Source organism: Arachis hypogaea, chromosome 15 (genome assembly GCF_003086295.3).
Source record: "Arachis hypogaea cultivar Tifrunner chromosome 15, arahy.Tifrunner.gnm2.J5K5, whole genome shotgun sequence".
Lineage (NCBI taxonomy): Eukaryota > Viridiplantae > Streptophyta > Magnoliopsida > Fabales > Fabaceae > Arachis > Arachis hypogaea.
This window is the reverse complement of record NC_092050.1, coordinates 89,422,804-89,494,892: the sequence shown is the minus strand read 5'-3', so window position 1 is coordinate 89,494,892 and position 72,089 is coordinate 89,422,804. Positions and strand designations below refer to the sequence as shown.

At 39.4% G+C, this 72,089-nt stretch overlaps 1 pseudogene; it reads right to left on the bottom strand.

Moving 5' to 3' along the window:
• Nucleotides 1-21,236: 21,236 nt before the first annotated feature.
• On the bottom strand, nucleotides 21,237-22,338 carry LOC112748601 (pentatricopeptide repeat-containing protein At1g71460, chloroplastic-like; annotated as a pseudogene).
• Between the last annotated feature and the right edge of the window lie 49,751 nt (nucleotides 22,339-72,089).

Here is a 72,089-nt window from a genome sequence, read left to right as displayed (position 1 = left end):
CTTTATGGATTATCCCATGCTTCTTCATCAATCCTGTTAGTCTCCTGTTACAAAAATGGGTGCCTTGATCGCTCACGATCGCTCGTGGTGATCCAAAGCGACATATAATATGGTTTCTCACAAAGGAAACAACAGTGTTAGCATCATCAGTGCGGGTAGGAATTGCTTCCACCCATTTGGAAACATAATCCACAGCTAACAATATATAAAAATATCCATTAGAATTTGGAAATGGACCCATGATGTCAATGCCCCAAACATAAAAAATTTCACAGAAGAGCATATATTGTTGAGGCATCTCATCCCTCCTGGATATATTACCAAATTTTTGGCATGGGGGGCATGATTTACAAAACTCAGCAGCATCTCTAAAAAGAGTAGGCCACCAGAATTCGCAGTCTAAGATCTTTCTAGCTGTTCTTTGAGGGCCAAAATGTCCTCCACTCTCAGATGAGTGACAGGCCTCTAAAATGGACTGGAATTCTGATTGAGGCACACAACGTCTAATTATCTGGTCAGCGCCACATCTCCATAAATATGGGTCATCCCATATATAATATTTAGACTCGCTTTTCAGCTTGTCTTTTTGATGTTTAGAAAAATGTGGAGGAAATGTGCGGCTAACTAAATAATTAGCAACAGGTGCATACCAAGGGATTACCTCAGATACTGCTTGCAGGTTGTCAAAAGGAAAATTATCATCTATAGGAGTAGAATCATCCTTAATATGTTCAAGGCGACTCAAGTGGTCTGCTACTAAATTCTGATTACCACTCCTATCCTTTATTTCTAAATCAAATTCTTGTAACAGCAGTATCCAACGTATAAGTCTTGGTTTGGATTCCTTGTTAGCTAATAGATACTTTAGAGCTGCATGGTCCGAATACACTACTACTCTAGTACCAAGTAAATAAGCCCAGAATTTATCCAGAGCAAAAACAATAGCAAGGAGCTCTTTCTCAGTAGTAGTATAATTGGACTGGGCAGTGTCTAAAGTCTTAGACGCATAGGCAATAACAAAAGGATCCTTACCTTCGCGCTGAGCCAGCGCTGCTCCTACTGCATGGTTGGAAGCATCGTACATGATTTCAAACGGCTGACTCCAGGCTGGTCCTCTCACAATTGGGGCTTGAGTTAGAGCAGTCTTCAGCTTATCAAATGCTTGTTTGCAATCGTCACTGAACTCGAACTTAATATCCTTCTGCAGTAATCTGGATAAGGGGAGTGCCACCTTACTAAAGTCCTTAATAAATCTCCGGTAGAAACCTGCATGGCCAAGGAACGAATGGACTTCCCTCACAGAAGAGGGGTAAGGTAAACTAGAAATAACATTCACCTTTGCTGGGTCTACAGAAATACCATTATTAGATACCACATGTCCTAATACAATCCCTTGTTTTACCATAAAGTGGCATTTTTCGAAATTCAATACAAGGTTTGTGTTAACACATCTATCTAATACTCGAGATAATCCATCTAAGCAAAGGCTAAAAGAATCACCATAAACACTAAAATCATCCATAAAAACATCCATACAGTCCTCAATAAGATCAGAGAAAAGACTCATCATGCACCTTTGGAAGGTGGCTGGTGCATTGCACAAGTCAAAGGGCATTCTCTTATAAGCATAGGTCCCAAAAAGACATGTAAAAGTAGTCTTTTCCTGATCCTTAGGAGCTATATGAATTTGGAAATAACCTGTGTAACCATCTAAAAAGCAATAATGTGATTTACCTGACAAGCGATCCAGTATTTGATCAATGAATGAAAGTGGGTAGTGATCCTTACGGGTAGCTTGGTTGAGACGCCTGTAATCAATGCAGACTCTCCAAGCATTCTGAACTCTAGTTGCTATGAGCTCTCCATGCTCACTCTTCACTGTAGTGACTCCAGATTTCTTGGGCACCACTTGTACTGGGCTTACCCATTCACTGTCTGAAATGGGATATATGATACCTACTTCCAATAGTCTGGTCACTTCCTTTTTGACAACTTCCAAGATGGTGGGATTTAATCTTCTTTGGGGTTGACGGACAAGTCTTGCTCCCTCTTCTAGAAATATTCTGTGCTCGCATACTTGAGGGTTGATTCCCACTATGTCTGCCAAACTCCACCCAATTTCCTTCTTATGCTTCCTCAGTACATCAAGTAACTGCTCTTCTTATTGAGAAGTCAGTTCCCTTGCAATAATAACCGGAAGCTTCTGCTCATCCTCAAGATAAGCATATTTGAGATGTGGAGGGAGAGGTTTCAATTCTAACTTTTGATCATGGGCGGGCTCTGGATTATCTGGGACTTGTGAAAATGGTGAAGTGCTCCCATTGTCAGTTAAGAGGGTCCCCACACTTGGACCTTGTCCGGTGTGCCTCTCTTGAAACTCTTCCTCTTGAATTTCAGCCACACTTTTGTCTATGACATCACACTGGAAGATAGAACGATCTTCTGGGGGGTTGTCAATGACTCCATTCAGATTGAAGATTACTATGCGGCCATCTATTTCAAAGGAGTATGTTCCTGAAAAAGCATCCAATTTGAATTTTGATGTCTTCAGGAATGGTCTTCCAAGTAGGATTGATGATGGCTTATCTGAATCATTGTGGGGTATCTCCAAGATATAAAAATCAGTGGAAATGTGAGCCCTTTAATATTCACCAAAACATCTTCAGCAACTCCAGCCACTGTAATAGTGCTTTTATCTGCTAACACAAAATGAGCTGCCGACCTTTTTAAGGGAGGGAGCCTCAAAACATCATATATAGACAAAGGCATCATACTGACACATGCTCCTAAATCACACATGCAATCATAAATTACTACACCACCAATAGTACAACTAACTATGCAAGGACCTGGATCACTACATTTTTCAGGTAATCCTCCCATTAAAGTAGATATAGAACTACCTAAAGGAATAGTTTCTAATTCATTAATTTTGTCTTTATGGATACATAAGTCTTTTAGAAACTTTGCATATTTAGGTACCTGCTGAATAACATCAAAAAGGGGAACAGTTACCTCAACCTTTTTGAATATCTCTACCATTTTAGGATCGGGGTCCAGCTGCTTCTTGGGCTTCCTTGCAAGTTGTGGAAATGGAATGGGAGTAGTGTTTTCTGTGGTGCCTGCGCTTTTTGGTGCTTCCTCCTGTGGTTGAGCTATCTCTTCTTCAGCTATGTCCTGTATATCCTCTTCCTCTTCAACATCTTCGATTTCTACCACCTCTTCAGCTGAGGCATATTCTGGTGAGCTTGGTTCCTCTTGAATCCTCTCCTGCAGTGTGGTTCCGGACCTCAGGGTGATAGCATTAATGCCTCCCTTTGGATTGGGTAATGGTTGAGAGGGGATTCCAGTGGTGCTTGAAGGTTGGTTACTTGAATTTTGTGCTGATCCAAGCTGTGTCATAAAAGCTTGCATAGTAGAGGCGAAACCATTCAGACTGGCATTAATACTATTCATGATGTTACTTTCCATGGTCTGTTGTCTTTTCTCAAAAGATTGCAGTAGGTCTTCAGTAGAAGGTAAAGAAGAATGGGTAAATTGAGAGGTCTGCTGCTGATTATTCTGTGGTCCTTGGTTCTGCCTCAGGTGAGGTGCTCTGTAAGGTTGATTTTGCTGCCCCTGTTATTGTTATTGTTCCACCTCTGGTTTCCCTGATTATCTCTGCCTCCTCTATTATTGTTGTCCCTCCAATTCTGGTTTGAATTGTCCTACCATCCATGGTTATTATTTCCACCTTGATTGTACCCTTGGTTGGGGCGGTCATAGAAGTTGTGAGTGGATGCCACCATGTTGTCTTCTTGTTGGAGCTGCGGGCATTCATCAGTGTAATGGCTATAATCAGCACAGATTCCGCAAATTCTTTGTGGGACTAGTTGTTGGTTTTGCTGTGGTGGAGGTTGAGCTTGCTGAGCTTGTTGATTCAACTGTATTTGCTTCAGCAAGTTGGTCATTTCACAGATGCTTTGAGTTAGAGCAGCAGTCTCTCTGCTAGAAGATACTTTTGCAACAGCTTTTGAACGGCCTTGCTTTTGTCTGTGGTTCCTAGTGGATTCAGCTAAATCACTGATCAATTGACAAGATTCATCAGTGGTCTTGTACTTCTTCATAGACCCATTGTTGGCACTTTCCAGTAAGGTCTTATCTTGGGGCCTCATACCCTGTGTAATATAGCTGAGTAGCATGATCTTGTCAATCATGTGGTGGGGGCATGCTTCCAGAAGATTATTGAAGCGCTCCCAGTATTCAAAGAGAGTCTCATTGTCATCCTGAACAATTGTGGAGATATCCTTCCTTAGCATATCAGTAACTTCAGATGGAAAGAATTTCTCCAGAAACTCCTTTCTGAGTGTATCCCAGTTGGATACATTTGCTAGAGGTTAGGTGTAGTACCACTCTCTCACTTTTCCCTCAAGAGAAAACGGAAAAGCTTTCAGCAGAATTGAAGTTTCATCAGTGCCATCATGCTTGACAGTAGAACAGGCTGCCTGGAAATCTCTCAAGTGCTTGATAGGCTCTTGAGCAGGTAGGCCATGAAACTTGGGCATCAAACTTAGCAGTGCGGGCTTTATTTCAAAATCTGTAGCCACCGCTGGGTGATGCGCTTGAAACGGTTGCTTTGTAAAATCAGGGGCTCCTTCCTCCTGGATGGTAACTCTCCTAACTGCCATGTTTTCTACACGTAAAACAACCAAATCAATAGAACGGGGGCTGGTTTCTTCCTCAGATTCACTTTCAGATCCGCCCTCAGAGCGGGCTAACCGACGCTGTTCTCGCCTTATTTGTGAAATTGTCCTTTCAATTTCAGGATCGAATATTAGCAAGCGCGGATCAGGAAGTGAACGCGTCATTTGATGGAAGAAACATGCAGCTCATAGTAGCAAAATAAAATAAAATGTAAATAAATAAATTCGAATTAATAAAATTAGCACTCTATTGCAACTCCCCGGCAACGGCGCCAAAAATTGATGAGACGCAGAAGCTGGTGAATTAAAAATTATTAAAATGGTTACGTTGCAAGTATAGTTCTTAACTCACCAAAAATCTGCCTATCAATTTAAAAGTATGTCACAGAGAATTTCAATTAAAAATTACTGGGAGTTTTAAGTCCCAGGTCGTCTCCCAACAAGTTGCAGAAAAGTGTGCTATCTTATTAATCAGATGTTCCAAGAAGTTGAGCTAAGTAAATTGGAATGTAAATTGAGGAAATTTAAATAATATGAATAAAAGCCTTGACTGGGAGTTGATTGGTTGGAATTTCTACTATTGATGGAGTGATTGTAAGATTAATTTATAATTAATGGTTGTTCTGTTTGGTTATCCTTTACTAGGTAAGGGAAAGTCAAACAAGTTGGAATGCCAGATCTGTTCACAAGTTGCAACCCACTTAGTTCAAAGGGATTGGCGTTGGTGACAGGATAACAATCTAACATTTAACCCAATTACAAATTTTTCCTTCAATCCTTCCAACTCAAGAGTTCCTTTTAATCAACTCCCCATCAAGTAAAGAAACTACTCACACATTGTAAATAATAAATTCATAGCATATGAAAGGGAATTAAAAGAAGACATGATTATTGGAATTGAAATTGAATTAAAAAGAAATAATCCTTGCATTAATTAATCATAAAAGTATTCAAATAGAAAAATTGAACAAAACAAAGAACATGGAAGAATAAAACCAAGTTGAGAAAACGAACAAGAATGACGAAGTCTTGATGAGGAAATAACTCTTCTCAATGTTCCAATGCTAAGACCAATTGAAAATTAAAATTCTAAAACCTAGAGAGAAAAACCTAAGAGAGTAAAAACTAGATCTAAAACTGTCTCTGAATGAATGTGTTATTTGTTTCTGGATGTTCTCTGACTCTAGTCTGCTGTTCCGAGCCGAAAACTGGGCCGAAATAGGGTCCAAAATCGCCTCCAACGAATTCTGCAGATCGCACATGTCACGCGATCGCGTCATCCATGCGGACGCGTCATTCGCGTTTTTTTCCTCGCCACGCGTTCGTGTCGTCCACGCTACCGCATCGCTTGGGCTCTCCAATCTGCGCGGCCGCGTGAGCTATGCGGCCGCGTCGCTGCGATTTGCTCTCCTTCGCGCGGTCGCGTGAGCCATGCGACCGCGTCACTTCTCGCTAGTTATCTCCTCAAAATTCTTGTGTTTCTTCCATTTTTGCTAGCTTCCTTTCCAATCTCCAACTCATTCATGCCCTATAAAGTCTGAAACACTTAACACACAGATTACAGCATCGAATGGAATAAAGGAGAATTAAAAATAAATAATTAAAGTCTCTAGGAAGCAGTTTTCAAACATGTAATAAATTTAGGAAGGAAATCTAAATGCATGCTAATTTAATGAATATGTGGGTAAGGATCATGATAAAACCACACAATTAAACACAATATAAACCATAAAATAGTGGTTTATCATGTACCATGTCGGAGAAGGGGACAAGTCGCCCGACCTCCCCACTATTACCTTCACTCAAGAAGACGCCGCAGGCATCATCCCGAGCCATGATGACCCCATGGTCGTTACGATCATACTTGCCAATGCCAATCTCCATTGAACATTGGTAGGCCAAGGAAGCTATGCGGATATCCTGTTCAAATCCGCCTTTGACAAGTGATGACCGGAATTCACTCCCCATATAAAATAATCAATCCGTTCTTTTGGCAAGCGCACCAAAAATATCGTCAAGTAATAACCCACTAGGAGTAGGGTCGAATCCACAGAGATTGGTAGATTTGAGAAATTTTAATTTACGGGTGAATTAGTCAAGCTGAGCAATATAGATTGTGATTACAGAAATTCTAAATGAACAGAAATGTAAATGACTCAAAAGTAAAAAAAAAAACAGTAAAGTGCAGAAAAGTAAATGGCAAGAATGTAAAGTGCTGAAATGTAAATAACTGAATGATAAATGGGAATAGGGAATGACAGAATGTAAAGAAAGCTATAAAGAATATGGAAGATAAGAATAGGGAAAATTCATTGGGATTAGGAGATGTTGCTCTCTTTGGATTAAATCCAGCTCATCTCATCTTGAATCATACAACTCATTGACCTCTTTGCAATCATGATTGATTGAACCCCAATCCCTTGGTGATTCAATATCTCAAATCTTGTTAATCAGCCAATTCCTTGGTTTAATTGCTCATGAAGAGAGATATGCTTGGTCCCTGATTATACCACACATCCTCATAGATCCAAATAGTGGGTGGATTATATGTCACCATATTCAATCACCAAAACCCATATGTACTCAATTGTGAGAAGTGATTTCAAGTATGATTTCATGTTTCCTTTTCCAAGGCTCCCATGAAACCCAATTTTTATTCAACCTCTTTCCCAAGATGATTGAATACTAGCATGAAGAACAAAATTCCTTCTATCAAATCAAAGAGAAAATGAAGAGAAGAAGAAATTCACTATCATTAATCCATCAAGTACAATAGAGCTCCCTCTCCCAATGAGAGGGAGTTTAGCTGCTCAGAGCTTAGAGAAAAGTATAAGAGATGGGAGAGATGAAGTGAAAAGTAAAACTAAAACTTGTAAATCCAAAAGCTAACTCCACTACTTGACAACCAGCCCCTTTTTCAGTACTTCTAAGGATTATTTATACTGCTCCTATCACTAGAATTAAGAAACAAAAGAGAAAGAAAATTACAGCTGGAGGGAAAGAAAACTCAATAAACATGACTCCACAAGCTTGGCGTGTGGCTGGCATCTGAGTGGCGTGCCATGCCTAGCCACTAAGTTTGGCTTGAGGCGCCACGCCCAACTCCTCAAGTGGCACGCCTCCTGCTTTAACCTCCCTAGCGTGCCATGCCTTCGAACCCAAGTGGCACGCCTAGGGTCTTCTCAATATTGGTTAGCCTGGCGTGCCACGCCTTTGAGCTCAAGTGTCACACCCAGGCTCTTCCCTCTTGCTCCTCTTCTCTGGACTTTTGAACTGGCATGGCACGCCTAGGGTCTGGCGTGCCACGCCCATAGTGTGCTCTTCATTCATCCTCTCTGGAAATTTGTACTGGCGTGCCACGCCCAGTAAGTGGCGTGCCACGCCCATGGTAAGCCTCTTTTCTACTTCTCTGGAAAACATAGCTAGCGTGCCACGCCCAGCAAGTGGCGTGCAATGCCTATGTATTCAAGTGGCTGGCGTGCAATGCCTATTGTGTGCATGGTCTCCTTGTCCCAGTAGCTGGCGTGCCACTCCCAGCATTCAAGTGGCACACCCAGGGTTATCTGGCCTTGGCGTGCCACGCCTTAAAGCTCAAGTGGCACGCCCAGTCTTCTTCTTCTTTGGTTGATGAGGCTGGCGTGCCAGCCTTCGACACCAAATGGCACGCAAAGTAAGTGGTTAGGCCTCTTCAAGCATTGGCGTGCCACGCCTAAGATTCAAGTGGCACGCCTAAGTCAAGATTGGTATTTGGCGTGCCACGCCTTCAACACCAAGTGGCATGCCCAGGACTTGAATCTTTGCCTCCTCCTCTGGAAATTTGTACTGGCGTGCCACGCCTTGGTGTTCAAGTGGCACGCCCATGTTGGTTTGCACTCCTTCAGGCCTGGTGTGCCATGCCTAGGTTCCCAAGTGGAACGCCCAAGTATTGGTTGATAGTTGGCGTGCCACGCCTTCGATACCAAGCGGCACGCCCAATGTATCCCCATTCTAAATTAGTGCACTGTCATGACACGCCCACAAGTTCAAGTGGCACGCCTAGGGTGTGTGATGGGGTTGGCGTGCCACGCCTAGCCTGGCGTGCCACGCCCCCCTTTGTGGCCTTCAACCTTGCTCTCTGGAAAATGTAACTGGCATGCCACGCCTGGCTCCTGGCGTGCCACGCCCTTGTTAAGGCTTCAAGGATTCTTCTCTGGAAATTGCAACTGACGTGCCACGCCCTGATGCTGGCGTACCACGCCCATACACTTTCATGGCGTTTGTTCCAAGTGGCATGCCCAACTTTACATGCCTTGGCTTATTTGTTGTTTTCTTCCCTTTTTGTTGCTCTTTTTACCTGAAATTCAACACAACCCTATTTCAAAGCAATGTACCATAATATCTATCATTTGGTTCATGAAATTGCATTGATTCAATGAGATTATGCTCTTTTTATGGTCCTTTTAGATAAGAAAAAGAGGTAAATAATGAAAGTCATCAACAACCTCGGCCTACAAGAAACAGAACTCAGGGCATATCCTAATAGCCTATTTGTGCTCGGAGACACCCCAATCCAACCACTTGGGTACATCGCACTGCACACAACCTTCGAAAAAGGAACGTGGTCTAGAACGCTAAGTATAGACTACATCGTAGTCGACGTAAGCTCCGCGTACAAGGCCCTCATAGGTCGGACAACGCTAGATCAGGTCGCGGTGGTAGTCTCCACTCCACACCTATGTATGAAGTTCCCAACTCCATAAGGGATCGCCACCATAAAGGGAGACCAAAGACTCGCGCGACGTTGTTACAACGAAAGTTTGAGCCTTAAAGGCGACCCCAGAGGAAAAGAAACCAACACTATTGAACTCGAGGGAACCCGAGCTCATGAAGAACTTCGTCCCCAACCAAAAGGCGAGACCGAAGAAGTTCAGATCGGAGATACTCAAGACAAAATAATAAAAATAGGGGCAAATCTAAAAGGAGACCTAAAAGAGCTGCTTATAAAGTTCCTAAAGGACAACTCCGATCTCTTCGCTTGGAAGGCTACAGACATGCCCGGCATAGATCCCGGACTATTGTGCCACAAACTGGCAGTATACCCAGGATCTTGACCAGTACAATAGAAGCGCCGAAAGCTCGGCCCAAAGAGATCGCAAGCCGTGGAAGAACAGGTACAGGTCTTACTAGAGGTGGGGTTCATAAGGGAGGTCAAGTACCCATTATGGCTGGCCAATGTCGTATTGGTCAAAAAGTCAAATTGAAAGTGGCGGATGTGCACTGATGACACCGACCTCAACAAAGCCTGCCCAAAGGATCCCTACCCACTCCCAAATATGGACACCCTAGTCGACGCCTCATCAGGATACCAGTACCTTTCCTTCATGGACGGTTACTCGGGGTACAACCAAATCCCGATGTATCAACCCGACCAAGAGAAAACCTTATTCCTAAACCCAAGGGCAAACTACTACTCTATAGTCATACCATTCGGACTTAAAAATTCAGGGGCTACATACCAGAGGTTGATGAACAAAGTTTTTGCTAACCACATCGGAAAGCTGATGGAGGTCTACGTGGATGACATGTTGGTAAAGACACAAAGAGAAGAAGCGCTACTACCTGACCTAGACGAAGTGTTCGAAACCATAAGAAAGGATGGGATGAGACTAAATCCCACAAAGTGCACTTTCACGGTCGAAGCTGGCAAATTCTTGGGCTTCATGCTCACCCAGAGAGGAATTGATGCAAACTCAGATAAATGCCAAGCCATACTCAACATGAAAAGCCCGACCTGTGTTAAAGAGGTACAACAACTAAATGGAAGATTAGCAGCCCTGTCTAGATTCCTAGCCGGGTCGGCCTTGAAATCCCTCTCTTTCTATGCAACATTAAGGAAAGGAAGGAGGTTTGAATGGACCCCAGAATGTGAACAAGCCTTCTAGGACTTCAAGACATTCCTAGGGTAGCCACCCATCCTAACTCAACCCCGGTAAGGAGAAGCACTGATCCTATACCTCGCCGTGGAAAGTCGGACGATAGCCTCAGCCCTAGTCCGTGAAGACGAGAATGGCCAACAACCCATTTACTTCATCAGTAAGGCTCTGCAAGGGGCTGAACTAAACTACCAAAAGATAGAGAAGATCACCTACGCCCTTATATTTACCTCCCGGTGACTCTGACCATACGTTCAGGCCCACACAATCAGAATACGGACCAACTAACCCATAAAAAGTATCTTACAGAAAACCGACTTAGCTGAAAGAATCCTACAGTGGGCTATTGAGTTGTCTGAATTTGACCTTAAGTATGAAGCTCGTACTGCCATCAAGTCTCAATACTTAGCTGACTTCGTTGCAGAATACACCGATACCCCAGGCACCCCCACTAATTGGAACCTCTACGTTGAGGGCTCATCGAACAAAGCTGGGAGTGGAGTGGGTGTCATCTTAGAAAGTGACTAGGGAACTCAACTCGAACTCTCCTTAAGGTTCGAGTTTCCTGCCTCAAATAACCAAGCCACGTATGAGGCCCTACTGGCTGGTTTGAAACTGGCTAGGGAAATTGTAGCTCAAAAGCTTATCATATTTAGCGACTCGCAAGTAGTCACCTCACAAATAGAAGGGAGCTACCAGACCAAGGATCTCACCATGAAGAAATACTTAGACAAGACCAAGGAATAGCTCGGAAAATTCATGGGATACGAGATCCATCATATACCTCGTGAACAAAATGCCCGAGCTGACGCACTTTGAAAACTTACCAACACCAAACCGGGGGCAATAATAGAAGCCTCATCCAAGAAACAATGCAAAATCCGTCAACCTCGGAGGAAGAGAAGGTCCAAACCATATCAAGTCAGAACCAAGGGTGGATGACTCCCATAATCAACTACCTCAAGTTTGAAACACTCCCCGGAGATAAAAAGAAGACAAAAAAGCTAGTACGAGAAGCACAGTACTACACCATAGTGCACGACGTCCTATATCGGAGAGGAATCTCTACACCCCTCCTAAAATGCGTCCCGACTTCCGCTACAAAGGAAGTCTTAGAGGAAGTTCACAATGGCACGTGCGGCAACCACCTTGGGGCACAAGCTCTTTCCAAAAAGGTACTCCGAGCTGGTTTTTACTGGCCGACTGATGAGTGGATAATTTATACCCTTTTCGGCATTATTTTTACATAGTTTTTAGTATGTTTTAGTTACTTTTTATTATATTTTTATTAGTTTTTATGAAAAAATCACATTTCTGGACTTTACTATGAGTTTGTGTGTTTTTCTTTGATTTCAGGTATTTTCTGGCTGAAATTGAGGGACCTGAGCAAAAATCTGATTCAGAGGCTGAAAAAGGACTGCAGATGCTGTTGGATTCTGACCCTCTTGTACTCGAAGTGGATTTTTTTGAGCTACAAAAGCCCATTTGGCGTGCTCTCAATTTCCTTGGAAAGTAGACATCTTGGGCTTTCCAGGAATATATAATAGTCTATACTTCGTCCGAGATTTGATGGCCCAAACTGGCGTCCAAACGCCCACCTAAGACCCTTTTCTTGAGTAAAATGCCAGAACTGGCACCAGAACTGGAGTTAAACGCCCAAACTGGCACCCAAGCTAGTGTTTAACTCCAAGAATGGCCTATGCACGTGAAAGCTTCAATGCTCATCCCAAGCACAAACCAAGTGGGCCCCGGAAGTGGATTTCTACACTATCTGCACTTAGTTACTTATTTTCTGTAAACCTAGGTTACTAGTTTAATATAAATAGCATTTTTTACTATTGTATTTGCAGACTTTATCATCTCTGGATGTTTAGTCCTTAGACATTGGAGGCTGGCCACACGGCCATGCTTAGACTACTTTCACTTATGTATTTTCTACGGTGTAGTTTCTAAACCCCATAGATTAAGGTGTGGAGCTCTGTTGTTCTTCATGAATTAATGCAATTACTACTGTTTTCTATTCAATCATGCTTGATTCTATTCTAAGATACTTACTCGTACTTTAATATAGAGAATATGATGATCCGTGGCACTTATCATTATTCTCAAACCTATGAACGCGTGCCTGACAACCACTCCCGTTCTATCTGAGCTCAACGTAGTCATTGGTGCGTATCTCTTGGGTCTCTAATACACGAACTGACTCCATAAGATTAGGATATTCGTGGTATAGGCTAGAACCAATTGGTAGCCATTCCTGAGATCCGAAAAGTCTAAACCTTGTCTGTGGTATTCCGAGTAGGATCTGGGAAGGGATGACTATGACAAGCTTCAAACATGCGAATGTTGGGCGCAGTGACAGTGTGAAAAAGGACAAGGGTACTATTCCGACGCTAGCGAGAACCGACAGATGATTAGCCATGCGGTAGCTGTACTTGGTATTTTTAATCCGAGACAAAAAATCTGACAGTTGATTAGCGGTGCAGAGATCGTACCTGGTATTTTTCATCCGAGAGGATCATACAGCTTGCCATGGAAGGGAGCACACATGATTGGAAGAAGACAATAGGAAAGCAGAAGTTCAGAAGCAACAAAGCATCTCCAAATGCTTATCTGAAATTCCCACCAATGAATTACATAAGTAACTTTATGTTATTTTATGTTTTATTTATCTTTTAATTATCGAAACCTCATAACCATTTAAATCCGCTTGACTGAGATTTACAAGATGACCATAGCTTACTTCAAGCCGACAATCTCTGTGGGATCGACCCTTACTCACGTAAGGTATTACTTGGACGACCCAGTGGACTTGCTGGTTAGTTGTGCGGAGTTGTGAAAAGTGTAAATCACAATTTCGTGCACCAAGTTTTTGGCGCCCTTGCCGGAGATTGTTCGAGTTTGGACAACTGACGGTTCATCTTTTTGCTTAGATTAGGTAATTTTATTTAATGTTTAAGCTTTTTATTTTTAATTTTTGAAAAATTCAAAAGAAAAGTTCTTCAGAATTTTTAAGAATGAATTCTAGAGCTTCATGAGATATGTTGAAACCTGGCTGGCTGTTAAGCCACGTCTAATCTTTTGGACTGAGGTTTCCACTTTCCATTGTAAAGAGGACATGCTTGTATGTGTTATGTTAAAGCATGGCTGGCCATTTGGCCATGTCTAATCTTTTGGACCGAAGCTTTAGAATAACATTGCATGAGCCTTTGGATTCTCAAATAAAATTCTGTGCTGAAGCTTGGCTGGCCATTTGGCCATGTCTAATTTTTTTGGACCGAAGCTTTAGACTAACATTGCACGAATCCTGGAATTCTTATTAAAAATTTTGAATCTCTTTATTTTCTTTTTCCAAAGTATTTTCGAAAAATACAAAAAAAAATTAATGAAATCATAAAAACCAAAAAAATTTTATGTTTCTTGTTTGAGTCTTGTGTCAAATTTTAAGTTTGGTGTCAATTGCATGTTTTAATTTTCTTAAAATTTTCAAAAATTTATGCATTGTGTTCTTCTTTGATCTTCAAGTTGTTCTTGATGATTTTCCTTGTTTGATCTTTAAATTTTCTTGTTTTGTGTCTTTTCTTGTTTTTCATATGCATTTTCGAATTCATAGTGTCTAAAGTTTTAAAATTTTTAAGTTTGGTGTCTTGCATGTGTCTCTTTTCTTAAAATCTTTCAAAAATATGTTCTTAATGTTCATCATGATCTTCAAACTGTTCTTGCTGTTCATCTTGACATTCAAAGTGTTCTTGCATGCATTATTTGTTTTAATCTTAAATTCTTATGTCTTGTGTCATTTGTTGTTTTTCTCTTTCCGCATTAATTCAAAAAAATCAAAAATAATATCTTTCCCTTATTTCACTCATAAATTTTGAATTTTTGGGTTGACTTAGTCAAAAATTTTTAAAATTTAGTTGTTTCTTGTTAGTCAAGTCAAAATTTCAATTTAAAAATTCTATCTTTTCAAATATTTTTCAAAATCAAATCTTTATCATTTTTCTTTCATTTTTTCGAAAACTTTCCAAAAATTAATTTTCAAAATCTTTTTCTTATTTTTATTTCATAATTTTCGAATTCATGGCTAACATTTAAAGTTTTGATTCAAAAATTTCAAGTTTGATACTTTCCTGTTAAGAAAGGTTCAATCTTTAAATTCTAGGATCATATCTTTTAGTTTCTTATTAGTCAAGTCATCAACATTAATTTTCAAAATCAAATCTTTTTAATTTCCTTTTCAAATCTTTTTCAAAATAAATTAATCATATCTTTTTCAAAATTTAATTTCAAAATCTTTTTCTAACTTCTTATCTTTTCAAAATTTACTTTCAAATATTTTTCAATTAACTATTTGACTTTTTGTTTGTTTTACTATTTCTTATCTTTTTCAAAACCACCTAACTACTTTTCTCTCCCTAATTTTCAAAAATTACTAACAACTTTTTTAAAATTCCTTTTAATTAACTAATTGTTTTAAATTTTAATTTAATTTTATTTCTCTTCTTAAATTTCAAACTATAACTAATAATTAAAATAAAAACAAAAATATTTTTATTTTATTTTAATTAATATTCGAATACTCCCTCTCTCTTATCTCTTTCTATTTATTTAATTATTTACTAACACTTCTCTTCTTAAAAATTTGAACCCTCTCCCTCTCTCTGTGTTCGAATTCTTCTTCTCCCTTCTTCATTCTATTCTTCTATTCTTCTACTCACATAAAGGAATCTCTATACTGTGACATAGAGGATTCCTCTTCTTTTCTGTTCTATTCTTTTTCATATGAGCAGGAACAAGGATAAGAACATTCTTGTTGAAGCTGATCTTGAACCTAAAAGGACTCTGAAGAGGAAGCTAAGAGAAGCTAAAACACAATACTCTGGAGAGGACCTTACAGAAATTTTCGAAAAAGTAGAAGACATAGCAGCCGAAAATAACAATGGTGGAGATGCAAGGAAGATGCTTGGTGACTTTACTGCACCAATTTCTGACTTCTATGGAAGATCCTCATCAGTTCTTAGCTGAATTCTTGTAAATCTGTGACACTGTTAAGACAAATGGGGTTAATCCTGAGGTCTACAGACTTATGCTTTTTCTCTTTGCTGTAAGAGACAGAGCTAGGATATGGTTGGACTCACAACCTAAAGAAAGCCTGAACTCTTGGAAAAAGTTGGTCAATGCTTTCTTGGCCAAATTCTTTCCACCTCAAAAGTTGAGCAAGCTTAGAGCGGAAGTCCAAACCTTCAGACAGAAGGAAGGAGAATCCCTCTATGAATCTTGGGAAAGATATAAGCAATTGATCAGAAGGTGTCCCTCTGATATGCTTTCAGAATGGAGCATCTTATGTATATTCTATGATGGTCTGTCTGAATTGTCCAAGATGTCATTGGACCACTCTGCTGGTGGATCTCTTCATCTGAAGAAAACGCCTACAGAAGCCCAGGAACTCATTGAGATGGTTGCAAATAACCAGTTCATGTATACTTCTGAAATAAATCCTATGAATAATAGGATACTCAGAACAAAGGAGTTCTTGAGATTGATACTCTGAATGCCATATTGGCTTAGAATAAAATATTGACTCAGCAAGTCAATATGATTTCTCAGAATCTGACTGGAATGCAAGCTGCATTCGGCAGTACTAAGGAAGCTTCCTCTGAAGAAGAAGCTTATGACCCTGAGAATCCTGAAATGCAAGAGGTGAATTACATGGGAGAATCCTATGGAAACACCTATAATCCTTCATGGAGGAATCATCCTAATTTCTCATGGAAGGATCAGCAGAATCCTAATCAAGGCCTCAATAATAATAATGGTGGGAGAAATAGGTTTGGCAACAGAAAGCCTTTTCCATCATCTTCTGAGCAACAGACAGAGAATTCTAAGCAGAGCCTCTCTGACTTAGCAACTATAGTCTCTGATCTATCTAAGAGCACTCTTAGTTTTATGACTGAAACAAGGTCCTCCATCAGAAATTTGGAGGCATAAGTGGGTCAGCTGAGTAAAAGAGTTACTGAAATCCCTCCTAGTACTCTCCCAAGCAATACAAAAGAGAATCCAAAGAGAGAGTGCAAGGCCATAAATATACCCAACATGGCCGAACCTATAGAGGAGGAAGAGCCAGTAATTTCCAGTAAGGAAGACCTCAATGGACATCCACTGACCACTAAGGAGTTCCCTATTGAGGAACCAAAAGAATCTGAGGCTCATATAGAGACCATATGGATTCCACTGAACTTACTGTTGCCATTCATGGGCTCTGATGAGTATTCTTCCTCTGAAGAAGATGAAGATATTATTGAAGAGCAAGTTGCTCAGTATCTAGGAGCAATCATGAAGCTGAATGGCAAGTTATTTGGTAATGAGACTTGGGAGGATGAACCTCCATTGCTCATCAATGAACTGAATACCTTGGTTCAACAGAAATTACCTCAAAAGAAACCGGATCCTGGAAAGTTCTTAATACCCTGTACCATAGGCACTAAGACCTTTAAGAAGGCTCTGTGTGACCTGGGGTCAGGAATAAACCTCATGCCACTCTCTATAATGGAGAAACTAGGGATCTTTGAGGTACAAGCTGCAAGAATCTCACTAGAGATGGCAGACAAATCAATAAAATAGGCTTATGGACTTGTAGAGGGTTGAAGGCTTTTACATCCCTACTGACTTCATAATCCTAGACCCTTGGAAGGATGAAGATGAATCCATCATCCTTGGAAGACCCTTCCTAGGAACAGCAAGAGTTGTTATTGATGTAGACAGAGTAGAGTTAGTCTTTCAATTGAATGAGAACTACCTTGTGTTCAAGGCTCAAGGATCTTCTTCTGTAACCATGGAGAGGAAGCATGAAAAGCTTCTCTCAATACAGAGTAAAATAGAGCCCCCACACTCAACTTCTAAGTTTGGTGTTGGGAGGCCATCATCATGATCTGAGTCTCTGTGAGGCTCTCTAAGAGCGCACTGTCAAGCTATTGACATTAAAGAAGCGCTTGTTGGAAGGTAACCCAATGTTATTTAATTATATTTATTTATATTCCATTGTTATTCTATATTTTCTTTAGGTTGATGATCATGTGAAGTCATAAAAACAGCTGCAGAATTAAAGCAAAATTAAAAATAGCATAAAAAATAGCACACCCTGGAGGACAGGCTTACTGGCGTTTAAACGCCAGTAAGGATAGTAGAATGGGCGTTTAACGCCGGTCTGGCAGCATTCTGGGCGTTAAACACCAGAAATGGCAGGCAGACTAGCGTTTAACGCCAGAAAAGGGTGTCTGGTGTCTGGCTGGCGTTAAACACCATAATTGGTAGACAGACTGGCGTTTAACGCCAGAAAAAGGTGTCTGGCTAGCGTTAAACGCCAGAAAGGGGCAGTAGACTGGCGTTTAACACCAGGAAAGGTAGCAGAGCTGGCGTTAAATGCTAGAATTGGCACACAGAGGGCATTTAAATGCCAGAATGGTGCAGGGAGTAGAATTTTTTGACACCTCAGGATCTGTGGATTCCACAGGATCCCTACCTACCCCACCTCTTCTTCTTTCCTCTTCACACCTTTTCATAACACTCTTACCCAAATACCCTTGACCAATCACATCAATACCTCTTCACAAACACCATTCACCTATGAAATCCTACCTTCTTCCCCATATTCTCTTCACCACTCACTTCCATCCATCATAAAACCCCACCTACCTCACCATTCAAATTCAAACCATTTCCCTCCCAAACCCACCGCTTCATAACCGAATTACCTCCCTCTCTTACCCTATAAATACCCATCCTTACAACCTTTAATTTCACACCTCATACACACTTACCCCCTTGGCCGAATTCCCTACTCCCCTCCATCTCCTCCATTTCTTCTTCTTCTACTCCTTTCTTTCTTCTTTTGCTCGAGGACGAGCAAACCTTTTAAGTTGGTGTGGGAAAAGCTCTGCTTTTTTGTTTTTCTATAATCATTAATGGCACCTAAGACCGGAGAAACCTCTAGAAAGAGGAAAGGGAAGGCAATTGCTTCCACCTCTGAGTCATGGGAGATAGAGAGATTCATCTCAAAGGTCCATCAAGACCACTTCTATGAAGTTGTGGCCAAGAAAAGGGTGATTCCTGAAGTCCCCTTCATGCTCAAAAAGAGTGAATATCCGGATATCCGACATGAGATTCAACGAAGAGGTTGGGAAGCTCTCACCAACCCAATCCAACAAGTCGGAATCTTAATGGTTCAAGAGTTCTATGCCAATGCATGGATCACTAAGAACCATGATCAAAGTGTGAACCCGGACCCAAAGAATTGGCTCACAATGGTTCGGGGGAATTACTTGGATTTCAGTCCGAAAAATGTGAGGTTGACATTTGACTTGCCAATGATGAGAGGAGATCATCATCCTTTCACTAGAAGGGTCAACTTTGATCAAAGGTTGGACAAAGTCCTCATGGACATCTGTGTGGAAGGAGCTCAATGGAAGAGATACTCAAGAGGCAAGCCGATTCAATTAAGAAGGCTTGACCTCAAACCCGTGGCTAAGGGATGGTTGGAGTTCATCCAACGCTCTATCATTCCTACTAGTAACCGGTCTGAAGTTACAATAGACCGGGCTATCATGATCCATATTATCATGATTGGAGAGGAAGTAGAAGTTCATGAGATCATACCTGATGAGCGGATTTTATACGCTTTTTGGGGATAATTTCATATAGTTTTGAGTATGTTTTAGTTAGTTTTTAGTCTATTTTTATTAGTTTTTAGGAAAAATTTATATTTCTGGACTTTACTATGAGTTGTGTGTTTTTCTGTAATTTCAGGTATTTTTCTGGCTGAAATTGAAGGAGCTGAGCAAAAATCTGATTCAGGCTGAAAAAGGACTGCTGATGCTGTTGGATTCTGACCTCCTTGCACTCAAAGTGGATTTTCTGGAGCTACAAAACTCGAAATGGCATGCTTCCAATTGCGTTGGAAAGTAGACATCCAGGACTTTCCAGCAATATATAATAGTCCATACTTTGCACAATGATAGACGACGTAAACTGGCGTTCAACGCCAGTTCTCTGCCCAATTCTGGCGTCCAGCGCCAGAAAAGGATCAAAAGCTGGAGTTGAACGCCCAAACTGGCATAAAAACTGGCGTTCAACTCCACAAATGGCCTCTGCACGTGAATTGCTTAAGTCTCAGCCCAGCACACACCAAGTGGGCCCCAGAAGTGGATCTCTGCATCATCCATCATAGTCTACTCATATTTTGTAACCCTAGGCTACTAGTTTAGTATTTAAACAACTTCTAGAGACTTATTTTGTATCTCATGACATTTCAGATCTAAACTTGGTATTCTCTGACGGCATGAGTCTCTAAACCCCATTGTTGGGGGTGAGGAGCTCTGCTGTGTCTCGATGAATTAATGCAAGTATTTCTGTTTTCCATTCAAACACGCTTGTTCCTATCTAAGATGTTCATTCGCGCTTAACTGTGATGGAGGTGATGAGCTGTGACACTCATCACCTTCCTCAAATCATGAACGTGTGCCTGACAACCACCTCCGTTCTATATACGATTGAATGAGTATCTCTTAGATTCCTTAATCAGAATCTCCGTGGTATAAGCTAGAACTGATGGCAGCATTCATGAGAATCCGGAAAGTCTAAACCTTGTCTGTGGTATTCCGAGTAGGATTCAAGGATTGAATGACTATGACGAGCTTCAAACTCTTGAAGGCTGGGCATTAGTGACAGACGCAAAAGGATAGTAAATCCTATTCCAACCGGATCGAGAACCAACCGGTGATTAGCCGTGCTGTGACAGAGCGCGTGAGCGTAGTTTTCACTGGGAGGACGGAAGGTAGCCATTGACAACGGTGATCCACCAACACACAGCTTGCCATAGGAGGGCGTGCGTGCGTGAATCAGAAGACAGAGGACAGTAGAGATTCAGAAGACAAAGCATCTCCAAAACCCCAACATATTCTCCATTACTGCACAACAAGTAATCTTTAATTTATGTTCTCTTGGTTATTCACAATTCAACTGATAAACATAATTGACTTCCTGACTAAGATTTACAAGATAACCATAGATTGCTTCAAACCAACAATCTCCGTGGGATTCGACCCTTACTCACGTGAGGTATTACTTGGACGACCCAGTGCACTTGCTGGTTAGTGGTACGCGTTGTGAAAAGTGTGATTCACAATTCGTGCACCAATACCTCTAGAACTCTACAAGGTGGTGGACAAGCCCTCTACTTTGGCAAGGTTAACCTTCCCTCATCTCATCTGTAACCTATGCAATTCAGCTGGAATTGTCATAGAGAAAGACATCCTCATTGATGAGGACAAGCCCATCACTAAAAAGAGGATGGAGCAAATAAGAGAGCCCACTCATGGACCTCAACAAGAGCATGAGGAAGTCCCTCATCAAGAGATTCCTGAGATGCCTCAAGGGATGCATTTCCCTCCACACAACTATTGGGAGCAACTCAACACTTCCTTAGGAGATTTGACTTCTAACATGGGGCAACTAAGGATGGAGCACCAAGAGCACTCCATTATCCTCAATGAAATCAGAGAGGACCAAAAGGCCATGAGGGATGAGCAACAAAGGCAAGGAAAAGACATAGAGTAGCTCAAGCACTCCATAAGATCTTCAAGAGGAAGAACTAGATGCCGTCCACCAACCACCTCACATATTCCAACGCCTCCTCTGCAGCCTATTATGCACAAAACCCGCCACCATTGCTCCCCAAACCACAACATCCCTGTTGGGAATTTCGTCAAACACGCGGCGCGCAAGATTGATCCTCCCACACTTGAAGTATAAATCAATCAAACTTGTCCTAATAATTGAACTATCAACCAAACAATTCTTGATCAACAACCCATGAGCCTTGAGGCCCTGGAAAAGGGCAGGTGCACCGGTGAAACTCTTAATCACAGTGGTGAAAGTATACACATTCAACTAAACACCCAATGCCCTCATCTCAGTATAAGCTTTAAGCACATCAAGGTAGTGTTTTTTACCCGCAATCATAGACCCTCTTAACAACGCATTCCATGGGTACACACTGTTACAGAGTAACTCGTTAAAGATTTGATTGGCTTCTTCCAAAGCGCCGCAAGAGGTGTACATCTGAACAAGCTTCGTTCGCAAAAACTCGTTGTTTTCGAAACCGTGTTGTAGCGACTTAGTGCGAATGCAGGCGGCGATGAGAGCGGAGAAAGTGGTGGCATTAACAGGGATTCCCTGTTGGTCAACGTAATCGAGAATGGTAAGTGCTTCTTTGAGTTTGTCTTGGCGCGCGAATCGTTTGATGTCTTTGTAGATGGAGCGTGGATTTTTTGTGTGGATGGGTAAGGTGGATGGAAATGCATCTTTCTCTTTGAAATGTTTTAGCTTCTTGTAGTGGTGGTGATAGTGATGGCGGTAGTTCTTGGTGGTGGGGATTTGGGACGGCTCTGTTGTGTGGTGGGTTTCTTTGGGAGTGGTGGTTTGAAGTTGAAGAGTTGGAAGGTGATTTTGGTGTTGGAGGATGGCGAAGGTGAGGTGGGATTTGGAGGAAACGAGTGAAGTTGGAGGGAGAGAGAGGCTGCCATGGTTGAAAAGGGATTATGGAATATTATAATTTGGACATGGGTATTTTTGATATTGCACAGTTAAGTGAGATTTAAGTGAGAATTGATTTTGAAATCAGACCAAAGTAGGTCTGATTTGTAAATGGGGGTAAAATGAGAATTGAAATTCTCACCGGAATTCAACTTCATGTTTTTTTTCTATTCCAAAGCAAGGAATAGAATTCAATTCATCTATAACTTCGAATCAGATGCATTCCAAACAGGTTGTTAGCGAATCTTCATTTTTCTCCTCGTCAAGAATAATCCCTATAAATACTCGCAGATTTAGATTTTTTTGCCATCCCTATGTGGAACTTTCCACTGGTATTTTTCTCTTCTTCAATATTTTGTTTGGATTGTTTTTTCTTCTCTTATAAATGGTAAAGGATGAAGTTTGATTTTTTTCGTAAAAAAAAAAAGCTGAAAATCGGCCGGTTTTCAATTCTTTTCTGTTCACTAGTTTTTGGTCGATTTTTACCGTTTAAGTCCAATTTTTTTTTTCAATTTTTATATGTGACCGAACTAAATTAAGCTTTGATTCGTAGTTGAACTGGTTCTACTAGCCAGCCCGGTTAGATTTTCAAAAGCCAAAACAATGCACCCAATAGCCATTGCTTTTGGATTTGAGGCTTCTCTATCAAAGTTAAATGGATGTTTACCCCAAAAATCATTCAAAGACTTTCGCAATCAACACAAGTGATTGAAGTTTCATCTTGTTCCTTATTTGTTATCATATATTTTTATTAATTCAATAGATTATTATACAACATTTTCATAACATGACTAAATTGAAATTATATTGTTAATTTTAATATCACAATAAATAGCCTAAAATAATTATATTTAATTTCATATTTCTTAACATATCATTCCATTGTTACTAATTTCATCATAAATCAAGTAAACTAAAGACACTTTATCAACATAAAAAGTTAAAAATAAGATCCAGTCAAGCAACCACTAATCATATTAAATTATATTTTTAAATTATTAAACACCAAAATGTAAGTCACTCTTATCGTACTCGACCATTGTTAGTTTAAAATTTTAAAAATTTTGCCCTTCATAATATATATATATATATATATATATATATATATATATATATATATATATATATATATATATATAATGTACATATGCTTGCAAAAGCAATATAATAAAGGTAACAAATAATAACATAGTTCAAAATCTATCTAATATTCTAAAAATAAATTTAATTTTAATGTACTACATAACATTCTATACAAGTACAGTAGGCATGTCGTTCTATACATGTGCGTTAGGCATGTCGATTTCTAACGAAATTCTCTAATTTTGACAAAGTTGCGGAATAACAGCAAAAAATTTCAGTGCGCTGCTGTTCAAGACTTATGGTGCGGAATTTCTAAAACCACAACTTACCGGAAAGTGCAACGGAGTGTACCAAGTAATAAACTCAGATGAGTGAGTGTCAATCCCATGAGGATTAATGGACTAAGCAAGCAATGGTTGATTAGCTATTCTAGTTAGACAAATTGAAATAAGGAGGTTGATGTTCGAATAGCATAAGAAGCAACAAATTAAGAAAACAAACAATGAACAGTTGAGGAAACGGTATGAGAATAGAGTTAAGACTTTGGAGATGTTTAAATGTCCATATTAATATCAATTATTAACTATTTTGATCATGCAATGATTATGTTTATAGCAAACCCCATATGATTAAATTCCTACTCCTAGAAAATGCAATCTTCTCTAATCCAATTGACCGTCAATTCCTTGATCACTCAATTGTATTAGAGGGTTAAGTTCAAAATCCGGTTTACACGCCACACAGCCCTAAGAATCCCAAAGCATAATGTAGTTATATGTCACGTCCCATACTAAGTCTAGATAATTAGAAGTTCTGAGAAATTGATTTCAACCTATAATTCCAATGATATAACATTTTCAAGACTCAAATAGAATTCAAGTAGAATTAGAGTTATTTCCCAATAATCACTAATCCCTAGGATGAAAAATGAAACCAATCCTTAAATAATAATCAAGGCATTAATCAAGAGTACAAAAATAAATATTTATTAATTTATTCAAGTAAACAGAGCTCCTAACCTTAACAATGAAGGTTTAGTTGCTCATGGTGTAAAAAACCCTAGTAGAAAAAAAGTATGAAAAGTGCGGAATGAAAATTAGGAGAAGAGAAGTCTCTGCGTGGGTGGATCTCAATCCTATTTATAGTCCTAATTAAAATAGATTTAAAACTTAAACAAATCCCTAAGAGATCTTTCTAGTAGTCATGTGATTTACAAAATCAAATCTTCAAAATCCTTGTTGATTTGTTGCACTATATGGTCCCCATTCCTTTGCACGTACTCGGCGCCATACGCCAGGTTTTGGGCATTGGCTCCACCCAAGCAGTGAGCTTTTCAAGTGAATTGTGGGCTTGGGTGCTAAATGACGGTGGCTGGGCGTTTAGTGCCAGGTCTCCTAAAACGAGGCACATTTTACGAAGCTCTGGGCGCTAAACGCCGGGTCGTGGCATTTAGTGCCAGGCATCCAGAGAAGAATTGATCCAATTAAGCTCTTGTGGTCATGCGTATGCATGATCTCCCTTTTTGCTCTAGTGATGTGTATGCATAGATGATGTGTATACATGATCCTCTTTTGCTTCTCAATGCCTTTTTTACCAATTATTCACCAGAATGCTACCTGAAATCTATCGAAAGTCACAAAACTCAAAGTATTGTCCATTGTCCAATGGGGCTAATCTACTAAAATCTTCTAACAAATCAACAGAAAAATCATATAAATCACATAGAAAGGATACCAATGATGCTCATGCATCAACTTATCTATAAAAACAAGATTGTCCTAAATAATAACATGATGCAGCATTTTACGTATCTGTGAATTCCATTTTTATCAGTCAAATCTAAACAATCTTTCAGGTTTTGAAGCCATATCAACTTTATAAAACTTCCTCTACAATATTCCTTCCTAGGTGAAACTCCAAATCGGTGTAAGCATTACTCAAAGTCACTTGATGAGTGGATATTTTATACGCTTTTTGACATCATTTTTATATATTTTTGTTATGTTTTTGTTTAAGTTTTATTATGTTTTCATAGGTTTTAGTGAAAAAATCACATTTTTAGATTTTACTTTGAGTTTGTGTGTTTTAAGGTGATTTCAGGTATTTTTTGGCAGAAATTGAGGAGTTTGAGCAAAAGTCTGATTCAGAGACAGAGAAAGCAGTGCAGATGCTGTCAGGATTTGACTTTCGTGCACTTGAAGGAGCTTTTTGAGAGCTACAAAAGTCCTAATGGCATGCTTTTAATGGCTATGGAAAGCTAGCATCCATAGCTTTCCAGAAATATATAATAGTTCATACTTTTTTTCGAAAATGAAGGCTCAAAACCGGCATTCAACAATAGCCACCAGCCCCATTCTTGGCATCCAGCGCCCACAGGGGAGCAGCTGGCGTCCAACTCCCAAAAAGGAGTCTGTAGCCAGTGTTCAATGCCCCTAAGGAGTCCTAGCACGTGGAAACACTCGAAGCTCAACCCAAACACTCACCAAGTGGGCCCCAGAAGTGGATTTTCGCACTACTGGACTTGTTTATCTTATTTCTGTAATTCTTAGTTAGCAGATTAGTATATATAAGAGAAGATCACCCTTATTTAAGAACTTTTGATCTCTCCAGCATATCTTTACATTTCACATCACTTTTGTACAGTATGAGTCACTAACCTCCTAAGGGTAAGGTTAGGAACTCTGCTGAGTTTCATGGAATAATAATATTACTGTTCTATCTCAATATGTCTGGTTCTATTCTCTTATGCAACCTCATTCTTCATCTTATGAATTGAGGGTGACCCGTGACAATCACCCTTGTTCTACTTGGGTTCCGTGCGAGTCCTGACCCGGATAGTGTTGAACTAGAGCTAGAGATTGCATTGTGGATTCCAATAGACTACCTGGGCAACTTTGGATATGCGACATAAAATTCCATTGAGCGTGGGTAAGTGAGGTCTCTGTGGCGTTAAGGCTAGAGTCAGAGAAGTAGCACTTATCTGTGGCACCTTAAGTAAGGTCGTGAAGGGGAGTGGATTGCTTAGAGCTTCATCTTCTGCTATAGTGAGAAACCTAGAGGTGGCTTGATGAGAGGACATGAGTCACTTCAACATGGTGGATTGCTGCAGTAGAGGAGGTTAACTTGATGAGAGGACATGAGTTAATCACTTACGGCTGCCATTGACGGAATCAGAAAGTTATTGAAGAAGATAGTAAGAAAACTTCATTCAAAAAGACAAAGCATCTTCAAAGTCTCAACCATTCTCATACCATTGATTTCACAGCTATCGAGTAACGCTTTATTTATTTATCTATTTTATGCGCTTTTTTGTGACAAACTATATTTTCTATCCTCCTAACTATGACCTGCAAGATAACCATCTTTGAAGTCTCAACCATTCTCAAAAATCTTTTCTTTTTTTTATTAATCGTTATCTTTTGTTTAAGTCTTTTGTTTTTGTTCTTGTTAAAGTTTCGAACTTTCTTGCTTTGTTTTCAAAAAATTTTCAAAAATAGTGTCTTTTATTTGAGTCTAGTGTCAATTCTTAAGTTTGGTGTCCTTTGTGTGTTCTTTGTTTCCTTCGAATTTTCGAAATTGTTCTTAGTATTCTTTCTTGGTATTTAAGTTGTTCTTGTTTCTTTTCTTGTTTTGATCTTAAAATTTCTAAGTTTGGTGTCTTTTGGTGTTTGTTTTCTTAATTTTCAAAAGACTAGTGTCTTTTGATCTAAAAATTTTAAGTTTGGTGTCTTTTGGTTGTTTTTCTCTTTCTTCATTAATTCAAAAAAATAAAAAAAATATTTTCTTATCTTTATTCAAAATATTTTTGAAAATTCCAACAAAATTCAAATTTTAATTTTGAATTATTATGTTATCTTTTCTTAATTTCAAATTTTAAAATCAAATATTTTTCAAAAGTTAAATTTCAAATATTATCTTTTCCATATCTTGTTCAAATCTTATCTTATCTTATTTCAAATTAAAATTTTAAAACTCAATTTTAAAATTTCAAATTTCAAATTTCAAAATCAAATATTTTTTAATTCTTATCTTATCTTGTTGACTTTTTCTTTCCAATTTTAATTTCAAAATTTTAAAATCAAATCTTTTTCTAATCTTCTATCTTATCTTATTTTCAAATCTTTCTTAATTAGTTAATTGTTTTCTCTTCCTTGTTTTTCAAAACTTACGTATCATATTTCAAATTTTAAAACTTTCAAATTTTAAAATCTCAACCTTCTTTTTTAATTGAATTTCAAAATCAAATCTTTCATTTTCAAATATTGTTAGTTAACTAATTGCATGTTTATCTTATTCTCTTTCTATTCTCCTTTCTCTTTCTTCTTTCTCAAAACCTTTTAACTACTTTCTTTCTCTTCTTTTTTCGAAAATCCCATCTCCTTCTCCCTCTCTATTTTTGAAAATATCTTCTCCTTTTCCTTTATTAATTTTCGAAAACTATCTCTATTAAGGGATATCTTCTTTTCTTTTCTTCTTGATCTATCTTTCTCTAATAAAGGACCTCTATACTTTGACATAGAGAATCATTTTCTCCTTCTCTTCTTGCATAATTTTTTCTTATTTATGAGCAGAAACAGAGATAAAAAACCTCTTTTTGATCTTGATCTTGAACCTGAGAGGACTCTAAGGAAGCGTTTACAACAAGCTAAAGCACAACACTCCGGAAGAGATCTCATAGATCTTTTTGAACAAGAAACTAAAAGTACAGACATGGCAGCCGAACAGAATAATGGAGGAGATGCAAGGAAGGTTCTGGGTAACTTTACTACACCCACAACTGACTTCTGTGGAAGAAGTATCTCCATACCTGCCATTAGAGAAAATAACTTTGAGCTTAAGCCTCAGTTAGTCTCTCTAATACAACAGAATTGTAAATTTCATGGACTTCCATTGGAAGATCCACATCAGTTCTTATCTGAATTCTTGCAAATTTGTGATACTGTTAAGACCAATGGAGTAGATCCTGAGGTCTACAGGCTTATGCTTTTCCCTTTTGTTGTTAGAGACAGAGTTAGGATATGGCTGGATTCTCAACCTAAGAAAAGCCTAGACTCTTGGGAAAAGTTGGTCAATGCTTTCTTGGCCAAGTTCTTTCCACCTCAAAAGATGAACAAGCTCACGGTGGAAGTTCAAACCTTCAGACAAAAAGTGGGTGAATCCCTCTATGAAGCTTGGGAAAGATACAAATAATTGATCAGGAGATGTCCTCCTGACATGCTCTCAGAATGGTCTATCCTAGGGATATTCTATGATGGTCTATCTGAGATGTCCAAGATATCTTTAGATCATTCTGCTGGTGGAATACTCCACCTGCAGAGGCTCAAGAGCTCATTAAAATGGTTGCGAACAACCAATTCATGTACACTTCTGAGAGAAACCATGTGAATAATGGGGTAGCTCAGAAGAAAAGAGTTCTAGAGGTTGACACTCTAAATGCCATATTGGTTCAAAATAAGATCTTGACCCAATAGGTCAATATGATCTCTCAACATTTGATTGGAATGCAAGCTGCAACCAGCAGCACTCAAGACACCTCCTATGATGGAGATTCCTATGATCTAGATCAACCCATGATGGAAGTGGTGAATTACATGGAAGAACCCTATGGAAAAACCTATAATCCTTCATGGAGGAATCATCCTAACATTTCAAGAAAGGATCAACAGAAGCCTCAGCAAGGTTTCAACAATAATCAAGGTGGAAGAACTTAGAATAGGTTTGATAACAGACCACCATTCCTACCTTCTCAGCAACAGGTGGAGACTTCTAAGCAGAGCCTTTCTGACTTAGCAAACATAGTCTTTGACCCTCCTAACACTCTTCCTAGTAATACTGAAGTGAACCCAAGAGAAGAGTGCAATGCCATCACTGTAGAATTGGAGGCCGAATCTGAAGGGGATAGTTTGGCATTGAACGCTAGTAAGGAAGTCCATATTGGGCGTTCAACGCCCAACCAGCCACCATCGCTGGCGTCTTTATTGGGCGTTCAATGCCCAAGGCAGCACAAAAGCTGGCATTGAACGCCAGTGAAGGTATTCAAGCTAGGGTTCAACGCCCAAGGAAACACAAGTCATGGCATTAAATGCCACAATAGGAGTAGTTGGGTATCCCAAGCCCATAGAGAACTCTCCTATTGAAGAACTGATGGAACCAAAGATTCATGAGGAGCTGATGAGCGGATATTTTATACGCTTTTTGGGGTTAATTTCATATAGCTTTTAGCATGATTTGGTTAGTTTTTAGTATATTTTCATTAGTTTTTAGGCAAAATTCATATTTCTGGACTTTACTATGAGTTTGTGTGTTTTTATGTAATTTCAGGTATTTTCTGGCTGAAATTGAGGGAGCTGAGCAAAAATTTGATTCAGGCTGAAAAAGGACTGCTGATGTTGTTGGATTCTGACCTCTCAGCACTCGGAATGGATTTTCTGGAGCTATAGAAGTCCAATTGGCGCGCTTTCAATTGCGTTGGAAAGTAGACATCCAGGGCTTTCCAGCAATATATAGTAGTCCAAACTTTGCTCAAGGATAGATGACGTAAACTGGCATTCAACGCTAGTTCCATGTTGCAGTCTGGCGTCCAGCGCCAGAAACAAGTTACAAGTTGGAGTTCAATGCCAGAAACAGGTTACAACCTGGTGTTGAACGCCCAAAACTGCCCAGGCACGTGAGAAGCTTAAGTCTCAGCCCCAGCACACACCAAGTGGGTCCCAAAAGTGGATTTCTACACCAATTATCTTAGTTTATTCATTTTCTGTAAACCTAGGTTACTAGTTTAGTATTTAAACAACTTTTAGAGATTTATTTTGTAACTCATGGCATTTTTAGATCTGAACTTTGTACTCTTTGATGGCATGAGTCTCTAAACTCCATTGTTGGGGGTGAGGAGCTTTGCTGTGTCTCGATGAATTAATGCAATTATTTCTATTTTCTATTCAAACACGCTTGTTTCTATCTAAGATGTTCATTCGCGCTTCAATATGATGGATGTGATGATCCGTGACACTCATCACCATTCTCAACCTATGAACATGTGCCTGACAACCACCTCTATTCTACCTTCGATTGAATGAGTATCTCTTAGATTCCTTAATCAGAATCTCCGTGGTATAAGCTAGAATCCATTGGCAGCATTCTTGAGAATTCGGAAAGTCTAAACCTTGTCTGTGGTATTTCGAGTAGGATTCAGGATTGAATGACTGTGACGAGCTTTAAACTCACAAGGGTTGGGCGTAGTGACAGACGCAAAAGGATCAATGGATCCTTTTCAAGCATGAGTGAGAACCGACTGATGATTAGCCGTGCAGTGACAGCGCACCTGGACCATTTTCACTGAGAGGACGGATGGTAGCCATTGACAATGGTGATCCACCAACACACAGCTTGCCATAGGAGGAACCTTGCATGCGTGAAGAAGAAGACAGTGGAAAAGCAGAGATTCAGAAGACAAAGCATCTCCAAAACTCCAACATATTCTCCATTACTGCATAACAAGTATCTATTTCATGCTCTCTTATTTTTCGCAATTCAAACTGATAAATATAATTGATATCCTGACTAAGAGTTACAAGATAACCATAGATTGCTTCAAGCCAACAATCTCCGTTGGATTCGACCCTTACTCAGGTAAGGTATTACTTGGATGACCCAGTGCACTTGCTGGTTAGTTGTGCGAATTTGTAAGAAATAATAATATTGACATTGACATATACAAATTCGTGCACCAAGTTTTTGGCGCCGTTGCCAGGGATTGTTCGAGTTTGAACAACTGACGGTTCATCCTGTTGCTTAGATTAGGAAGATTTTGTCTTTTGGGTCAGAGTCTTTTATTATTGTTCTTGTTAAAATTTTAGAATCCTTATTTTCTTTTTCAAAAATTTTTCGAAACTTTATTTTTTATTTTATTTTATTTTATTTTTATTTTTACTAATAATTGAGTTTTTCTGTTTGAGTTTAGTTTTATATTTTAAGTTTGGTATCAATTGCATGTTTTTATTTTCTTTTAAATTTTTGAAACTGTGTTCTTTGTTCTTTCTTAATCTTCAAGTTGTTTTTGTTTATTTTCCTTGTTTGATCTTTAGTTTTTCTTGTTTTGTGATTTTTCTTGTTTTTCTTGTGCTTTTTCAAAACATCAGCTTTCAAAAAAAATTTTTTTTTTCTTAATTATAAAAAAAAAATACTTCTTCAAAACAAGTGTTACATTTACTACCCAATTGGCTAGAGCGTTGGTCTATGTTCTTGGTAATTGGGTATCTTCTTTTTAAATTCTTTTTTTTTCAAAAATAATTTTTCTTTGATTAAATCTTGTGCCAAACTTTAAGTTTGGTGTTTTCTTGTTGATTTTTCTTTGGTTTTTGAAAATTTTAGTTTGGTTTTCTAAAAATTTTAAGTTTGGTGTTCTACCTTCATGTTCTTGTTGTTCTTGTGATTCTTCAAAGTGTTCTTGAGTCTTCCTTGTGTTTTGATCTTAAAATTTTTAAGTTTGGTGTTCCTTGGTGTTTTCCCTCCAAAATTTTCGAAAACAAGGAGCATTAGATCTAAAAATTTTAAGTTGTGTGTCTTTTGTGTGTTTTTCTCTTTCATCATAAAATTCAAAAAAAAAATATCTTTTCTTCATTCCACTCATAATTTTCGAAAAATTAGCATTAAATTAGTCATTAAATTTAAAAATCATATCTTTTCCAATCAAATCCTTTCAATCATATCTTTTTCAAAACCTCCTAACAATTTTTTTTTCTTTCTCTCTCTTTATTTTTCGAAAATCTTCACCCATTTTTATTTATTCTATTTTAATTTTATTTTTGAAATAAATAAATAAATAAATAAAAATATTTTTTCTCTATTTTAAATCATCTCCCTTTCTCCATCATGGATCTAAGTGGAAATGAATAGTCCAGAAGGACTCTGGGGTCATATGCTAATCCCATTACTGCTTCATATGGGAGTAGTATCAGTATACCCTCCATTGGAGTCAGTAGCTTTGAGTTGAATCCTCAGCTCATTATCATGGTGCAGCAAAATTGCCAGTATTCCGGTCTTCCACAGGAAGAACCTACAGAGTTCCTGGCACAATTTTTACAAATTGCTGACACAGTCCATGATAAAGAAGTAGATGAGGATGTCTATAGACTATTACTGTTTCCATTTGCTGTATAAGATCAAGCTAAAAGGTGGTTAAATAACCAACCTAAAGCTAGCATAAAGACATGGAAGCAGCTGTCAGAAAAATTCCTGAATCAATACTTCCCTCCCAAACGGATGACACAGCTAAGGCTGGACATCCAAGGCTTTAAACAAGAAGATGATGAATCTCTTTATGATGCTTGGGAGAGATACAGAGAGATGCTAAAAAAATGCCTCTCTGAAATATTTTCAGAATGGGTGCAGTTAGACATCTTCTATTATGGGCTTACAGAGAAAGCTCATACTTCTCTAGACCACTCAGCTGGTGGGTCTATACATATGAGAAAGACAATTGAAGAGGCTCAAGAGCTTATTGATACAGTTGCCAGAAATCAGCATCTGTACCTAAGCAGTGAATCTTCCATGAAAGAAGAGGCTAAAACAGTAACTGCTAAACTTAGTCCTGCAGAACAACTTACTGAATTTAATCAGCAATTAGATTTTCTAACAAAACAGTTGGCCAAATTCAAGGAGATATTACAAGATACAAGAAGGGCTAATATAAACATGGAAGTACAATTAAAGCAAACAAAGCAGCAGCTGTCAAAACAAATAACAGAAGAGTGCCAAGCAGTTCAATTGAGAAGTGGAAAAACATTAGATGCCCCACCTCAAGGTAGCAGGAAGTCAAGAAATGAGCAAACTACCCAAAATCCATCTGAAGACAGTAAGAGCCCGGAGAGGAATAATTCTGGCAATCAAACGCCAAAAATTGGGTGGAAAGCCGGCTTTGAACGCCCAAACCATGCTCAGTCCTGGCGTTTAATGCTAGAAACAAGCAAGGAATTGGCGTTGAACGCCCAAAAGATGCACAGTTCTGGCGTTCAAATGCTAGGAACAGGTGAGGAGTTGGCATCCAACGTCACTCCAGCTTCTAATCCTGGCATTCAAATGCCAGTGAGGGATCAGACATACACAAATGCTGATAACAACCCCTCTAAAAAGGCTTCTCCAACCACCTCTGTAGGAAATAAACCTGCAGCAACTAAGGTTGAGGAATATAAAGCCAAGATACCTTATCTTCAAAAACTCCGCCAAGAGGAGCAGGATAAGCAATTTGCTCGCTTTGCAGATTATCTCATGATTTTTGAAATAAAGATTCTGTTTGCAGAGGCACTTGAGCAAATACCTTCTTATGCCAAGTTCATGAAAGAGATCTTGAGTCATAAGAAGGATTGGAGAGAAACTGAAAGAGTTCTCCTCACTGAAGAATGCAGTGCAGTTATTCTGAAAAGCTTTCCTGAAAAGCTTAAAGACCCTGGGAGGTTTCTGATACCATGCATATTAGAAGGTAATTGCACTAAGACAGCTTTATGTGATCTTGGGGCAAGCATCAACCTAATACCTGCATCGACCATCAGAAAGCTTGGTTTAACTGAAGAAGTTAAACCAACCCGGATATGTCTCCAACTTGCTGATGGCTCCATTAAATATCCATCAGGCGTGATTGAGGACATGATTATTAGGGTTGGGCCATTTGCCTTTCCCACTGACTTTGTGGTGCTGGAAATGGAAGAGCACAAGAGTGCTACTCTCATTCTAGGAAGACCTTTCCTAGCAACTGGACGAACTCTCATTGATGTCCAAAAGGGGGAAGTAACCCTGAGGGTCAATGAGGATGAGTTCAAGTTAAATGCTGTCAAAGCCATGCAGCATCCAGACACACCCAAAGACTGCATGAAAGTTGATCTTATTGACTCTTTGGTAGAGGAGATCAACATGGCTGAGAGTCTTGAATCAGAGCTGGAAGACATCTTTAAAGATGTTCAACCTGATTTGGAGGATTCAGAAGAATTAAAAGAACTTCTGAAAATTCTTCAGGAAGAGGAAACACCTCCTAAACCTGAGCTCAAGCCATTACCACCATCCCTGAAATATGCATTTCTGGGAGAAGATGACACTTTTCCAGTGATCATAAGCTCTGCTTTAAATCCACTGGAAGAGGAAGCACTAATTCAGGTGCTAAGGACACACAAGACAGCTCTTGGGTGGTCCATAAATGACCTTAAGGGCATAAGCCCAGCTAGATGTATGCACAAAATCCTATTGGAGGATGATACTAAGCCAGTGGTTCAACCACAGAGGCGGCTAAATCTAGCCACGAAGGAAGTGGTGCAGAAGGAGGTCACCAAGTTACTAGAGGCTGGGATTATTTATCCTATTTCTGATAGCACCTGGGTGAGCCCTGTTCAAGTTGTCCCCAAAAAAAGGGGTATGACAGTAGTTCATAATGAAAAGAATGAACTGGTTCCTACAAGAATAGTTATAGGGTGGCGCATGTGTATTGACTACAGAAGGCTCAATACAGCCACCAGAAAGGATCATTTTCCTTTACCATTCATAGACCAGATGCTAGAGAGACTAGCAGGTCATGAATATTATTGCTTTTTGGATGGCTATTCAGGTTATAACCAAATTGCAGTAGATCCTCAGGACCAAGAGAAAATAGCATTTACATGTCTTTCTGGAGTGTTTGCTTATAGAAGGATGCCTTTTGGTATGTGTAATGCACCTGCAACCTTTCAGAGGTGAATGCTCTCTATCTTCTCTGATATTGTAGAGAAATTTCTGGAAGTCTTCATGGATGACTTTTCAGTATTTGGAGACTCATTCAGCTCCTGCCTTAATCATTTAGCACTTGTTCTGAAAAGATGCCAAGAGACCAACCTAGTTTTAAACTGGGAAAAATGTCACTTTATGGTAACTGAAGGGATTGTCCTTGGGCATAAAATTTCAAGCAAGGGAATAGAGGTGGATCAAGCTAAAGTAGAAGTAATTGAAAAATTACCACCACCTGCTAATGTTAAGGCAATCAGAAGCTTTCTGGGACATGCAGGATTCAACAGGAGGTTTATAAAGGATTTTTCAAAAATTGCAAAACCCCTGAGTAATCTGCTTGCTGCTGACACGCAATTTGTGTTTGACACAGAGTGCCTACAAGCATTTGAGACTCTGAAAGCTAAGCTGGTCACAACACCAGTTATTTCTGCACCAGACTGGACATTACCATTTGAGCTAATGTGTGATGTCAGTGACCACGCCATTGGTGCAGTACTGGGGCAGAGGCATGACAAGCTTCTGTATGTCATTTATTATGCTAGCCGTATTTTAAATGATGCCCAGAAAAAGTACACAACCAGAGAAAAAGAGTTGCTTGCAGTGGTTTATGCCATTGACAAGTTTAGGTCATACTTAGTAGGATCCAAAGTGATTGTGTACACTGACCATGCTGCTCTTAAATATCTACTCACAAAGCAGGATTCAAAACCTAGGCTCATAAGATGGGTGTTGCTTCTGCAGGAGTTTGACATAGAAATAAGAGACAGAAAGGGGATAGAAAACCAAGTGGCTGACCATCTGTCCCGGATAGAGCCAGTAGAAAGGGCGTCCTCTCCCTCTATTGAGATCTCTGAAACTTTTCCGGATGAGCATTTGTTTGCCATTCAAGAAACACCATGGTTTGCATACATTGCAAACTATAAAGCTGCAAGGTTCATACCCAAGGAGTACAGCAGGCAACAATAGAAAAAATTAATTACTGATGCAAAGTACTACTTGTGGGATGAACCTTATCTCTTTAAGAGATGTGCAGACGGAATAATCCGTAGGTGTGTGCCTAGAGAAGAAGCACAGAGGATCTTATGGCATTGCCATGGATCACAATATGGAGGCCATTTCAGAGGTGAGCGAACAGCCACCAAGGCCCTCCAATGTGGCTTCTACTGGCCTACACTCTACAGAGATTCCCGAGAGTTTGTACGTAACTATGACAGTTGCCAGAGAGCTGGTAATTTGCCTCAGAGTTACGCCATACCTCAACAAGGAATCTTGGAGATTGAGTTGTTTGATGTATGGGGAATTGACTTCATGGGACCTTTCCCACCATCATACTCAAACACTTATATTCTGGTGGCAGTCGATTATGTATCAAAATGGGTTGAGGCCATTGCCACACCCACTAATGATACTAAGACAGTGCTGAAGTTCCTCCAGAAACATATCTTCAACAGATTTGGTGTCCCTAGAGTACTAATCAGTAATGGGGGCACTCACTTCTGCAACAAACAGCTTTACTCTGCCATGGTCCGGTATGGGATTAACCACAAGGTGGCCACTCCATATCATTCACAGACAAATGGGCAAGCTAAAGTTTCTAATAGAGAACTAAAAAGAATCCTGGAACGGACTGTAAGTACCCGTAGAAAGGATTGGACAAGAGGCTTGGATGATGCTCTGTGGGCTTACAGAACAGCATTCAAAACTCCTATAGGGACCTCTCCATACCAGCTTGTATATGGTAAGGCCTGTCATCTGCCCGTGGAATTGGAACATAAGGCCTACTGGGTAACCAGATTCCTGAATTTTGATGCCAAATTAGCCGGAGAAAAAAGATTGCTCCAGCTAAATGAGCTAGAGGAATTTAGACTCACTGCTTTCGAAAATGCCAAGCTTTATAAGGAAAAATCAAATAGATGGCATGACAGAAAGCTATCATCAAGAGTCTTTGAACCAGGACAAAAGATTCTGTTGTTTAACTCTAGGCTCAGGCTATTCCCTGGGAAACTGAAATCCCGGTGGAGGGGACCATATGTGATTACAAGTGTATCACCATATGGTTATGTGGAGCTTCAAGACATTGATTCTGATAAGAAGTTCATTGTTAATGGACAGAGAATCAAACATTATCTTGAAGGTAATATTGAGCAAGAGTGCTCAAGGCTGAATCTAGATTAAAAGCTTAGCAAGGTCCAGCTAAAGACAATAAAGAAGCGCTTGCTGGGAGGCAACCAAGCCATTGGGAAAACCTTTTCTGTTGTTTTGCCCTATTCTTGATTTTATTTGTTTATATAAAGTTCACTATTAATAAGGTAATAAGTCAATTGCATAGGTTCACAGGGTTACAGAAGGATTCAGCACACAAAACACAGAAAAAGAGCTCACGGGCAAGAAAACGCTAGTAAGAGGCACAACTGGGCGTTAAACGCCCAAAAAGAGCATCTACTGGGTGTTTAACACCAGTAATGATAGCCATCTGGGCGTTAAACGCCAGAAAGAAGCAGCTTCTGGGCGTTTAACGCCAGATTGACAGCATCCTGGGCGTTCAGAAAAATGCCCAGTGACAAAGGAGTTCCTGGCGTTCAACGCCAGAAAGAAGCAACATCTAGGCGTTGAACGCCCAAGAGAAGCAGCATTTGGGCGTTAAACGCCCAAAATATGCAGCATTTGGGCATTTAACGCCAGGATGGTGGGGAGGAGGTAAATTCGTTTTTATTTCACATTTTTTATTTTAATTTTAATTTTCATGTTTCGATTCATGATTTCTTGCATAAACATGTTACAAACCCTAATTTCTAAAAACCCTACTTTAAAAATATCAAATGTATCTTAATCCATAAACACAAATTCTTTTTCAATCCAATCCAACTCTTTTTCAAATTTTCCAAAACAAATCTATCTCTTTTCCTTCTAAAATCTTTTCAACTCATTAATATCTTTTTCAAATATCCACATTATCTTTTTCAAAATCCAAATTTATCTTTTTTAAATATCTTTTATATCTTTTCAATTTTAAATCACATCTTTTCATATCATACTTATTTTTTATAAATAATATCTTCTATCTTATCTTTTTAAAAAAATTTCGAAAACCCACCCCTTCCCTTTTAAAGCCACATTCGGCCTCCCTCTTCTCATCCACCATTCGACACTAGCTCCTTCAATCCCTCTCCTTTCTTTTCTTTTGCTTGAGGACAAGCAAACCTCTAAGTTTGGTGTGTTTATCCGTGATCACTAACCCATACCCACTAAGATCATGGCTCCTAAAGGAAAATAACCCACTCCAAGAGGCAAGAAAGAGAGTATTCCAAAACCACTTTGGAATCAAGGGAAGTTCTTAACCAAAGAACATTCAGACCATTACTACAAAATAATGGGTCTAAGATCAGTGATCTCGGAAGTCAAGTTCGATCTGAAAGAAGATGAATATCCGGAGATCCAAGAGCAAATTCGAAACAGGAACTCGGAAATCCTAGCTAATCCTGAAACAAAAGTGGGAAGGAATATGGTTCAGAAGTTCTACGCTAATCTATGGCAAACAGACAGGCAGAGAATATCTGGAACTGCCCTCTATGACTATCAGACTGTGGTCAGAGGAAGGATTGTTCACATCCACCCTAACAAAATCAGGGAGATCTTTAAGCTACCTAAGTTGAAAGATGACCCAGACTCCTTCAATAGGAGAATGGTGAGAACAAACAAGGGCCTGGATAAAATTCTAGAGGATATATGCATCCCTGGAGCCAGGTGGACCACCAGCAGCAAGGGTGTCCCAAATCAACTCAAGAGAGAAGATCTCAAACCAGTCGCCAGAGGATGGCTGGACTTCATTGGGCGTTCTATATTGCCCACTAGCAACCGTTCTGAAGTCACCGTTAAAAGAGTAGTGATGATCCATTGCATTATGTTGGGAAAAGAAGTAGAAGTTCACCAACTGATTCCATCTGAATTTTACATACTTGCAAATAAGAATTCCAAAAATGCCAGGTTGGCTTATCCAAGCCTAATCTTTATGCTCTGCAAGGATGCTGGAGTAAGGATGGGAATAACAGAGTATATCTCAGTGGAGCAACCAATCACTAAAATCACAATGGAAAAACAACAAGTGCATGATGACCCCATCAAGAGGAGGGCGCAAGAATTTCTACCGGAAATCCCTCAATTTGAATATTGGGAATAGCTTCAAGCATCTGTTACTAAGTTGCAAGAATCTATGGACCAAATAAAGGAAGAACAGCAAAATCAAAACAATATGCTCTGCAAACTGCTCAGGGAACAAGAAGAGCAAGGGCGTGACTTAAAGGAACTGAAGCGTCAGAAGTTATCTCTTGAAGGACCAAGCACCCCATAGACTAGAGGAACATCCACATCCCAAACTCAAGGTTGTTGAGTTCTAATCTTAGCCTTAACTCTGTGATAATTGTTCTTATTTGAGTTTTACCTTAGAAGTTATAGTAGTAATTAGTAGTTATTTTATCTCCAATTAAGCTATAATTTATTTTTCTCATCATCATTAAACATGAATAAAATAGAAGATTTTCTTTAGAATAAGGAGGCAATATTTTTTGAAATTTTAATAAAAGAAATTCTAATTATTTACATGTGGTGGCAATGCTTTCTGCCTTCTAAATGAATGCCTGAACAGAGCATATGTCTTTGGAATTTGATGTTCTTGAATGTTAAATATGTTGGCTCTTGAAAGAAATATGAACATGAGACATGTTATTGATAATCTGAAAAATCATAAAAATGATTCTTGAAGAAAGAAAAAGAAGTGAATACAAAGCTTGCAGAAAAAAAAAGGAGAGAGAAAAAGCAAGAAGAAAAAGCCAATAGCCCTTAAACCCAAAAGGCAAGGGTAATAAAAAGGATCCAAGGCTTTGAGCATCAGTGGATAGGAAGGCCTAAGGGAATCAAATCCTGGTCTAAGCGGCTAAACCAAGCTGTCCTTAACCATGTGCTTGTGGCGTGAAGGTGTCAAGTGAAAACTTGAGACTGAGCGGTTAAAGTCAAGGTCCAAAGCAAAAAGAAAAGTGTGCTTAAGAACCCTGGACACCTCTAATTGGGGACTTTAGCAAAGCTGAGTCACAATCTGAAAAGGTTCACCCAATTATGTGTCTGTGGCATTTATTTATCCGGTGGTAATACTGGAAAACAAAGTGCTTAGGGCCACGGCCAAGACTCATAAAGTAGCTGTGTTCAAGAATCAGCATACTGAACTAGAAGAATCAATAACATTATCTGAATTCTAAGTTCCTATAGATGCCAATCATTCTGAGCTTCAATTGATAAAGTGAGATGCCAAAACTGTTCGGAAGCAAAAAGCTACTAGTCTCGCTCATCTAATTAGAATCTGAGCTTCACTCAAGAACTCTGAGATATTATTGCTGCGTGACTTATTTGTATTCTATTTTATTTGTCTAGTTGCTTGGGGACAAGCAACAGTTTAAGTTTGGTGTTGTGATGAGCGGATATTTTATACGCTTTTTGGGGTTAATTTCATATAGCTTTTAGCATGATTTGGTTAGTTTTTAGTATATTTTCATTAGTTTTTAGGTAAAATTCATATTTATGGACTTTACTATGAGTTTGTGTGTTTTTCTGTAATTTCAGGTATTTTCTGGCTGAAATTGAGGGAGCTGAGCAAAAATCTGATTCAGGCTGAAAAAGGACTGCTGATGTTGTTGGATTCTGACCTCTCAGCACTCGGAATGGATTTTCTGGAGCTACAGAAGTCCAATTGGTGTGCTTCCAATTGCGTTGGAAAGTAGACATCCAGGGCTTTCCAGCAATTATCTTAGTTTATTCATTTTCTATAAACCTAGGTTACTAGTTTAGTATTTAAACAACTTTTAGAGATTTATTTTGTAATTCATGACATTTTTAGATCTGAAATTTGTACTTTTTGACGGCATGAGTCTCTAAAGTCCATTGTTGGAGGTGAGGAGCTCTGCTGTCTCTCGATGAATTAATGCAATTATTTCTATTTTCTGTTCAAACACGCTTGTTTCTATCTAAGATGTTCATTCGCGCTTCAATATGATGGATGTGATGATCCATGACACTCATCACCATTCTCAACCTTTAAACATGTGTCTGACAACCACCTCTGCTCTACCTTCGATTGAATGAGTATCTCTTGGATTCCTTAATCAGAATCTTCGTGGTATAAGCTAGAATCCATTGGCAGCATTCTTGAGAATCCGGAAAGTCTAAACCTTGTCTGTGGTATTCCGATTAGGATTCAGGGATTGAATGATTGTGACGAGCTTCAAACTCACAAGGGTTGGGCGTAGTGACAGACGGAAAAGGATCAATGGATCCTATTCCAGCATGAGTGAGAACCGACAGATGATTAGCCGTGCGGTGACAGCGCACCTGGACCATTTTCACTGAGAGGACGGATGGTAGCCATTGACAATGGTGATCCACCAACACACAGCTTGCCATAGGAGGAACCTTGCGTGCGTGAAGAAGAAGACAGGGGAAAAGCGGAGATTCAGAAGACAAAGCATCTCCAAAACTCCAACATATTCTCCATTACTGCATAACAAGTATCTATTTCATGCTCTCTTATTTTTCGCAATTCAAACTGATGAATATAATTGATATCCTGACTAAGAGTTACAAGATAACCATAGATTGCTTCAAGCCAACAATCTCCGTGGGATTCGACCCTTACTCACGTAAGGTATTACTTGGACGACCCAGTGCACTTGCTGGTTAGTTGTGCGAATTTGTAAGAAATAGTAATATTGACATTGACATATACAAATTCGTGCACCAGGAGCCCATTAAAGTTCCCTTGAATGCTTGGTTGAAGCTCATAGAATCTGAAGGGTACTCTTCCTCTAATGAGGAAGAGAAAACTAGGGAAAAGCAAGTTGCTCGGTACCTAGGGCTTCTGATGAATTTAAATGCCAAGTTGTTTGGCACAGAGCCATTAGAGGAAGAACCTCTAGTACTGACCAAGGAACTCAATGCCTTGGTTCAACAAAAACTACCTCAGAAGCTGCCGAATCCTGGACGCTTCCTGATTCTTTGCACCATAAGCACCATTACCTTTTAGAAGGCTCTGTGTGACCTAGGGTAAAGTATAAACCTTATGCCACTCTCTGTAATAGAGAAGCTGGGAATCTTTGAGGTACAAGCTATAAGAATCTCGCTAGAGATGGCAAAAAAGTCGATTAAGAAGGCATATGGTCTGTGATGAGGGAAAAATGATTCCACACAAACTTACCGGCAAGTGTACCGGGTCGCATCAAGTAGTAATAACTCACATGAGTGAGGTCGATCCCACAGGGATTGATGGATCAAGCAACTTTAGTGAGGTGATTAGTTTAGTTAAGCTAACAGTGGTGAATTGAGTGAAATTCAATCAACAGAATGTAAATTGCAGTGAATTTAAATTGCAGAAAGTAAATTGGTAGAAGCTTAAAGAGAAAGAAAAGTAAATTGCAGCAAATGTAAAGGGGATTAGGTGCTGGGAAGTTAAATAAAGTAGTAAATTAGAACTCATAACAATTGCAGAAGATTAAAATTGCAGGAAAGTAAATGAAGCTGATGAACATGAACAGAAATGTAAAATTTGCAGAAAAGGAAATTGTAGCAGAGGATTGCAGAAAGTTAAATTGCATAAACTAAATTCAATATTGAAATGTAAAATTGCAGAAAAGTAAAAGTGTTTTTAAGAGCTTTCTATTCTACTCCTACTCATACTCCTATTGCTGCCTACTACTACTGCAGCCTACTGTCCGAGCTCTCCTTTTTGAAATGAAACTGATGCCTTTATATAGGCTTTACAAAATGAAAATGAAATTGCAATCAAATTACAAATAAAATGAAATTCCTATTCTAATTGTGTCTTGTGCCTTTGAGTGATATCAATAGGCTCTACTTGCTTTTAGTTTTCAATGGGCTTTGAATCAGATTAATTGAGCCAGAGTTGTAGCTTCCAGGAGAATGGAGCATTTTCAAATTGAGCTCAGCGTTCATTCACCCACGCGTACGCGTCCTCTATGCTTGCGCGTGCTTTTGAATTTTTTGCCCATCCACGCGTACGCGTGACCTTCAAATTTTGAGCTTGTGACGCGTACGCGTGTTGTACGCGTGCGCGGCCATATTAGCGTTCACTTTGTTAGCGTAGCGCTCGCTTTGACAACGCTGTCCCCCGCGTACACGTCACCTACGCATACGCGTGGTCTTCTGAAATGCCACTTCCAGGCATACGCGTCATGCATGCGTACGCGTGGCCTTCCAAAGTTGCAATTTCGACACGTGCGCGTCATGTACGCATGCGCGTCGATACCAATTCTTCAATCCCAAATTCAGATTTGTCCGAAAACTCTCCTTTAGCCAACGTAGCGCTCTTTTTGCAAATAAGCGCTCTCCATGTTTAAATCATGGTCCACGCTTTTAGTAGCGTGGCTTAAGGCTCCAAAGTGTGCCCCAAAATTCTTCTTTTCTTCTTTTGAGCTTATCTTGTTCTTTTTTGCTTCTTTTTCTTCTTATTTGCTACAAACTTTATAAAATCAAAATATCAAAGAAATATACCTTTTAAGCACAAAGCATTCAATATTTAAGCACTAATCACCAATTTCTTGTATGAAAAAGCATAGAAAACATGCACAAGATGACATGTCATCACAACACCAAACTTAAACCTTGCTTGTCCCCAAGCAAGAAAATAATCATGCAGTAAGTTTTGACAAACTAGGGTGAGAAGAGTAGTAAGTTGATGTTCATGGTTGGCTAGTTTTCTATGTATACTACAATCACAAAAGAAATGTAATGATTGATGCTTCTATCTAGCTCATTTTATGAAATCTTTTCCTTATATTTCTTCCTTGAAACAAGCTTTTCATTTACCTATTAGCTTCTCCTTTTGGGTGCTTTGCCCCAAGAGTTGATAACAAAACTATGACTCTAAATTCTTTGTTTTCAAGTATTACCACTTGATACATAAGCACCACAAGCATTTAATTAGAGGACTTCTTTAAGCATCATTTGTTTCTTTTCTTTACTCTCTAATCATTGATGCTTAGAGCCTTGAGATTTGAGGGAGTGCTTTTGCACTTGAGCTTAGCATTGACTCTAAGTGTTTTGTTTTCAAACTTTTTGCCCGATATATAAACATCACAAGTACTTAACAATTGAATTGTCATTGGTACTCAGAGCCTTCAGCTTTCTCATTCTTTCCCTTTTTTTTTTCTTGCCTTAATTTGCAATTGCTTCTTCAAGGTTTTCATGATTTCAAAAATTTCATAAAATGTCCTAGATGAAAACTTCAGTTAAATAAAATCTAATGCAATTGAGCAACAATTAATCATACTAGCCTTCCAGTACTTGTATGCTCATGCTAAATTCTTCTTTAATAACCTTGTTTGTTTATGATCATGATGCTTCATTGCTTTTGAACTCACAAAATTCAAGATGGTAGTCATAATGTCACAGCAAGATGTTACAATTTAGTAATCGAACTATGCTTATTCATAACACACATGCCTACAGAGAAGATAGAAGACAATCATGCAGTTTAAAATGCTGGAAACAAATGAGTGGAAAAGGAACTTTACCACCTTGTAATTCATCTTCACTGTTGTTGTCCTTTTCCTCCTATTCTTACTCTTCCCATACCAACTTTAGAGTGTTTGCTCATCCTCAAGCAACAATTAGAACATGGGTGATGGGACTAAGATGGATCATGAGTGTCTTACACAATGAAATGTTAGTAGCAAGCAAAATGAAAAATAACTATGAAGGCACAGAGAAACAGAGACATTGTGATTGTAAAAATAAGAGGGTGTGCATAATACATTGCATAAAGAATAAGTGGCACACCAAACTTAGTGTGACACTTTCACTTTAAATTGATGCAACTATCCAGTATAGATTGTAAACAAATTTTGTTGCAAAGCAACACCAAACTTAGAATTCAATCACATGTCAATTTATTTGAAGTAAAACTACGCAAATGAAACTATTATCTGTTAAATATAATCACCAAGTGAAGAATTTTCACAACTAAGGATTTCTTGGTGAGGTATTAACAAAAACAGTTAAGGAACAAAAGAAAGGAAGCATTAAAAACAAAGAAATGACTAAAACAAAGAGAATAAAATAAATGACAAACCAAAAGAAAGATAACACTGCAAAGGCATTATGATTATGCAGACAAGTGGGGTTGCTGGATAAATTGCATTGAAGAATAAGTGGCACACCAAACTTAGAAACTTAGTGTGGCACTTTTCATTTTAAATTTGATGCAATCATCTAGAGAGATTGAAAACAGATTTTTACAGGGCAACACCAAACTTAGAATGTAATCATATGCCAATTTATTGAAATTAAACAAAGCAAACAGAGAAAGTAAACAAAGCAAAGAAATGAAATGTTACCTAAGGTTGGGTTGCCTCCCAACAAGCGCTCTTTTAGTGTCATTAGTTTGACATGTTGTTCTTCACTTTCTTCCTTTTCTTCCAGTTTATTAAGAGGAATGACCTCAAGGGAAGAGAAAAGCCAGTCAGTGTCCCCTTTCTTGGTCTCTCCTCAGCAAGCTTCCTTTTATAAATGGCTGGATTGAACTTGCTTGCTGGATCAGGGGTAGGATTGTTTGCATTTGACCTTTTCTTGAATGTTGTCCTTGGTATATTGGTCACAATCCCATTCTCGGTGCTCTTGTTAGTTGCCTTCACTTATTGGATGTCAAGATTTGGTTGCTGTGTGATTATTGGAGTTTTATCTTCATCAAGAGCATTTTGAATTGATGGTTCAATGAGCCCTTCATCTATGTAGTTCTCTGCTTCACTTAAGTGTGGACTTCCCTGTTTGGATTCCTCCCTTTCTTCTGTATGTTCTTCTATTAAGTTCTTTGGGAGTGAAGTTTCATGTTCCTCTGTCACCTCACATAGCTTAGGTGGATATGAAGTTATGGGTTCAAATACCTCCACCACCTCCTTCCTTGCACTCAACATCTGGTTTAACAATACTTCTATGGAAGAGTTTTATTGATCTTCCCAAGATTTCTTCATTTTCTCTTCATATCTTTTAATCACAAACTTAAGCTCTTGTGTGGGTTGTGGGTTTTCATCTTCCTTTGTCACCTCAAGTAGCTTTTGTGGATATGAGATCCTTGGCTCATATACCTCCATCACCTCATTCTCCATTGAAGTTTCACTTGATACAGGGCCCTTTTCTTCTTGCTCTTCCACTTCCTCCTTTACACCCACAGATTGATCTTCATCTTCCTTGCTTAGCAGTTCTGAGTGTTTCCTTATTTTCTCCAAGTGCTCATCCATATTTTGGAAGAGGATGTCTTATTCTCTCCAGGATTGTTCTTGCCTTTCCAATAATTCTTTAGATTTTTGAAGGGGATCCTCAGCTACTAGCCCAAGAGATGAAGGTTGGGAGTAATTTTGTGGACATGGATGTATTGTGGTGAAGTTATTTTGAGGGGTATGGAGTGAATTTTGTGAATTATGGAATAAATTTTGTGGTTGGTAAAATGAGTTGTATGGATCTTGAAGGAGACTTTGTGTTGAGGCAAAATCAAGTGATGAAGAATTTTCAAATGAGGAATTGGGAGGTGAGGTTGGACAAGTTTGCATAAATGAATCGAAGGTTTGCTCAAGTGATGATGGCTCTTGATAAGTGGAGTATGAATTGCCAAATGCTCTTTGATTTTGGTCCTCCCAACCACAACTTGAATCTTTGTTGAATTTATCACAGTATGGATCATTTGGTGGAATTGGGGGACAATCTTGTATGAATTTATTGAAAACACACTCCAGTGATGATGTCTCTTGATGAACAAGGTATGGATCATCAAGATCTCTTTGATTTTAACCCTCCCAATCACAATCTGAGTAGTTGTTATAGCAGTATGAATCATTTTGTGGCTCTGGGAGGTGTTCATACTCTTTCATTCCTTGTTGATACTCCCATCTACCATTAGCATAATGACATGAATCATTTTGTGGTGTTGGGCAGTATTCCATGGAATTGTCTTGATTAGCATATCCCCACTGGTTGGATTGTTCATGATCTCTCATTCCTTGGTGATATTCCCAGCCACCATGAGGATATTGATATGAATTATTTTGTGGTGGTGGGTAATATCCCATGAAATTGTCTTGCTAATCTTGTGGCTCTGCAGCATATCCCCAATGATTTGATTGCTCAAAATTCGTAGTTTCTTGGTGATATTCCCAGCCACCATTAGGATAATGAATTGAATCATAATGTGATGGTAGGCAGTATCCCATGAAATTTATTTGATCAAAAGATGAGTTGAACTCCATTTGAGTTTTGTAAAGCACACAACCAATGAAACTTAAAATTCATGTCACAGATGAGATTTGCTTAGTGAGGCAATAACACAAACACCTTGGTTTCTACAGAAAATAGAAAATTAAAAGAATAAAAACAAAGAAAATGCTTAATCTAGACTTCTCACCCACTTAATCATTGTCGATCTAAATCAATCCCCGGCAATGGCGCCAAGAACTTGATGAGGAAAAAACGATTCCACACAAACTCACCAGCAAGTGTACCGGGTCGCATCAAGAAGTAACAACTCACAGGAGTGAGGTCGATCCCACAGGGATTGATGGATCAAGCAAATTTAGTGAGGTAATTAGTTTAGTTAAGCTAACAGTGGTGAATTGAGTAAAATTCAATCAATAGAATGTAAATTGCAGTGAATTTAAATTGCAGAAAGTAAATTAGCAGAAGCTTAAAGAGCAAGAAAAGTAAATTGCAGTAAATTTAAAGGGGATTGGGTGCTGGAAAGTTAAATGAAGCAGTAAATCAAAATTTAGAACAATTGCAGAAGATTAAAATTGTAAGAAAGTAAATGAAGCTGATGAACATGAACAGAAATATAAAATTTGCAGAAAAGGAAATTGTAGCAGAGGATTGCAGAAATTTAAATTCCATAAGCTGAATTCAATATTAAAATGTGAAATTGTAGAAAAGTAAAAGTGTTTTTAAGAGCTTTCTATTCTACTCCTACTCTTACTCCTACTGCTGTCTACTACTACTGCGGCTTATTGTCCAAGCTCTCCTTTTTTAAATGAAACTGATGCCTTTATATAGGCGTTACAAAATGAAAATGAAATTGCAAATGATCGCTCTCCTTGTTTAAATCATGGGCCACGCTTTTAAAGTGTGGTCTAAGGCTCCAAAGCGTGCTCAAACTTCAAAGTGTGCCCCAAAATTCTTCTTTTATTCTTTTGAGATTATTTTGTGCTTTTTTGCTTCTTTTTCTTCTTATTTCCTACAAAGTTTATAAAATCAAAAGATCAAAGAAATATACCATTTAAGCACAAAAGCATTCAATATTTAAGCACTAATCACCAATTTCTTGTATGAAAAAGCATAAAAAACATGCACAAGATGACATGTCATCAGTCTAGTAGAGGATGTCTTAGTAAAGGTTGAGAACATTTACATCCCTGCAGATTTTATAATCTTGGATACTAGGGATGAAGAGGATGAACCCATCATCCTTGGAAGACCCTTCCTAGCCACTGCCAATGCCATCATTGATGTAGTAAAGGGAGAACTGATTCTACAGTTTTGGGAGGACCACATCTTGTTCAAGATTCTTAACCCCAACTCTCCCTCTGACAAAAAGGAGACAGTTGTGCAAAACTTATTGTTCCAACCCTCTCTCTCAGTGCAGAGCTATACAGAGCCCCCAGACACCAACTATAAGTTTGGTGTTGGGCATCCATTGTTAAGCACTAAAAATAATGGTACTAAGAAGAAAGTACCCAAGGGTTGGAGGGATAAGAAAATCCCCACTGAAGGCCTCTCACCTGGCATGAGAGTTATCTTCACTGACAATCCACTTATTCCACACGCTGTGAACAAGATTCTGAGCCCCTACCCATCTCCGTAAGGAGCTAACCGTCAAGCTAGTGACATTAAAGAAGCGCTTGTTGGGAGGCAACCCAACCATAATTAAAGTTATTTCTATTTTTCATTAAGTTTACTTAAAGTATATCAGTTTAATTTTCATGTTTTCTTTAAGTTATGATCATGTGCAGTAGTTAGAACAGAAACAGAAATAGTCAGAGCTGGAAATAGAACACCCTGGGGCCAGTACCCTGCTGGCATTGAATGCCAGCCAGGGAACCCAGAGCGGGCATTCAACACCCATAGAGAGCAGTATTGCTGGCATTGAACGCCAGCCAGGGAGCACATAGCTGGCGTTAAATGCCAGCCAGGAGGCAGAGACCTGGCATTGAATGCTAGGTAGGAACACCCTAATGGGTGTTCAATACCGAAGAGGAGCATCAAGCTGGTGTTTAACGCCAGCCAGGAGCAAGAGCTGGGCATTTAGTGCGCATGTATGTAAAACCCACACTATTTCATACAACAGCAGCAATACCAGCAAGTGCACCGGGTCATCCAAGTAATACCTGAACGAGTCAGGGTTGATCCCACGAGGATTATGGCTTGAAGCAAGCTTATGGATGTCTTTCAGGTCTTAGTCAGGCGGAATCAGAAGTTGTTGGATTAAGAAGTTAGCTATTGGGAATTATATGCTGGGAATAGAGTTGAGAGTTGGACTTGCTTTGTCTTTCTGAAGTTACTCTGGTACTATTGTCTTCTTTGCTTGTGAATGATCTTCTTCTATGGCAGGCTGTAAGTGATCAAAGCCATTGCCCGTGGTCATTGATCTCCTTTGTTACAGAATGAACACGGCCGTGGCCAGTTGTCGTGATTTTCAATCTGACGAAGGGTGAAGCGCATAGCAGTCCATTCTCTTGGTGATCCTACTCAAAATGCCACAGACAAAGTCGAATCTTCTGGATCAGAGAACACTACTTCTTTGGATTCTAGCCTATACCACGGAGACCCTAATCTCCCTAGAGATCAGCTGAACTGGTGTCTTGAGAAGTCCCTAACGAAGTCGTGATTAACCGTCTGAGAGATGTATAAACATAGTTGTTGGCTCGTGCTTTTCCTTTCGAGTATTCACACGAACCCAAGTAGACGCAGGTGTATGTCAAGCACGTTATCTTAATGTGATGAATAGAGCTAATTTGTTAGATCATCCTATTTACCATGATGAAGATTGGATATACATCTTAGAGATAGATCAGAAACGGATCGAAGAAGAAACAATAGTACTTTTATTTATTCATAGGACTCAGCAGGGCTCTTCCCCTCAACCTAGGAGGTTTAGAAACTCATGCTGAAGTAAAAAAAATGGAAAAACTTAAATATGGCAGACCTTCCTCAGCAAGAGGTTCTAAAAAAGTGTGAAAAGTCTCTTAACTTACATAAAGTTAATCCCTTAAATACTAAACAGATGACTAGTAAGGATAAAACAGTCTATTTAGTGTTAAAATCTACTTCTAGGGCCCACTTGGTGAGTGTTTGGGCTGAGCTTTGATGAGATCCATGTGCATTGAGGTCTCTTCGGTGTGGAATTCCAGCTAGGGGGGTCTTCTCTGGGCCTTTGGATGCTGGGCTCTGCTCTTTGGGCGTTGAACGTCTGGAAGGGGGCAGGAAGCTGGCGTTGGACGCCAGTTTTGGGCCTTCTAATCCGAAGTAAAGAATGGACTATTATATATTGCTGAAAAGCTCTAGAAGTCTTCCGAATGCAGGCAGGTAAGATCTAGACAGCATCTGCAATGCTTTCTCTGTCTCTGAATCAGACTTCTGCTCCAACTCCTCAATTTCAGCTAAAAAATACCTAAAATTGCCCAAAAACACGAAAACTCTTAGTAGAATCTAAAACGTGAATTTAACAATAAAACCTTTAAAAACTTAATAAAAACTAAATAAAAACTACTAAAAACTATATGAAAATGATGGCAAAAAGTGTATAAAATATTCGCTCATCACAACACCAAACTTAAACTGTTGCTTGTCCCCAAGCAACTAAAAACATAGTAGGATGGTAAAGAAAATTAAGATACAATAAATTTCTAAGTTTCAAATGAAGCTTAGTTAAAATCAGATGAACGGGACTTAGTAGCTTTTTGCTTCTGAATTGTTTTGGCATCTCACTATCTATTGAAACTTAGAGATGTTGACATCTTTAGGAACTTAGAATCCAGATGATATTATTGATTTTCCTAGTTAAGTTCTTTTTTATTCTTGAACACAGCTTTCTGAGTCTTGGCCGTGACCCTAAGCACTCTGTTTTCCAGTATTACCACCGGATACATTCATGCTACATACACTTTAACTGGGTGAACCTTTTCAGATAGTGACTCAGCTTTGCTAAAGTCCCCAGATAGAGGTGTCCAAAGTTCTTAAACACACCCTTTTTGCTTTGGACTACGACCTTAACTGCTCAGTCTCAAGCTTTTCACTTGACACCTTCACGCCACAAGAACATGGTTAGGGACAGCTTGATTTAGCCGCTTAGGCCAGGATTTTATTCCTTTGGGCCCTCGTAACCACTGATACTCAAATCCTTGGACCCTTTTACCCTTGCCTTTTGGTTTAAAGGGTTACTGGCTTTTTGCTCTTGCCTTTTGGTTTAAAGAGCTATTGGGTTTTTCTGCTTGATTTTTATTTTTCTTTTTATTATTTTGCTACCTTTTTTTTCGCATGCAAACTTTTTCTTTTTGCTGCTTTTTCTTGCTTCAAGAATTAATTTTAGAGATTTTTCAGATTATCAATAATATTTCACTATCATCATCATTCTTTTAAGAGCCAACATTCATAAATTTCAACTTCAAATATGCACTGTTTAATCATACATTCAGAAAATAAAAGCAATTGACACCACATCAACATAATTAAACTACTCTTATTTAAAGCTAGAAATTCATGCATCTCTTAATTCTTTTCAAATAAAAATTTTTATTTAAGCATGATGAGAGATATATGAAACATTTTACATCTTTTATGACATCAAATGCAAATGATCATACAACTGAAACAAGAGAACAAAAAAATAAACAGACAGAAAATAGAAAATAACCGGAAAGGAGTAAAGGAGAATAAATCCACCTAAATGATGGTGGCTAGTGCTTCTCCTTGAGGATCCAATATGATGCTTGATCTCTTCAATGTCACTCTTTTTGTCCTTGTTAAGGCTGTTGCACAGGCTCATGTGCATGCTCTCTGGTTTGCTCCATCCTCTTCTTCTATACTTAAGAGTGATAAAAGTCACAAGAGTTTTTGTGGAAGAAAACTTGATCAATGGGGAACAAGAATGTGGGGTAGATGGAGCTTTTGTGGGACCTCTTGGTCCTGAGAGGCTAGGAAATTCCAGATTCCTTGCTTATTTGCATTGGCGTTTGAATGCCCAGGGGCTCCACCCTGGCTGCCGTTTAACACCAGCAATGCTCCCCTCTTGGGGCGTTGAACGCCCAGTGAGGGCTTCCTCACTGGTGTTCAACTTTAACAGTCTTTCTGGAGTGTTCTGTTTTCACTTGCTGTGAATTCTGTCTCTTGACTGATGCATAAGATCACGACTCTAAAACTGAAAGAAAAACAAAATGAAAATAAAGTAAATATGGTTGAGTAAAGTTCGGTTGCCTCCAAATAAGTGCTCTTTTAAATTCACTAGCTTGACCTTTAGTCTCCTTACGAAGGCAAGGGCTCAGCATTTTGCCCCTGACAGTGAATTTTCTGCCTGTTCTCTCATGAATGAGCTCTACATGCTCTAGAGATAGGACACGGCTCACTATATGTGGTAAAGCTGGCTTCTTAGTGAAGACAACTCTCATACCAGGTGAGAGGCCTTCAGTAGGAACTTTCTTGTCCCTCCATCCTCTACTAAGCCATATAGCTTCTTCATGATATTCTCTGCCATCTCTAAAGAGACGTGTGCAGGTTGTACCTCAAGGATGCCTAACCTCTTCATTACAAAGAGTGGCATGAGGTTAATGCTTGACCCTAGGTGATGAGACGCAGAAGCTGGTGAATTAAAAATTATTAAAATGGTTACATTGCAAGTATAGTTCTTAACTCACCGAAAATCTGCCTATCAATTTAAAAGTATGTCGCAGAGAATTTAAATTAAAAATTACTGGGAGTTTTAAGTCCCAGGTCGTCTCCCAACGAGTTGCAGAAAAGTGTGCTATCTTATTAATCAGATGTTCCAAGAAGTTGAGCTAAGTAAATTGGAATGTAAATTGAAGAAATTTAAATAATATGAATAAAAGCCTTAACTGGGAGTTGATTGGTTGGAATTTCTACTATTGATGGAGTGATTGTAAGATTAATTTATAATTAATGGTTGTTCTGTTTGGTTATCCTTTACTAGGTAAGGGAAAGTCAAACAAGTTGGAATGCCAGATCTGTTCACAAGTTGCAACCCACTTAGTTCAAAGGGATTGGCGTTGGTGACAGGATAACAATCTAACATTTAACCCAATTACAAATTTTTCCTTCAATCCTTCCAACTCAAGAGTTCCTTTTAATCAACTCCCCATCAAGTAAAGAAACTACTCACACATTGTAAATAATAAATTCATAGCATATGAAAGGGAATTAAAAGAAGACATGATTATTGGAATTGAAATTGAATTAAAAAGAAATAATCCTTGCATTAATTAATCATAAAAGTATTCAAATAGAAAAATTGAACAAAACAAAGAACATGGAAGAATGAAACCAAGTTAAGAAAACAAACTAGAATGATGAAGTCTTGATGAGGAAATAACTCTTCTCAATGTTCCAATGCTAAGACCAATTGGAAATTAAAATTCTAAAAACCTAGAGAGAAAAACCTAAGAGAGTAAAAACTAGATCTTCTTCTGTCTCTGAATGAATGTGTTATTTGTTTCTGCATGTTCTCTGACTCTAGTCTGCTGTTCCGGGCCGAAAGCTGGGTCGAAATAGGGTCCAAAATCGCCCCCAACGAATTCTGCAGATTATGCAGATCGCACATGTCACGCGATCGCGTCATCCATGCGGACGCGTCATTCGCGTTTTTCCTCGCCACGCGTTCGCGTCGTCCACGCTACCGCGTCGCCAAAGCTTTTCCAATCCGCGCGGCCGCGTGAGCCTTGCAGCCGTGTCACTGCGATTTGCTCTCCTTCGCGCGGTCCCGTGAGCCATGCGACCGCGTCACTTCTCGTTGGTTATCTCCTCAAATTCTTGTGTTCCTTCCATATTTGCTAGCTTCCTTTCCAATCTCCAACTCATTCATGCCCTGTAAAGTCTGAAACACTCAACACACAGATCACGGCATCGAATGGAATAAAGGAGAATTAAAAATAAATAATTAAAGTCTCTAGGAAGCAGTTTTCAAACATGTAATAAATTCAGGAAGGAAATCTAAATGCATGCTAATTTAATGAATAAGTGGGTAAGGATCATGATAAAACCACACAATTAAACACAATATAAATCATAAAATAGTGGTTCATCAACCTCCCCACACTTAAACATTAGCATGTCCTCATGCTTAATTGAAGGAGATAAGGAAATAAGTATGAACATGTAGAAACTCATGAAATGCAATGCAAACCTATATATATATATATAAATAAATGCAACTACATGATTCTTGTCCACTTAATCAAAAGTAAATAAGCTGTTCAAAACAATTACAAATCAAATTCCACTAATTTTATCATTACACAATAAAACAGATAAAAGTGCAAGAAGATAGCTCGTGAAAGTAGGGAACATGAAAATTCAAGCATTGAACCCTCACTGATAATGTATGTACGCTCTAATCTATAGTGTATAGGGTGATCACTCTATCCTTCTCTAATCATGCTTTCTAACTTTTGTTCTTCTCCTAACCAATCAACAATAGTTAATACACCAATGCAAACATCATGAGGTCTTTTCACGGTTGTAATGGGGCTAAGGTATAGGTAGGGGTGTATTTTTGGTCAAGTGAGCTAATAAATTGAATCTTTAATTAACCCAAGCTCCAACCTAACTTGTATACACTTAATGTCATCTTTAAAGTTCATACCTAGCTACCCAGAATTCCCTTTTTCAATTCATACTCATGTATCAACTTATATTTTGGTTATTATTATATGTGCACTGATCTTTGAATTCTGAATTTAACATTGGGGTAATTTTGTCCCCTTATTTATTGATTTTTCATATATATATATATATATATATATATATATATATATTATCAAAAGACAAATAAAGCTTATCAATGCATATAGATTTTTCATTCTTATATTCTCACACGAGTAGGTATCCAAATTTACCTTAAATTTTTATGACACATTCCCTTAACAACTTTTGTTCCCACAATTTCCCACACTTAACTAGCACACACAATTCTATCTTAAGCTAACCAAAGATTCAAATTGGGATATACAATTGTTTTTCGGCTTAAGGTTAGTAATGTGGTAAAATATCGAACAAATGGGAATTAAAGCCTCAAAGTGGTTAACAAAGGTAATTGAGAAGGGTAGGCTTAATTTGGATGAGTGAGTTTAAACAAATAATGGCCTCAATCATGTGCAAGCATGCAAATATAATAACTATTGGACATATAAGATAAAACAAAATATAGATTACAATCATAGAGAAGTAAACACACAGAAATAAAATAATTATGGTTAAATAATGTAACCATTCATAAAGGCTCAAATCTTTCACAGGTTGTGTGATCTTTAACTCAAATATCATGTTCCAAATACAACTCAAGCAAATTTATCATAAAAATTTTGAAAAATTAGTTAAATTTTGTTCCAAAGATAGATTTTTAAAAGAAACTTATTGTCTTCTCAATCAAGTAGAACATGCATGCAACTATCCTAACCTATGCAATTTATTCTATTCTATAAAGGAAAGAAACTCTAACTAAAATATCCTAATTATTGGTACTAGAGAAGAGAATTTACCTCCGGAAGTTAGGTACTGACCGACCTCCCCACACTTAAGGCTTTGCACCGTCCTCGGTGCCATCTATCAGGAACAGGGGTGGGCTGGTAGCAGTATCTCCACAGTCGGGGCCGTCATGGCTCCCTGTGCTGGTAAAGGAAGTGGAGTCCGGGGTGTCTGAGTCTCTGAAGTGTCCATTGAGTAGCTCCTTGAGGTGTTTGAATCGGCACTCGTTACGGCGCTCTCTCATCTTTGCTTTCTGTTCTTGCCGATTCAATCGTTCGATTATCTGTTGGAGCAATTTCTCAGTTGTAGATGCTTGTGGTGTTGAAGAAGGAATATCTTCAACTGGAGTAGTAGGAAGGTTTGAAGTGGCTGCTGAGAGTCTGAGGTATTTCCCCTTAGGGACATACTGATCATCCCGTGGAAGCATGACTTTGGTGTCCCCAGCTTTGTAGGAGACTCCGGCTGCTAAGACAAGATCTGAGACCAAGGCGGGGAAAGGTAAGTTGCCCACAATTTGTACGTGTTCCATAGCATTCCGAATATGTCTTGAGAGATTCAGAGGTTGGTCTGTAAGGATGCACCATAGTAGAACAGCCATGTCGGCAGTGAAGGAGGACTCATGAGTGCTCGGAAAGACGTAATGGGACATGATCTGTGCCCATACGCGAGCCTCCAAGGTAAGTGCTGAAGCCAAGATTCCCTTAGGGCGGGTACGGTGGTATCCGTAGATCCAACGGCTGCCAGGTAATGCGATGACTCCGAGAACGGAGTCCTAGTCGAATTGGTATCTCTGGCGCTGAAGGGCGGCTACTTGAAAAGCGTCCATTCCTGGTGGAATAGGGGGAAGATTCAGAGCTTGCTGAATGGCCTCTTCTGTGATGGGGACTTGCTTCTGCCGGACATAAACAGTTTGCAGGGTCGGCATGTAGAAGTTGGAGTAGAACTCAACTACCCAAGAAAGATTGACCTGCCTTGGCTGTCTCCGTAGGAAACCCCATTGTCTTCGCTTAATTTGCGGCTCAACAAAGGTGGCAATATTGGACGGGAGGATAAGAAGGTATTCATTGTTATAGTTCCTTTCTGCCAGGATAGGGAACATCTGCTCACAGTAGCGATTGGAAAATCGCACAGCGTCCTTTGCTGGAAAGGCTTTCTCCTTTTCGTCAACCTTTATTATCCTCTTAACTCTTTTTGTTGAGGGCTTGACGGCGGTTGAAGAAGGCTCTGCCACTAATGCTCTTTTAGTTCCTCTTCTTCCTGGTGGTTTGGAAGTTGCTTTCTCCTTTCCTTTCTTGGTGGCGATCCTGGAAGAAGGGAAGAGAGAGAAAATTAAATTTAAAGAGATATACAGCAAGGAAGGAAACGGAAAAGAGGGTGAATGATGCACAACAAAATGTAGATGACATTAACACATGCTCTCGAGTACATATAAAAAGCCATCAATGGAAAATAGCTAGTGCATACAAAGTCAAGTGAATGCAAGGTGTTTATTGGCATGCCGGAAAAGGGCATGAGTAGCATAGACCAAGCATTACTTCGTAACAAACCATCACGTTTGTATTGACAATTGAATTCAATTAATAAAATAATAAGGGAATGTTGTGAAAAGCCAGCATTGAATAATATAGCAATCATAGAGAAGTGCATAATGCCACATGAGCTTTTTCACAAACACATAGCATGCATGGTGAATAGGGTATAGAAAATATGAAGATGAACATGCAAGCAATCCCTTAAATAGGAGAAAAATAATTGTCAAACAATTTGCAATAATCCACAAGCATATAATGAGGGATGATGACTCAAAAATTTTCTAGCACCATGTAAAAAGGGAAAGAAGAAAATAAAATACAAAAGTGAAAAGAAAAAGGAAAGAAAAAGAAAATAAAAATGTATATAATATAATAAGAATGATGGAAAAGAGAAGAAGGAAGAAGAAAGTAAAACCTCGTTAATGGTGGCGGGAGGGATAGAGAGTGAGAGGTGAGATAGAAGAGGGAAGGAAGAAATAAGGAGGGAAAAGAAAATTAGGATTTGGGGGAGAGGAAGATAAAATATGTGGCAATTTTAGGTTGACCTGTGCGGCGCATGCGACGCGGCCGCGTGGGGCACGCGTTCGCGTAGGTGCGCGTCAGGTAGGGGGACGCGATCGCATCGGTCAGGCGGTCACATGACCCATGTTACGCTGCTGGCGCGAGTGCAGCCTCGCTCCAGCACAACTCTCTGTTCGATTTAATTTAATTGCCAAATTGGGGTGATGCGATCGCGTGGGGCACGCGATCGCATGAGGGTGCATCAGAAAATAGATGACGCGGCCGCGTCGGCGACGCGGTCGCGTGAAAAGGATTGTGCTTCCAGCACCAATCCAGCACTACTCTTGCACAATATTTTAGTGTGCACCCTTTTACGTCGAAAATTTAGGGCACGCGGCCGCGTGGGGCACGTGGTTGCGTAGGGGGCCATGATTCCCATTTGACGCGAACGCGTCAGCGACGCGGTCGCGTGGGTCGATTTGTGCCATTGGCACACCTCCAGCCACGCTCCAGCCGAACTCTCTGTTCGTTTATTTGTTTTCCCCACCCCTTTTGCGACGCGGACGCGTCGCTGTTGCGATCGCGTCGCGTGGCAAAATTTTTTTTATTTTTTTATTTTTTTTAAAAGAAATATAAAGATATGTAAATGAAAGAGCACGAAAGCACTAATAAAGAGAAGAGTTATGAAAGAAGAAAAACTAAAAGTGAAGAAAAGAACGATCATACCGTGGTGGGTTGTCTCCCACCAAGCACTTTACTTTAACGTCCGTAAGTTGGACGCTCCACTAGCTCAATCTGCTGCGATGTGGGGATCTTCCAAGCGGAAGATCTCCAGCTCTTTATTTTTCTGCACCTTCTCACCGTGGTACAGTTTCAGGCGTTAGCCATTAACCTTAATAAGTTCAGAGCTCGAAGGATGGCTTAGGTGATAAACTCTGTACGGTTCAGCCTTCTCTACTCTGTATGGACCTTCCCATTTTGATCTCAACTTACCGGGCATGAGCTTTAGTCGAGATTTGTAAAGGAGGACAAAATCTCCAGGTTGGAACTCTTTCTTCTTGATGTTTTGATCATGCACATCTTTCATCTTTTCCTTGTAAATTCTGGTGTTCTCATAGGCTTCTAGGTGAAGGTTCTCCAGTTCTTGCAGTTGCAACTTCCTTTCAGCTCCAGCATTCTCAATTCCCATGTTGCACTCCTTAACTGCCCAGAAGGCTCTGTGTTCTATTTCAACTGGGAGATGACAAGCTTTTCCGTAAACTAAGCGGAAGGGGCTCATCCCGATGGGTGTCTTGTATGCTGTTCTGTATGCCCACAGTGCATCTTGTAGCCTGGTGCTCCAGTCTTTTCTATGAGGCTTTACTATCTTTTGCAAGATACGCTTAATTTCTCTGTTTGACACCTCGGCTTGCCCATTAGTTTGGGGATGGTAAGCGGTTGCAACTTTATGGATTATCCCATGCTTTTTCATCAATCCTGTTAGTCTCCTGTTACAAAAATGGGTTCCTTGATCGCTCACGATCGCTTGTGGTGATCCCAAGCGACATATAATATGGTTTCTCCCAAAGGAAACAACAGTGTTAGCATCATCAGTGCGGGTAGGAATTGCTTCTACCCATTTGGAAACATAATCCACAGCTAACAATATATAAAAATATCCATTAGAATTTGGAAATGGACCCATGAAGTCAATGCCCCAAACATCAAAAATTTCACAGAAGAGCATATATTGTTGAGGCATCTCATCCCTCCTGGATATATTACCAAATTTCTGGCATGGGGGGCAACATTTACAAAACTCAGCAGCGTCTCTAAAAAGAGTAGGCCACCAGAATCCGCAGTCTAAGATATTTCTAGCTATTCTTTGAGGGCCAAAATGTCCTCCACTCTCAGATGAGTGACAGGCCTCTAAAATGGACTGGAATTCTGATTGAGGCACACAACGTCTAATTATCTGGTCAGTGCCACATCTCCATAAATATGGGTCATCCCATATATAATATTTAGACTCGCTTTTCAGCTTGTCTCTTTGATGTTTAGAAAAATGTAAAAGAAATGTGCGGCTAACTAAATAATTAGCGACAGGTGCATACCAAGGGACTACCTCGGATACTGCTTGCAGGTTGTCAAAAGGAAAATTATCATCTATAGGAGTAGAATCATCCTTAATATGTTCAAGGCGACTCAAGTGGTCTGCTACTAAATTTTGATTACCACTCCTATCCTTTATTTCTAAATCAAATTCTTGTAACAGCAGTATCCAACGTATAAGTCTTGGTTTGGATTTCTTTTTAGCTAATAGATACTTTAGAGCTGCATGGTCCGAATACACTACTACTCTAGTACCAAGTAAATAAGCTCGGAATTTATCCAGAGCAAAAACAATAGCAAGAAGCACTTTCTCAGTAGTAGTATAATTGGACTGGGCAGTGTCTAAAGTCTTAGACGCATAGGCAATAACAAAAGGATCCTTACCTTCACGCTGAGCCAGCGCTGCTCCTACTGCATGGTTGGAAGCATCGCACATGATTTCAAATGGCTGACTCCAGTCTGGTCCTCTCACAATTGGGGCTTGAGTTAGAGCAGTCTTCAGCTTATCAAATGCTTGTTTGCAATCCTCACTGAACTGGAACTCAATATCCTTCTGCAGTAATCTGGATAAGGGAAGTGCCACCTTACTAAAGTCCTTAATAAATCTCCTGTAGAAACCTGCATGGCCAAGGAACGAACGGACTTCCCTCACAGAAGAGGGCTAAGGCAAACTAGAAATAACATTTACCTTTGCTGGGTCTACAGAAATGCCATTATTAGATACCACATGTCCTAATACAATCCCTTGTTTTACCATAAAGTGGCATTTTTTGAAATTCAATACTAGGTTTGTATTAACACATCTATCTAATACTCTAGATAATCCCTCTAAGCAAAGGCTAAAAGAATCACCATAAACGCTAAAATCGTCCATAAAAACTTCCATACAGTCCTCAATAAGATCAGAGAAAAGACTCATCATGCACCTTTGGAAGGTAGCTGGTGCATTGCACAAGCCAAAGGGCATTCTCTTATAAGCATAAGTCCCAAAAGGACATGTAAACGTAGTCTTTTCCTGATCCTCAGGAGCTATATGAATCTGGAAATAACCTGTGTAACCATCTAAAAAGTAATAATGTGATTTACCTGACAGGCGATCCAGCATTTGATCAATGAATGGAAGTGGGTAGCGGTCCTTACGGGTAGCTTGGTTGAGACGCCTATAATCAATGCAGACTCTCCAAACATTCTGAACTCTAGTTGCTATGAGCTCTCCATGCTCACCCTTCACTGTAGTGACTCCAGATTTCTTGGGCACCACTTGTACTGGGCTTACCCATTCACTGTCTGAAATGGGATATATGATACCTGCTTCCAATAGTCTGGTCACTTCTTTTTTGACAACTTCCAAGATGGGGGGATTCAATCTTCTTTGGGGTTGACGGACAGGTCTTGCTCCCTCTTCTAAAAATATTCTGTGCTCACATACTTGAGGGTTGATTCCCACTATGTCTGCCAAACTCTACCCAATTGCCTTCTTATGCTTCCACAGTACATCAAGTAACTGCTCTTCTTGTTGAGAAGTCAGTTCCCTTGCGATAATGACCGGAAGCTTCTGCTCATCCTCAAGATAAGTGTATTTGAGATGTGGAGGGAGAGGTTTCAATTCTAACTTTTGATCATGGGAGGACTCTGGATTATCTGGGGCTTGTGAATATGGCGAAGTGCTCCCATTGTCAGTTAAGAGGGTCCCCACACTTGGACCTTGTCCAGTGTGCCTCTCTTCAAACTCTTCCTTTTGAACTTCAGCTACACTTTCGTATACGACATCACACTGGAAGATAGAATGATCTTCTGGGGGTTGTCAATGACTCCATTCAGATTGAAGATTACTATGCGGACATCTATTTCAAAGGAGTATGTTCCTGAAGAAGCATCCAATTTGAATTTTGATGTCTTCAGGAATGGTCTTCCAAGTAGGATTGATGATGGCTTATCTGATTCATTGTGGGGCATCTCCAAGATATAAAAATCAGTGGGAAATGTGAGCCCTTTTATGTTCACCAAAACATCTTCAGCAACTCCAGCCACTGTAATAATGCTTTTATCTGCTAACACAAAACAAGCTGCCGACCTTTTTAAGTGAGGGAGCCTCAAAAAATCATATATAGACAAAGGCATTATACTGACACATGCCCCTAAATCACACACGCAATCATAAATTTCTACACCACCAATAGTACAACTAACTATGCAAGGACCTGGATCACTACATTTTTCAGGTAATCCTCCCATTAAAGCAGATATAGAACTACCTAAAGGAATAGTTTCTAATTCATTAATTTTGTCTTTATGGATACATAAGTCTTTTAAAAACTTTGCATATTTAGGTACCTGCTGAATAACATCAAAAAGGGGAACAGTTACCTCAATCTTTTTGAATATCTCTACCATTTTAGGATCAGGTTTCAGCTGCTTCCTGGGCTTTCTTGCAAGTTGTGGAAATGGAATGGGAGTGGTGTTTTCTGTGGTGCATGCGCTTTTTGGTGCTTCCTCCTGTGGTTGATCTATTTCTTCTTCAGCTATGTCCTGTATATCCTCTTCCTCTTCAACATCTTCGATTTCTACCACCTCTTCAGCTGAGGTGTATTCTGGTGAGCTTGGTTCCTCTTGATTCCTCTCCTGCAGTGTGGTTCCGGACCTCAGGGTGATAGCATTAATGCCTCCCTTTGGATTGGGTAATGGTTGAGAGGGGATTCCAGTGGTGCTTGAAGGTTGGTTACTGGAATTTTATGCTGATCCAAGCTGTGTCATAAAAGCTTGCAGAGTAGAGGTGAGACCATTCAGACCGGCGTTAATACTATTCATGATGTTGTTTTCCATGGTCTGTTGACTTTTCTCAAGAGATTGTAGTAGATCTTCATTAGAAGATAACGAAGAATGTGTAAATTGAGAGGTATGCTGCTGATTGTTCTGTGGTCCTTGGTTCTACCTCAGGTGAGGTGCTCTGTAAGGTTGATTTTGCTGCCTGTTATTGTTATTGTTCTACCTCTGATTTCCCTGATTATCTCTGCCTCCTCTGTTATTGTTGTCCCTCCAATTCTGGTTTGAATTGTCCTGCCATCCATGGTTATTATTTCCACTTTGATTGTACCCTTGGTTGGGGCGGTCATAGAAGTTGTGAGTGGATGCCACCATGTTGTCTTCTTGTTGGATCTGCGAGCATTCATCGGTGTAATGGCTATAATCAGCACAGATTCCGCAAATTCTTTGTGGGACTAGTTGTTGGTTTTGCTGTGGTGGAGGAGGTTGAGCTTGCGGAGCTTGTTGATTCAACTGCATTTGTTTCAGCAAGTTGGTCATTTCATAGATGCCTTGAGTTAGAGCAGCAGTCTCTCTGCTAGAAGATACTTCTGCAACAGCTTTTGAACGGCCTTGCTTTTGTCTGTGGTTCCTAGTGGATTCAGCCAAATCACTGATCAATTGCCAAGCTTCATCAGTGGTCTTGTACTTCTTCATAGACCCATTGTTGGCACTTTCTAGTATGGTCTTATCTTGGGGCCTCACACCCTGTGTAATATAGCTGAGTAGCATGATCTTGTCAATCATGTGGTGGGGGCATGCTTCCAGAAGATTATTGAAGCGCTCACAGTATTCAAAGAGAGTCTCATTGTCATCCTGAACAATTGTGGAGATATCCTTCCTTAGCTTATCAGTAACTTCAGATGGGAAGAATTTCTCCAGAAACTCCTTTCTGAGTGTATCCCAGTTGGATACATTTGCTAGAGGTTGGGTGTAGTACCACTCTCTTGCTTTTCCCTCAAGAGAAAACAGAAAAGCTTTCAGCAGAATTGAAGTTTCATCAGTGCCATCACGCCTGACAGTAGAACAAGCTGCCTGGAAATCTCTCAAGTGCTTGATAGGCTCTTGAGCAGGTAGGCCATGAAACTTGGGCATCAAATTTAGCAGTGCGGGCTTTATTTCAAAATCAGTAGCTACCGCCGGATGATGCGCTTGAAACGGTTGCATTGTAAAATCAGGGGCTCCTTCCTCCTGGATGGTAACTCTCCTAGCTGCCATGTTTTCTGCGCGTAAAACAACCAAATCAGTAGAACGGGGGCTGGTTTCTTCCTCATATTCACTTTCAGATCCGCCCTCAGAGCGGGCTAACCGACGCTGTTCTCGCCTTATTCGTGAAATTGTCCTTTCAATTTCAGGATCGAATATTAGCAAGCGCGGATTAGGAAGTGAACGCGTCATTTGACGGAAAAAACATGCAGCTCATAGTAGCAAAATAAAATAAAATGCAAATAAATAAATTTCTAATTAATAAAATTAGCACTCTATTGCAACTCCCTGGCAACGGTGCCAAAAATTGATGAGACGCAGAAGTTGGTGAATTAAAAATTATTAAAATAGTTACGTTGCAAGTATAGTTCTTAACTCACCGAAAATCTGCCTATCAATTAAAAAGTATGTCACAGAGAATTTAAATTAAAAATTACTGGGAGTTTTAAGTCCCAGGTCGTCTCCCAACGAGTTGCAGAAAAGTGTGCTATCTTATTAATCAGATGTTCCAAGAAGTTGAGCTAAGTAAATTGGAATGTAAATTGAGGAAATTTAAATAATATGAATAAAAGCCTTGACTGGGAGTTGATTGGTTGGAATTTCTACTGTTGATGGAGTGATTGTAAGATTAATTTATAATTAATGGTTGTTCTGTTTGGTTATCCTTTACTAGGTAAGGGAAAGTCAAACAAGTTGGAATGCCAGATCTTTTCATAAGTTGCAACCCACTTAGTTCAAAGGGATTGGCGTTGATGACAGGATAACAATCTAACATTTAACCCAATTACAAATTTTTCCTTCAATCCTTCCAACTCAAGAGTTCCTTTTAATCAAATCCCCATCAAGTTGCAACCCACTTAGTTCAAAGGGATTGGCGTTAATGATGAAGTCTTGATGAGGAAATAACTCTTCTCAATGTTCCAATGCTAAGACCAATTGGAAATTAAAATTCTAAAAACTAGAGAGAAAAACCTAAGAGAGTAAAAACTAGATCTTCTTCTGTCTCTGAATGAATATGTTATTTGTTTCTGCATGTTCTCTTACTCTAGTCTGTTGTTCCGGGCCGAAAACTGGGTCGAAATAGGGTCCAAAATCGCCCCCAACAAATTCTGCGGATTATGCAGATTGCACATGTCACGCGATCGCGTCATCCATGCGGACGCGTCATTTGCGCTTTTCCTCGCCACGCGTTCGCGTCGTCCACGCTACCGCGTCGCCAAAGCTTTTCCAATCCACGTGGCCGCGTGAGCCATGCGGCCGCGTCACTGTGATTTTCTCTCCTTCACGAGGTCGCGTGAGCCATGTGACCGCGTCACTTCTCGTTGGTTATCTCCTCAAATTCTTGTGTTCCTTCCGTATTTGCTAGCTTCCTTTCCAATCTCCAACTCATTTATGCCCTGTAAAGTCTGAAACACTCAACACACAGATCACGGCATCGAATGGAATAAAGGAGAATTAAAAATAAATAATTAAAGTCTCTAGGAAGCAGTTTTCAAACATGTAATAAATTCAAGAAGGAAATCTAAATGCATGCTAATTTAATGAATAAGTGGGTAAGGATCATGATAAAACCACACAATTTAACACAATATAAATCATAAAATAGTGGTTCATCACTAGGTCACATAGAGCCTTTTCAAAGGTCATAGTACCTATGGTGCAAGGAACTAGAAAGCGTTCAGGATCTGAGAGCTTCTGAGGTAGCTCTTGCTGAATCAAAGCATGGAGTTCTTTGATAAACAGTGGAAGTTCTTCCTCCAGAGGCCTTGTACCAAATAATTTGGCATTCAACTTCATAAGAGCTCCTAGGTATCAAGCAACTTGCTCTTCCCTAGTGTCTTCATTCTCACTTGATGATGAGTAGTCATAAGAACTCATACACTGCAGGAGTGCATTCAAAGGAACCTCAATGGACTTTATGGTTTCCTTTGGTTCTGGGCTGGAGGGTTCTTGAGTGGGCTTTAAGATCTCAAGGGGTGTGCTTTCACTGGCATTCAACGCCAGCTCTTTAAGCTTATTGGGCGTTGAACACCCTTGCTGTCCACCCTAACTGGCGTTAAACGCCAGTCCTTCTAGCATTCGGGGCGTTGAATGCCCAGCAGGGATGTCCTTGCTGGAGTTCAACGTCAGCTTCCCTGGGCTGGTGGGCGTTGAATGCCCAGTGAAGGCTTCTTCACCAGCGTTCAACACCTTCCCATTCTCCTCCAATTCGGCATCAACCTCCATGGTTATGGCCTTGCACTCTTCTCTTGGATTCACATCAGTATTACTGGGAAGAGTGTTAGGAGGGATCTCATGGTTCCTCTTGCTCAATTGACCAACATGTACCTCCATGTTTCTAATGGAGGACCTTGTTTCATTAATAAAACTATGAGTGGTCTTAGTGAGGCTGGAGACAAGAGTGACTAAGTCAGAAAGGCTCTACTTAGAGGCCTCCATATTCCCTTGAGAAGATGGGAATGGTGGTTTGTTGTTGAACCTATTCTGGTTCCTACCACCTTGATTGAAACCTTGCTGAGTTTTTTGTTGATCCTTCCATAAAGGGTTAGGATGGTTCCTCCATGAAGGATTGTAGGTGTTTCCATAGGGTTCTCCAATGTAATTCACTTCCTCCATGGTGGGTGGATCAGGATCATAAGCTTCTTTTTCAAGAGAAGCTTCCTGATTACTGCCAGCTACAGTTTGCATCCCAGTGAGATGTTGAGAGATCATGTTGACTTGCTGAGTCAAGATCTTATTCTGAGCCAGGATGGCATTTAGAGTCTCTACTTTATGAACTCTTTTCTTCTTAGAGGTACTATAGTTTATAGGATTTCTCTCAGAGGTGTACATGAATTGGTTGTTTGCAACCATCTCAATGAGCTCTCTTGCTTTTGCAGGCATTTTCTTCAAGTGGAGGGATCCACCTGCAGAGCTATCTAATGAAATCTTGGATAATTCAGATAAACCATTATAGAACACGCTTATGATGGACCACTCTGAGAGCATGTCAGGAGGACATCTCCTGATCAGTTGCTTGTATCTTTCCCAAGCTTCGTAGAAGGATTCACCTTCTCTTTGTCTGAAGGTTTGAACTTACACTCTAATCTTGCTCATCCTTTGAGGAGGAAAGAACTTAGCCAGAAAAGCATTAACTAGCTTTTTCCAAGAGTCAAGACTCTCTCTAGGTTGGGCATCCAACCAGAACTTAGCTTTGTCTCTCAAAGTAAAGGAAATGAGCATTGATGACAAGTCATCTTAGGCTAGTTTCACAAGCCTTTTTCATTAGTTTTTACTTGGTTTTCATGTATTTCTAAGGCAATAAGTAAGTGTTTGGATGAGAAATTCATGCTTGTCTTGATTCAATCGAACATTGTTAATTTTATGCATTTTCATGAGATTTATGCAAGATTTACTTGATTGTTAAGAATGATGCAAAATCTTGTGATTATGGCAATACTTTGATGTATTTTATTTGGTTGATGATAGGTAAGAAGAAGCAAAGGAAGGGCAGAGAGGAAGAGCAAGCAACGTTGGTTGCCAAAGTTGGCTCACCAACGTTACCACAAACGTTGCTCCTGACAGCATGACTGTCTCTTCTTCAAACAAGAATAACTTGAGCTAAAAAGCTCCAAATGAGGTGATTCCAAAAGTATTGGAAAGTAGGAATCTAGAGCTTTCCAAGCATATATGAAACTACATGGTGGACACTAAATTTGAGGGAGAAAACTTGCCCCGAAAGTTCAAAGATGAACATACTATCAACCTGCAGTAAGGCCAGCTGACCTTTTCACATTCCATGGAGTATAACTCGAGCTGTAGAGCTCCAAATGATGCGCTTCCAATGGCATTGGAAAGTAGACATTCAGAGATTTCCAAAAATATATACTAGTATGGGGTGGACAATAATTTTGAGCTTCAGAATCAGGCGTTATTACCAATGTTGGTGTCAACGTTGGTGTGCCAACGTTGCCTCAAACGTTGCACACCAATGCCAGCGACCCTATCCCCTGCAAAGGAGCATAACTTGAGTTGCAGGTGTCCAATTGAGGTGTTTCTAGTTAGGATAGAAAGTTGACATTCAGAGCTTTCCAACCATATTTAATAGTCTATAATGGGCATGAAATTGGCAACGTTGACAAGAGGGCAAAGTTACTTTCCAAGGTTTGATGTGCAACATTATGCAAAAAAAGGGTGTCAACATTGGGGGTAACGTTGGTGAACCAACGTTACCCCCAACATCTGCGATAAAATCACTAAAATTCAAGTTGGAAATTTTAGGTGACACGTACGAGTGGAAGTGTAATTCACGCATATGCATGAGCTACGTGCATGCGTGAAATGGCAAAATTGACCATACACGTACGCGTAAGCAACCGAATGTTGGAGGCAGCGTTGGCAATCTAATGTTGGGTCCAACGTTCTTAACGAGAAGCCCAAAAATTGGAGTTGGAAAACTTGCATCAACGCGTACGCGTGGGCGACGCGTACGCGTGGATGCAGATTTTGGCTAGACACGCAAACGCGTGAGGGATGCACACGCGCAAAACGCGATATCGACGTGTACGCGTGGGCGACGCACACGCGTGGGTGGAAAAACGTTGGTGCACTGACGTTGCGTCAAACGTTGGTGCCAACGCTCATTCCTTTCAAAGTCCTTTTTCCAGCCTAACGTTTGACTCAACATTTTCTGACAAACGTTGAGCACCAACGTTGATGTCAGCTTTAGTGAAACTGAGCACCCATGCTGATAAAAAATGTGAATTGCCAATCACCCCTCTTCAACAATACTGAGACCCATTCTAGCTTGCTTCAATCAAGGCCAAGGCCCACATCCAAGTACAATGCAGACCCAATTAAAGAAGAGAAGAAAAGTATAAATAGGAGGCTCCCTGATAGGATTAGGGGAGGGCCTGAGCAGTAGTAGAAGGCTTGGGCAGTAGTAGTAGGCTGCAGTAGGAGTAGGAGTAGAGGCTGGAGGATTAAAGACTCCAGACCTTACTTGGAGGATTAGAGACTCCATAGAGCTTAGTATAGGATTCTAATACACTTTTATTTTTCTGGAATTTGTCATTTCAACTTGTATTGAGTTTAATTTCCCTTATGCAATTTTCCTTTCTGCAAATTTTACATTTCTATTACTATTGAGCTTGATTTACTTTCATGCAATTTTAATTTCCTGCATGTGTTCTTAGAGCAATGATCAATTAAACCCCACTTCATCAGGGGAGGAGCTCTATTATAACTCACATGATTGAGTGAATTTCTTCTTCTTCTCAATCCGCTTGAGTAGCTATAGGATATCCTCTGTTTTGATTGATATTTATTCACTCCAGAAGGGGGAATCATGAGCATTAGAACTGAGGCTCTATCCTTCACAACTCTCTTGATCAACACCATTCAGGAGGAATTGAGATCTTGAGAGATTGTGTGGCTTATGGATGAGAGACATGCATTTAACCTCTTCTCATGACAATTAGATCAAGGAATTGGCAAGATTGATTGTGATTAGAGAGATTGGATTGCCAAGGAATTGGGATCCAATCAATTTCAATCCACCATAGATCTATTCATATGATTGAGAAAGGAATTGAGACCCATTTGATTCATGATGGATTATGATATCTCCAATCCCTGATGAATCTTGTTCTCTGTTATTTCTCATTTACTTTCAGCACTTTAGATTTCCTGCAATTTATTTTTTGTTGATCCAATTTCACTCAATTCATCACTTGTTAGCTTGACTAGATTAATCATTTCACTAAAGTTTCTTGATCCATCAATCCTAATGGGATCGACTTTACTCACATGAGTTTTACTACTTGATGCGACCCGGTATACTTGCCAGTTAGTTTGTGCGGAATTCAATTTTTTGTCCATCAAGTTTTTGGCGCTGTCGCCGGGGACTGATTTAGATTGACAATGATTAAGTGGGTGATAAGTCTAGATTAAGCATTTTCTTTGCTTTTATCATTTAAGTTCTTTTTAATTTTCTATTTGTTGTTGATACTAAGGTATTTGTGTTATTGCCTCACTAAAAAATTCTTATATGTGACATGGGGAATTTCAATTTTCCTTGGTGATTATGTTTCACAAAATTCAAATGGAGTTCACCTCATCTTTTGATCAAGCCAATTTCATGGGATATTACCCACCACCACAAAATAATTCAAGTCATTATCATAATGGTGGCTAGGAGTATCACCAAGAAATGACAGATTATGAGCAATCCACCCAGTGGCGATATGCTCCAGAGCTACAAAATGACTCATATTGTTATGACACTTACACAAATTGTAGCTGGGGAGAGAATTTTAATGCTCCATATTCTAATCATCCAGAGCCATTATCACTTGATTATGCCTCAAATACATTTATGCAAAATTGTTCAACCTCACCTCCTAATTTTTCATTTGAAAATTCTTCATCACTTGACTATACCTCAACACAAAATCTCACACAAACTTTCCTGAACCAAAGACTCTCAAAACTTGAGTCCATGTTTGAAAGATATGAAGAGGAGATGAAGAAATCTTGGACATAACAAGAAACCTTTTTCAAAAACATGGAAGTGCGTTTAAACCAGATGTTGAGTACAATGGACGAATTAGAAAAGCAAGAAAAAGAGGCTCTGATAACAAGTGAAAGTTCAATGAAGAAGGAGGTTGTGGAGGTATTTGAGCCTATGATTTCATATCCACAGAAGCTAATTGAGGTGACAGAGGAACATGAAAATTCACTCCCAAAGGACTCAACGGAACATCATGTAGAAGAAGGAGTGGAAGTCAATCAAGGAAGTCCACACTCAATTGAAGCAGAGAGTTGTATAGAGGGTGGGTTCATTGAACCACTAATTCAAAAAGTTTTTGATGAAGAAGACACTCCAACCATCACACAACACCCAAGTCTTGATATCAAAAAAGTGAAGGCAGCCAACAAGAGCACTGGAAAAGAGGATTGTGACCAAGCTACAATTGACCATATCAAGGAAGAAGAAAAGGTCAACTACAAGCAATCCAACCCCTGATCCAGCAAGCAAGTTCAATCAAGCAAATAACAAAAGGAAGCTTGCTGGGAAGAGGACAAGACAGGGGATACTGACTGGCTCTTCTCTCTTTCTGAGGTCATTCCTTTTAACAAACTGGAAGAAGAGGAAGAAAGCCATGAACAACATGTCAAGCTAATCACATTAAAAAAGCGCTTGTTGGGAGGCAACCCAACTAGAGGTAGTTTTCTTTTCCTAGCTATTTTAATAATCCTAGCTATTTTAATAAAAGAGTTAAAGTAGATTTATCTGTATTACAAGGAGCTAAGTTTGGTGTTACACACCAAAGTAATTCAAGGGTGAATGTAGAATGCTAAGCTTGGTGTTCTACCAAAGATTTCATTAGAAACACATTTCAACCCTCAGCATGATTAGTCACTACCTCCAAGCAATCAGGGAAACTACTTAACAACTATTTAGTTTTTAGTTCATATGCTTGTTTTCTAGTTCATAGTTTATTTTTTTAATAAAAGCACTTGATGTTTCATGCATGTATTCACTTTGCTGCATATAGAAGTAGGCAAGGAACTAAGTTTGGTGTTCCCCCACCAACTTAGGTCCAGAAAATCACAAGTATACATGCATGCTAACCATCTCTCAAGTGCTTGGGGAACAAGCAACTTTCAATATCTTTGTAGGAAGTCATTCAATTTCTTGGAGGAAAAGATAAATCATCATGTGGAAGGACAAAGGAAGGACATGAAACCCAACAATGATGATGACACAAAGGAAACAAATGGACTCCAAGAGGTTGTATTGTTCTCTGATTGACCTTAGTTCAAATCTGTTAATTGAAAGTGCAATTGTGCCCTGTTGATTAGTGTCCTGTTAGTCATGAGTCAATTATTGTTTGTTTGTTTTTATGGCTTGCTAGTTTAAGTTCCTTTGTTATCTCATCGTGCTTAAATTATATGCTTTGTTCCTCATGCTTGAATAAAAGAAAAATTGTTGTGAAACAGAGAAAGAGTAAAGGTCTGGTTTGATATGAGACAGAATAAGGTTATGTGGTGGTATTTGCCAGTTCATTAGTTGATTTATAAACAAGGCAAGAAGTTGGCATGACTTTGAGATATAAACTTGAGTTACATTTTATGAGACTTGACAAATGAAAGAGGTCCACAATAAAAGAAAGAAAATGCAA